The sequence below is a fragment of the Sceloporus occidentalis genome, unplaced genomic scaffold (assembly GCF_023333645.1).
Source record: "Sceloporus occidentalis isolate IW3139 unplaced genomic scaffold, rSceOcc1.0.p SCAF_95, whole genome shotgun sequence".
NCBI lineage: Eukaryota > Metazoa > Chordata > Lepidosauria > Squamata > Phrynosomatidae > Sceloporus > Sceloporus occidentalis.
The window spans coordinates 1,231,110-1,285,616 of NW_028317075.1; the positions used below are offsets into that span (position 1 = coordinate 1,231,110).

At 40.0% G+C, this 54,507-nt stretch overlaps 1 protein-coding gene across 1 annotated transcript; it reads right to left on the reverse strand.

The window, feature by feature from the left end:
* Window positions 1-10,568: 10,568 nt before the first annotated feature.
* Window positions 10,569-45,877, reverse strand: LOC149284301 (rod cGMP-specific 3',5'-cyclic phosphodiesterase subunit beta-like). The gene is made up of 21 exons (XM_089496852.1): window positions 45,407-45,877; window positions 32,789-32,941; window positions 31,783-31,872; window positions 30,599-30,739; window positions 29,131-29,205; window positions 28,436-28,500; window positions 27,304-27,370; window positions 23,451-23,498; window positions 22,858-23,007; window positions 21,936-22,079; window positions 18,403-18,468; window positions 17,842-17,988; window positions 17,058-17,165; window positions 16,863-16,972; window positions 16,548-16,635; window positions 15,231-15,331; window positions 14,332-14,439; window positions 12,607-12,670; window positions 11,742-11,816; window positions 11,225-11,308; window positions 10,569-10,730 (listed from the first exon to the last, which is right to left on the reverse strand). Exons 1-21 carry the CDS (start codon window positions 45,875-45,877, stop codon window positions 10,569-10,571), a joined length of 2,517 nt encoding a protein of 838 aa, XP_089352978.1.
* Window positions 45,878-54,507: the final 8,630 nt, after the last annotated feature.

Sequence of the window (54,507 nt, forward strand, 5' to 3'; positions counted from 1 at the left end):
ACCGAAGGTTACACTGCAGTTGGAGGACCGACACAAAGCTCTAAAGTATCTGGTGTATGCAGGTGCTCTAGGTACGGGGAAGCAAATAGATTTTTTTTACCTGGTGCCGGCCAGACTACACTACATTTCTATATTCCTCTGCTCTGAAGAAGCTGGCCAAATGTTGGCACTGTGTATCACTTTGGTGGGAGTTTAACAAACTATTAATCTTCTGAATACTTTTTTTCCCCATAATAAACCATATACAATTTTGAAACCTATAGTATTTGTATTTAAACCTGCTGTGTACACGGGGACTGAACTCTGAGGTTTTTACTTTTTGTGCAACTAGCCCACTTTTGGCATGAGGAACAGCTCGGGTCCACTAAGAATTTACTAAATTTACAATGATATCTGTGTTAAATGCATTAAAATCTTATGTGGGTTGGGTTTCCTACAATGCTCAATAAGATATAATCTTAGGTTCAAAAGGTTGCCTGCCCTATAATGTCTTTGGGGTCTATTCACTACAGAGAGAGTTGTTGGGTGAATTTAACTCTTCTACTTTATTGCTCATTATGAAGAGGCAACACTAACAAATCCAGCAAGAAGGGCAGAGCTGGCTATATATAATGGATAGTTCAACGTGTAAACAGACTTTCAGGAACCTTCACTGATTTAACTATATATTATACAAAGCCAGCAGAAGCTCGCTTGGCCCTTCATAATGTATATTGAAGTCAATAAGCTGAATCACAACTCTCCTGAAAACTTTCTTTTATCTGGAAGCTGCAAGAGCAAAGGGATCACTGCGCACTCATACATGTGTGCTTTGCTTTGTGATCCCTGTGTAACCTGACAGGTGCGTATTCTGATTAAAGGTGTTGTTCCTCTCTAATGAATTTAACATTTAATTTAAGTGCAGCATTAGAAACAACATTCCTAGTATTGTTAAATGTCCATCTTTCCAATAAATAATTTTTTAATCATTCCAAATGTTGCCAGCCCTTTTCTTTTTTTTGGAGATGCAAAAAAACCTACTGCTCTTGATTGTTAGCTCTTGGAACCAGGATATTTCTACTCATTCCCATACTGGTATTCTGTATAGGTGTGCTTTCTCTTGATAAATCTATCTATCACCAAGTATTTACATACAAAATTACTAAACATTACATAGCATTTTTATTGAATTAAAAATGTCACTGTTTAAATATAAAACTATTTAACTATTCAGTGTCAAGACCCAACAAAGTTGACTATAGCAGATAGACATTAATATCACACTTAGATATTGTATTGAAGCACAGATATGTTACACATATATTGGAAAGAAACTTCATTGAATAACTTATAAGTGCGGTCCTGTAACTGTCCTTTTATTACATTTATGTACATGACTTGCGTACCCAAAGCACAACTGTTCCCATCCCATCTTTTTATGCAAATAAATGCTACAAATGGATTTTTTTTGCACTAGATAAAACATTTATAGCACATAATCCCTTTGAAAAAATAACAGTTAAATAGTTTTACAATTTGTAATAATAACTGGGACTATTCAAAATATTATTATTATTATTAATTATTGTTATTATTATTTTGCTTTTGTTCCACATTATTTACATTTATATGCCCTAGGCTAGCTCAAAAATAACATTAAATCAACTTGACAGACATCCCCAGTTCTAATAATGATAGGGCATCTTATTTAGAACTTACCTCCTAGAAATGTCAGGAACTGGAAAGTCCACAGGTAGAAACCATAAGCCAAAACCCCATTGCTCCTCTCTGAAAGCATTTTAGAGGCAGCACATTAACTTTCCAATGTCCTCTTGAAATAATGTCAAAGAAATCTGCACATAAAGTCACAGATCCAGATTATTAACGATTTTCCAGATAAAACGTCTTCAGTCACCAAGCAGCAGCTGCAGCAAACCATTCTGATCCACAAGTGACATAAAGTCCATATGTTCTGCTACATGTTTAGGTAGGTGTTCAATGATAGTGTCCAGAGCTACAACCTATCTGCCTTTAATAAGGGGTAAAGAAGAAATGTCAGAAAAGCATTTACAGAATAGACACAGTAAATGATAGTGTGTGTGTGTGTGTGATTACTAGAAGAGATCTATATGACTTGAGAGCTGCTTGTTATACTAGAGCTGTCCTCCTTTTCTTCCACCCTCTGCTGTGAGCAGCCACCTAATATCAGACTCAGCAGTTCAGCACCACTGCACTGCTGGAACCAAGTGAGGAGGACCTTGTTGGGCTGTGTTTCCCCTGTAATGGTACTGCTTAACATTAATAACAGAGGACATGAGATTTGTTTGCAGGATTGTATTGGCTGGTACAGGTTTTGTCATTACCAGGATGGTATAAGCAATATATTTCTTAGATAGGACATGATGTGGTCATAGGGATGTGGTGTACTTTTTGTTAACAAGACATAAGTTGAAAGCACAAGCAGCATGTTCAAATTTTTATTTTGTATTTTTTAAATTTTTAAAATGACATTATATAGGGTACATACAGTATATTATATGGCATATAAAGGAAAATACTTAAAAGTGTAATGTAACTTCATTGGGGTTAAGAGGATATTTCTGCGGACAAATAAAATGAGGTACAGACTGGGAAAGTTAGTTATGTTAAACGATTGCATATCTGGCATGTGTATCTCCAGTAGGGTCCATGGTGATGGGTGGTTTGCTTACATGTGGATGAAAAGGTGGGTTTGCTGTAATTTATCCAAAAACATGATTTGTCCCAAAGATGATTCTGGAAAACTAAAAAGAATTGTAGGGCTCTGCTTGAAATTAAGTGAATACATGTGATGAAATTTACCACACATCCCATACCAACTTGTCACATTTATAAAAGTGACATAGCAAGTGGCGTATTCTGGCCTAGACAGACTACATATAGGACAGCAGGTCAGTGGGCTGCAGGAACATGTCTCTGTAACCAGCTGATTTACACTAAGGAGGTCTGTGTCTAGCCAACATCCTTTGTAGCAGTTGGGGTGCAGCAGAATTTTAGCCCTGTCAAGGGGGTGGGGCAAAGGTGGGATAAGTTGGAGCATGGGTGGGGTTAATATGCCCTACCCATTCCAATGGGGTGCAGCATCATCAGAATGGTGTTATTGATCAGAATTGTTGGTGCTTCTCTATTGTATTTATTATTCCTGCCTGGGCAGCCATTGTGTGGGAATCCAGCACTGACCAGTGGTGATCTCCTGGAGAGGGATGTGTGCAGTGATGCAGTGCCTCTGTGCAGCAATGTCTCGTCACATGACGTCTAGAAGCAGACTGCGGCTCCACTCTGGTTCTGCCAAATCGCTAGATTGTGCCAAATCGCAAGATTCTGCCAGTGTGGTCATGCGGACCTGAGGAGCATGAAATAGATTTTTTCTAGGTGCAGGTTGCCCAGAACCATCCCTGCTTAGTAGGATAAAGTATTTAAGTATTCAAAATGCCCCTGTATTTTTTCATTCAATGGGTGAAATGTAAGACAAAAAATTCCCTCCTTCTAACCTCCCCCACCCACTCGTCCTTTGCGCCTCGCACTATAGTTATAGTAAGTCGGAAAAAGGACAGTGGTCATCAGACATCTCTTAACTATGACCACTAGGCGCCCAAAATGTATTCGCATTTGGTTTATGTAAACTGATTTGGATTTTGGTGTGTTTTATGCGGTAGATGAGGTATATTTTGTTTTACCAAGAGAGTTCATTTTTTGGTCTCTTGGTGAGCATAAAGTTTTCTGTCATGTTGTCATAGTAATCGCACTACAGCTACCAACAACAATTATTAGAACTAATCTTTTTCATGTGGGTCACTATAATAAATGTAACACAGTGATGGAAAAAATACTTTTAGCTTGTGCAAGTAAAAGTTGTATGTTATAAAAAAATAATGTTCTAAATGATATATTTTTGTCTGAATACTTATCTTCCAACTAAACGTTTAACTATGTAACATGGATTTTAGGATTTTATAACATTGTTTTTATAGAGCTTTAGACAGCTCATAGGCGTAAAAGGGGAGATGTGTAAATTATGCTATTTCCAAGACTAAGAATTGTCCCCTTTTTTGCCTCTTCGTCTGCATGTTATGTTTTAAGCTGTCTGATACATGAGAATAGCATGATACATAGCATGATAAATTTTGTTATACTTTTTTGAAAACAGAATACAGATCAGAAAACAGCTAAAACAACAGAACGCTGGAGCTTGAATGTAATTATTTTAATAGTGCGAATGCTTTTTGAAACAATGTCATTCAGTTGTGCAGACAAAAATGTGTCCCTATTACAACAGAGACACTCCCCATATCATCTTTAGAGAGATATTGTCAATCAGACACAGATAACTTTTTTTTTTTTGTTACATCAAGATTTCTTGTGCCGTGAATAATAGCGGAAAAGGTTATAAACATAATGTTATTTGTTGGGAAGAAAAACATCAGATAGAAATAAAATGACTATAGTGTTGGCTGCACTTAAATAGAATAGCAAACTGTGTGTGTTATCTAATGAGAGTGAGCGTACCAAGAATGAGTTAATTACTATAAAAATACAAAACGGTAAAATATCTAAGAAAAATGTACCGTGTGGAAGCATGCAAAAGTATTACACTTCTTCATGACTTTATGGATAGCAAGGACATTCGTTCTTATCGTTAGTACTTATCCAGTTTACAACTATCCGAACCAATGAGGTCATTAATATGAGAGAATATGGTTTTTCCTGCGTAAGGTGTCAAGCTCTATTCTGTACATTTTTAAACTGCCATACAAATATAAGGAATTTCAATGAATGTAAGGGTAGCAGGGAGCTTCAATAACATAGTTTGCTTAGGGCCTGTCCTGCCCTGCTTTGTGGACCACTTATACCACTGAGCACTATATTTGGGGTGATCTAAAAACATCTGCTCTTTGAAGGATGTTGTACATCACCAAGATTGATTTATGAATTGCTAGCTAGAGACATTTTAAATGATATGTCGCCCCTTAACATAAGACTATGGACACCATTGGCCGATATCAATACGTGGTGGGTATTAATGGAGACAGAAGACACAGAGCCGTTCTTTCTTGCTATAGAAAATGTATATAACTGATTTGGTCTAGAAGCTGCCATTTATAAGGCCAACAGAGAAAAAGTCACATCAATTTTGGGATCTCAGAGGAGACCTCACGGGTCCTGAATGCTTTATTGATAACACATCTTTTTCTATGTTGGCACATTAAAATGTATTACCTTTGAGCAAACACTCCATCACATACAAAATATGTGTTCAGTCACTAAGAAAAGCTGAGGTTCTTAACTTTAGAAGAACATGGACAACCTTTCATGCATAGCCTTTCATTATTGAAGCAATATATTTTATGGAAGCCGTAACATTTACATTTTAACAGATTCCAATTGCATAGTTCCAACAGCAGTAATTTCTTAGCATTGTATTATTAATGGATGATAATATGTTCATTAGCACCAGAATATCATTTTCTTTTAGGACTTTTTAAAGGTTCTGTACAGTCGCATAGTAAAGGTCTATGATTCTCAGAATTAATCATGTAAGTATACTACTGCCATCTACTGTTCAGACACTTGGATTCTTGTTGAATATATTCTAGAATTCCAGTGCACATCAGATCTTTAATAGTAACGGTGTTATCTGTTGATCATACCGTTATTATATATAGTGAAACTAGAAAACCGGAAAATGATATATTAGCAGCCAAGGACTCAGTTATCCCTATATAATGTGTACTACAATGTGTGAGTTGAGGTTCAAGAAATCTCACTGGTGCATTATGCAGGGCTAGCTCAGCCTTTACTAAAAAAAATAAGTTTCCTGGGGTCAGCCTTTCACAATGTATAGCAAAGTCAGTGAGTTGATATTGCAAATCTCCTGGAAACTAATCTGTAAAACCCCTCTTTGTTAATGAAATCATTATGGAGTAGAAAAGATGGCTAGTGCGAGCAAGTTGGCCTAGTGGCCAAATGCCCCTCAGGCTGGTCCAAAAAGGGAAAGTCTGACTAAAAGTGAGGCTGCTCATAAGTCCATCTGTACTTTCGCTCTTTTTTCTTTGCACTAGAGCTACTTGCATGGCAAGAAATGCATTTGGCAGAAATAGTGCGATAGTTTGCATGCATGGTGACTCACAGCAAACTCTGGCTTCTGTGACAGCCCCAGAAGATCTAATGAGACCCCTCTGTGAAATGCAGAAAGCTCTTGCATTGATTTAAAGCGGCCAAAACTGCTTCAAAATGCAGGGCAGTACAGCTCTTAAGTTGCAGAATTATCTCAAGGCCAGTTTCTAATGTTTTCTTTCTTACAGATGATACATGTGAAAGTGCTGTATTAGGGATAAAACTGCCCCTTTTAGAATATTTGGACAAACCTACAAAATGGTGTGTATATATCCCATTATAAAGAATAGCAATAAATTTATTATGTACATTACTCTTTTGTGTCCTATGCGTCCAATGCATAAACTTGTATATCATTTGTATGATATTTTTACAGGCAGGAGCGAAAATGAAATCAGAGGCATAAGACCAGACTGGCCATCTGGCACACCAGGCAAATGCCTGCTGCGCCACTGGCTGACAGCCCCCATACTCACCCGATCTGCCGCTCCAGCGAGAATAAAAACATAATGTGCTTGGAAGTACCAGGGCTAACCTGTCATCACCTGTCTGGCGCTGAGGGTATCCAAGGCACTCTAGACACAGATAATTGAAAAGGGCCTCTAACTGGTTTTGTGCACCATGAAAATAGCACTCCCAGCCTAAATGCTACAGATGGTACGGTTGCAGGGCAGTAGAAGTTCTCACAGGCTAAATTATTTTTGTTTTACCCAGAATATTGTTCAATATTGGAACTTATCAGGTTTGACCTAAAGTCTCCAGATGAAAACCCTGATTCCCCAGGTCTAAGGGTCAGTTTTGTCTTTCACTGGCCACACCCACCCACAAAAGGCTGTTTGAGGCTAGCCCTGCCCCTTCCCAAAACCAGTCCCAGAAGAGGAGGAGCTCCAGGTAGCCTGTCCAGCTATGTATATTAAACATTGAGATATTGCAAACCTCATGTCTTACAGAGGTGGGTTTATGTGATCTGTTAAAAAAGGTAACTTTAGAGACAACAATTTCCTGATAAACTGCTCTTTTCATCACAGTTATTACCACCCAGATAAAAATACTTTTGAAAAACATTTTTTAATTTTATATTAGTTTCTAATCCGTTTACAACTATATAAAATATAGACTTAGAAAAAAAATAACTAAATAATTGTTTTTGGAAAAAAAGCCTTTATTTAAAATAAATTGAAAACTTGTACATTTATCTTATCTTTTAATTTATATTCATGTTAATCCATAAAACAAATTCACTTTAACACACTGACACATTTTTTCCTAGTGCTCATTAAATACAAATATTATTATAATGCATAAAACTCATATGAACCTCAAACACAAAAAAACAACAATAAACAGAGCCTGGAAAAAATTCTGTATGTAATACATATTAAAAATGGATCACTAATTTTTACAGTATTTTTTATTAACATATTTTAATCTACATGCTTTGGGATCTATGTTAATGGTATTCTATTATACATCTAATTAAACACCATTCTCTACTGATAATTATAGAGATACTGCTACGTTTAAAATGTATTATTTTTTATATAATTTAATTGTGCGAGAACATAGTTTGTAATAGGGGATCCTTTCACAAAATGCTAAATTGGCAGGTCACCTCAACCACGTTGGATAAAATGAAGAAACCTATTCACAAAAGTCAACTCAACATTTTAACCATTTTATTTGACAACTAGCTGATGAGTTGGGCTCGTTGAGAGTACTTTGTCTACTGGAGAAGGAAAGGTGGATAATCCAACTGCTATAGTACCAACAAAGACACTCCATACTGTCACTTTTACACTTAATTCACATAATTGAGGGAGACACAGAGTATATTTTTACCTGATATGCTAGAGGACTTTGGCTGTAGCCTAATTTGACTCATAATCAAATATGAGCATGAATAAAATGAATGAAGATACATCTATGGATTAATGTTGCAAACATTAAATGTAGAAAGGAAATGTCCTTGCCAATACCCAATGTTAATGTGGCTGCATATGGTACACATAATATTAATCTGTCTTCTTTTAAGCAGTAATCTGGTTTTAAAATGGCATAACATGATAGCTTTTTCCACAGAGCATCTGTGTAAAGTAATAGTTAATAATTTTATTAACATATCACACATGTTGAAGATTTGGCAGTAGTCTGACCAGTACCTGCAGCAGCCGCTGTGAATGATAAAACAGAAAGGGCCCATTACCATTTGGAAACATCTTAGAGCATTGCAGAACATCAACAACATGCATTCAATAATGACACAACCAACAACATCAGAACTGTCACTGTGTATGGTATAAAATAACTCCATTGATGTTACAGTTCCCTGAGTTCTCGGAGCTCCCCGGGTCTGCCTAACCAGCCCATGATCGCCATTGATGCTAAAGGGGGACAGTGGCGCAGCTACATGGGACAGCTGGACAGTGCCTGAAAATCAGTACTGAAAATCAGTACCCTTATGGGGTTCAGCCAGTAATGGCTGACTGTATATCATGGGAGCTGGAGTCAACAACAAAAAAAGTGTGTAATGTAGGCCCACCACAACCCCATTCTATGACTACAATTGCCATGAAGTTCAGCTAGCAATACGGCTGGCTGAATATTACTGTAGATGCCGTTTGTACTGTAGGCTTAGTGTAGCCCCTGCCCCCAAACCCAATCTACAGTTAACTAACCCTAACTGCAGTCTTGGACTCTGTGCCTGTGAAGGAGCAGCTGGAAGAGTGGAGGAGACCAGCGAGAGGAAGAGAGCAGACCAAACCACTCTGACAGCAGGGGATGAACAGAATTAAATTACAGCTTTTTTTGCTGCACTCCCCTGACTACCGGTGCGTTTTTTCTGCTCTCTATGTCTAGTTACCCTACTGTTAACAGCCTACTGTTTCTCCCTCCCCTGTTGCCTCTCCAGTGGGCCTTTTTGCATTTCCAGGGAAGGCAAGTACCCCTCTCTTTCCCCCCTCCGGGGACACCCATGTACCTCTAGCGGATAGTGAGGTATGTAGTTGTAAGCGTAAATGTGGTTCTGGCACTCCATCCACCCAATGCAAAAAAAATAATGTGCACAAAATAACCTTTAACTGGAATCATCCCATTCTGCATATACATGGACTTGTATTATTATCGATGCATTCGTCAGACAAATTAATAAGGTGACATCATTATAACGGTTTTATATCTAAATGCAGCATCAAAAGCCGCATTGCTTGAACTGCAGGATTGCAAACCATTCCACCAAAAAAAATGGTTCAGGTTGATAATTCAGCTCCTTTAATGTGCAATCTGACAGGGATGACAGAGGAATTGTTTTTCTGTCTTTTTTCCCTTGTGGAGATATGCTAGATGCCTGCTTTGCAACAATTAATCTTGGACAAATTTATCTTGCCATTTGGTAGGGAAAACAGATCTTTCAGTGCTAACCTGGTATGTTAACGTTAAGGTCGTGTAGCACACAGGGTTATTCTCAAACCATTGTACCTACAAATAAGTCATCATTTCGCAAACTATGGGAAAAGTTTTTAAACTCAATGCTTGCATGAAGTGACAATCTTTGTGACCTTGGAAGAGTTTCATACATCGCTGTATGTGTTAAAGAATGATTTGTCACGTCAGTCTGGGTAATTTGGAACAGCTAATTAAACATAAAATGATTGCATAACTAAAGTGACTTTGGCAAAAGAGGATTTAGAAAGATTATGGATTAAGGTTAATTTACTTAAATAACGTTTGTCGTGTTTAGGAATAAAGAGATAATATCGATAAGCGTATAGGTAAATTATATAAAGGTTCAGATATTACTTTGCGTTTAGCGGACAAGAAAATCTTTATTGAATACTTTATTCAGGGGCTTTTAAAGGAGAATAGTCGCCAACACAGCTTTTAGTTTTTACTAAATTAATTTATTACATTTATATTTGGCAATCAATGTGGTCGATGTGGAGATATTTAGTTACTATTACTGAAAATGAGGCAAAAGGTGGCAGAAGACGCATATCAGCTGTAAACACCTTGTGTTCTTTTAGTATACTGAACTGGACAATGCCATTGTGGGCAAAGTGACAACTCTATTTTAAGATTAAAATAGTGGACAGCTCTCTTGAATACCCCTGTAGCCCAGGCAGATCCCATGTTCTCCCAGTGTTCGTTATCATTTTGAATGTAGAGTCTGTATAATACATTGTGTTGAAGAATAACATGTATAACCTTAAAAAAGAGCTGTCACTTTCCCAAATATTACTTCGACCAGGTTAGTGAACTAAATTACACATGCAATGGTGTTTAATTTAAGCTGATATGATTCTTCTTGTTTGTCTCTTGAAAGGAGTGACTAGCCCATAACCAATTTACGAAAAGTGCTTTGAATTTATATGACTTACATAGGTTTTTCATGTTGTTATCATGTTGAAAATATAATTGTGCTGCTTCAAAATATCCACGTCCTAACCTTTTTTTGCAGCAATCTCCTCTTCCTTTTTCTTCTTCTCATCTTCAATTGCTTTCATTTTGGCCTCATACTCATCTGCTAGAGCTTTCCACTCCTTTTTGTTGTTCAACAGACCATCCAACATAGGCTGAATTTCTTCATGAAAGCGTGAAAATTCCTAAAAAGCACACACACACCAAAAAGTTAAAATAAAAAATTGGGCATTATCATTTCATGATTATATTACTTGTGCATTCATATTCGGCCGAACATGAAAACGAACACGAAGGGTGTTCTACGCAGCATCGCAGGGGTTAACGGGAGCGGAAATCCGTAGGTTCGCCGTCAGAAGTTAAATGTCCATAAGATCGACTCAACCAATAGAGTTAAAAATACTGGCACCAAGCACAAAGCATTCCTTCTCTTTCAACCCCATTCTGTCTTAACCTCCTAATAGACTGTACATTTTATATTTAAAATGTTAATATTATTGTTAATTTCACTATTCCACTTTTTTAATAGGGTTGTATAACCTGCTGGCATTTTAAAAAAAACGTAATATAATGTGATGCATTAGTCTGGTTAGACTTGTTGTTTTTGTTTTTATATTATATTATAAATAAATTCATTGCTAGAAATAAAGAAGAAATAAATTCAATATTTCTTTCTTACCTTGTATACAAATGTGCATACAAAATCAATAAAACCGCACTGGAGCTTCGGCAGTTCTGCTGACTTATTTCTGTCCATCATTGGCTGTGAAAAAATAACAGAGAGATTGATGGGATTAGTACTTATATTTTAAAGCTTTTTTTAATGAGATTTATTTGTACACAGTTTGGCATAGTATATATTAGATGCTAAAAGTGAGAGTGATGGCCTGTGGCACAAACAATCCAGGTGTCTGGGTTGACTTGTACTTGGCTTAAGGGACATCCAGTGACCCAAAACTATAATAAGAGTTTCAGCCAGTTCAGTTCCAGATCATGCTCTTCCGTTCTTCATGAGCTAGAGCTAGTATGGGTTATACTGAGTTGCTAACATACCTACCTAAGGTATTTTAGTTACAATTATTATAATGATCAAAACTCAGCTGAATGTGGCTTGGGTGGCCATCAGCAACAACGATTCACATAAATCTTTGGTTTATTCTGTGTATTATAAATCATGGGAGCTAATATTTACTTACAATTGGCTGTTGCTGGAGTACTGTCCTCTCCAAGTCACCCTGCTCCCAAAACTCGGCTGCTACTAGTAGAGCAACCTAGGAAATATAGATGCGAAATATATATTTCCTATATATAAATATATTATATATATATAAATTTATATATAAAAATATAAATATCCAAGCATACAGACAATCAGGCAATTTAATACATAGGAAGTTGGTATATGAACATTGTAAGTTTACATGTATAGCGAGACATGCATTCCTTGCAGTTACCTCAATCACTACTCCATAAACTTAAACTAGCACTCTGTCATTGTGTATTCTTGCTTTATGGGTTGTCTTTATTCAAGCACCACTAAAATGACTGTATTATAAACTAAGCGCTTATATCTCTTTATTAAATTAGTTTTAGTGAACATTTTATGTGAAAAAGATACAATCTATGTTAAGGTAAAGCATCCAAAAAAAGACATCTACTGTATCAAACATTACTTCATTTACTAGTTTCCATCATTCTCTTTGTGATTCCTTTGTTTTGTTGTTTTTGTATTGTTGTGTTTGCATTTTTTATGTTTCTATTTCGATTTTTTTAATTCTATTACTTCAACTCCATTTCCAGCTGCTGCTTAGTTATTCAAAAAGTTGCATATAACAGCGCTAAAAATGGGATTCATTTTTATATGATACACAGCTAATAAATGATTAATAAAGAAAAATATTAGAAAGGTATGTACTTCTAAATAAGTTATTCATTACATTCTCCTTAGCCTTTGTTCTACATATGTGACTCTCGGAATACTACAAAGCTTTATTTTGAATAAGCAATACATTTCAAATCAGCAAATACATCCTTTTTTCTTCATTAGGGGTGGCAACTGACCTTGCTCTGGACTTCCCAAGGTTTAGTGATAGCAGATAAGTCGCAAGCAGTCATCATCATGGCCCTGTCGAATAACCATAATTACTAATCAATATTACCCACCCAAATATTAATAACATTTACTTCTCAGGTCCAACCACCATACATTAACTGTCTCCCTAAATCTTAGAATGTTAAGTGTCTTGCGTAAAATTGCTTGCAAGGTTAATGAATGATCTGTTGTTACATGTGGTGTAAAGTTTACAAACCTATTTTGAGTGCTTTAAGTATTCCGTACACATGTTCAATGAGCAAAGTCTAGTTAATGCTTCTGCAAAGATGTCCCTGCTTCTTCCTGCAACGTTGCTTGTAGACCTATTAACCCATATATAAATATCACACTGTTGGGATTCACAGAGAGGGGGGTAGATAAAGTGGAATTGTCTTCCAGCAGAAGTGGAAGTTTAAACAGTGAAGGAACTGAAAGAGACACTCTAGTTATGATATGCCCCGTGATGAATATGGCAGCTAAGTGTGACCGTTAAATTATTGTTTTTTCCATGAAGGGTTTCCACTCCCTCCAACTTCTTGTCTTGCAGAAGATGTGTTTGGCTGACCCCGCACATGATTTCAATGGGTTTTTTTGCCAGTCAAAACTCTAGTGAACTGAGGACTGTTCCAGGTCAAACAATTTGTGATCAGTTTTGTAGAGGCATGTTGGGGTAATTGCTCCCTTGCCTCCTGGGTTGGCTAGATAGGCTAAAATGTGTCGTATCTGCTAACAAATTCTATTTTTCTATGTTTGGGTTGTTACAATCAAAGGCAATTTTTTTTTAAACATTCTTAATATGAAAGCTTAAATTATTTTTATATAAATCAAACACAATTACAGCTTCAGCTGGCTTTGAGAAGTAAATGTAATTTCTACCCTAATAGTAAAGTGTCAAGCACATAGTTACATGTCAAACACTTACTGGTGATAGTATAGCTGTTTACCCACATCCTCAAATCATAAACATGACACAGTTATAGTGTTAGCATGCACGTTTGCTCGTCGGTGTGTCTGTGTGTATTTTGGAGGGACGCCCTTGTGAGGCTTTTGCATAGGGCTTTTGATATGCTATGGCCACCTTGCTTCAGGCTGCCATGTTATGCATATGTGAAACAGTTTTATTTTTAATGATTTAGCCACCTTCACAGTGACAGAAAGGTTGTAATGCAGACTGAGTGAAAGAACTGTAGTCTGTAGCACTTTTCATAATGCTTTGTTGTCTCTTTTAATCCACTGTTAAGTGTTTGAGCAGGAGGTGCTGTATGCAGTGGCGCATTTAAGCTGGGGGCCGCCCTAGGCCTGACCGAGCTGCCACTGACACTCGTCTCTCTGTTAACGTCCCTTTTCACTGAGTGGTGGAAAATGATGTCATATCCTGCCACTCTACCTCTTGATGAAATGCAGCCATGGATGCTGTAGGTAGTAACTCCATAGTGTAAATAGATGGGTTACAAGGCAGATATGTGATCTCCTTAATCACCCCTAAAGGATTTGCAGATACTCTCCCCTTGAACCTGCCACCCTACAGCTAGTTGGCCTGGACCCAAATATGTTGCTGACTGCATGATTTAACAGAATGCAAAATGAGCAAATATTCCCTCTCACAATTGTTGACAGCACAATTGGAAGCTTAACATTCAGGCTATCCTTTTTTTCATACAAATTTGGTATTATACATTTGAACTTATGCTTACATGATTATTTCTTTCCTTGTTGTTTCAAGAGATAAATATTCAGTCCACTTCTGGACATCATCATATGTTTTGGACTGGTCAACAATTTTCTGAAACATTGTTCTTTTTCTATGAAAAGAAAAACATGCAATCAACCAGGTTTCCTATTGGATCACTATACTTTACAATAATGGCAACACAATTCTTGACTACAAAAATATTAATGACTGGTACGGATTTGCAAATATATGTGTATAATGTATATACATATGTATATAATATATTATTATAACCACTTGTAGTCAGGGTCATCTTTAAAATTGATTGAACCCTATGCCCCCCCCCCCCTTCCGCAGTATATGTGGCTGGGGGTTGCTTGGTGAAAGAGTCTTGTGTATTTGTCCTACTTCTAACAAAGACACTGCAAGAAGTAGGAAAAAAAGTTCTGCAAGGGAAAAAGAGAGAGGGACTTTGGGAGTACATCAGCACAGATCTGTATCTAATAATCCTTTTTATCATTTGTTTTCTTGTGATTCTTACAATTCCTTTGCCTGCCTGTAGCTTTCTCTCATGCACAGGCCTTGATCAAAGGCAAAAGAAACGGCAAATAGCTTTTTTTGGCTCTGTTTGTTTATGCCATGGCATCTCTAATTTTCTGTCTATCCTGCTGTTGTGTATTTGTAAATATGTTTTATTGCTTTGTTTCTGTATTTCCTATGCTTGATCATCCTTAGCAGCCTACCTGGCATGCAGAAAGCTCAATTCGGTACGTTAAAGATTAGCTAAATAGATCTGTTCATAAACTAACTGTTCATTAAATATTTACAGTTTTAAAATTCCATTTAAATTACATCAAAACACACTTTTGATTGCGTAAAATGCAGTGTTTTGCAGTGCTCGTCTACTTTATTACAACTTACTTGAAATAAAGTGCCAGATCTGTTGCTATGATAGCGATATCCATAAGATGGATGACAAGTTCGTGTTGTCTTCTGTTTAGGTTTTGGTATATATTCATTGTCTAGCATAATGGAAAAGTATCTTTTTTAGATGTCATATGAAACAATTCATAGCACAAAAATAACCCCAACCATTATGTACACATTAATGCCGAGGAGTGGGTGATAAGCTTCTCCCTTAGGTAAGTATATGCTGACTATCTTTTTTTTTTTTGCTTTTAAACAATGCTTCTGAGAGTACTTACAACATACTTAATATGCATTGTTTGAGAAAGGAACTATGTTTCTATATAGGGCTGGTGCAAGGATTTTTGCCACCCTAGGCAAAACATAATTTTGCCGCCCCTGGCTCCACCCACACAAACCTCTCCTCTTGTGCCACACCCACTTATACCCCACTCCTCTCCATCGTGACCGCGAGCCACGCTTCTAATGAATGACCATGGCCGGCGGGCGCCTACTTTGCCTATAGGTGGCACCTATAAGAAGCTTTATGTATCCCTGACAATGTCCGACTTCTCTATGTCAACCATGAGATCAACAGGTACTTCCTCAAAGTTACAACCAGATTTCAAATTATAACACAAAAGAATCCAACCACACTTTTCACAAATAACATAATGTTATAGATATTGTGGCATGTATAAAGGATCTCATCCTCAAAACAGGGGAACTCCTGTAAACTTGTACACCTGACAGAAAAAAAAGGGAGTTGCACACAAGCCCTTATATAAAATATATTATTTTATTATACAAATATTCAATTCATAAAAAACATTTCATTATATAGACAACAGAGGTTATAATAGGAAAGTAATCAGAGCATATGGAGGCAATTTGGCTATGTATATATAAAGTGTCTTGAGTGCATGTAAACCATCATAAGAATTATAAAGTGCTGAATCATTCAAGTACAATTGTATCTTACTCTATATAGAGTGCACCTATCTATTCTATAATCATAATCAATTTTACATGGTTCAAAATCCTCACTATGGAATAAGTGAATATATAAGGCACTTTTATAATAAATATTAGAGCAAATCCAAAAAATCAGAGTAATAGCTACGAGCAATGTGCTCCTTACCCATATTGTCAACCACTTCCCCAGATTTCAAATTAGTAAATTATTATTATTATTTAGCTCATCTAGTCTGCCCATTAAAGATCTGAATTTATTTTACCTAAATAGAGATGTGTGTGCTATAAAATGATATTAAATGTTGACTATAGAGTCTAAAATAAGCAATCACTGTATTTAAACTACATTAATTTCACCTCATCAGCTAGTAAGAACTTTCCAAACTCCAGGTGGTGCCTTTCCAGAATTGAAGATCCATGCAATCTTGCCAAAGGATGCTGAGATCTATTAAATTAAAAAAAAATATTCAAAACTATCTTAAAAAAGAAAGTAAGCTGGAATAATGTAAATAAAGCAAATATTATTTCATAAGATGCATACTGTGGCTGCATACATGGCTACATTACAAGTATAGTTTTTAAAGGCACCAGGGTAATGGGTCAATATGCCACCATTATATCCTCAGAAAAGAGTCTTACATTCTTGGTTTATAAGTATAAAAAAGCAGTTACTTCATTTGGTAAAGATTGTTTGTTCCTCGGTGGTCAATATCATGGCAAAATCCTGCCGTGACCATAGCCATTGCTTCAAGGTCAGTGTAGTAGCGCTTCAGTTTGCCAGTCTGTAATAATAATTAAAGGACATGCATTAACCCTGCTAGAGAGAGGTCTAATTTTAGATACGGTATATTGTGGGGGGAAACATACCATGAGAAGAGTAAACATTGTTTGGGCAACATTGAACCCATGACGCCAATTATGGTAGGTGACTTTTCGGTATCCTTTCTTCATTGCATACATAAACCTTATAAGTGCCTGGAAAAACAGGAACAAATACACTGAGCATGTAGAATCTAGAGATTATTCTAATGTAGTGTTATCAGCAACGGATTAATGATGTATTTAAATCTAAGTATAATAATTTTTAACGTGAAATGGGCCAGCCTAGAATAACTAAGTTTCTGGTGCCTCCATTGTGGCGGCCCCCACTAGCAGATCAGCACTGTAGACTTGAGCCCGCTTTGACTACATGTTAGGGAGGACCCTGGACATGGTGCTCCAGTTTTGAAGCATATTCACAAGTACACACAGAATGTTTTTATGCATGCTTTATATTATAGAGAACATCAAGCATATCCATCATGATATTATTGCCTTAAAAAGGTTAGGACACAGGTCGTGAGTTTTAATTTGCCTTTTCCTGCTGTCATAGTACAAAGCTTTCTAACATATCCATGCACTTTCCATGTGTCACACAACGAGAGCCTTAAATTAATCACTCCCTGAGAAAACAAAAATGTGGGGAAAGAACAATAGTTTCTCTGTATAATCTGGATTTGTCAACTGTAAAAATGCTACATTAGCAGAGCAAATGGAACGACACCTTTAATACCACACAATTCTATTTATTAGTGAATTAGTGTTATTTGAAAGACATAATATAACATGATATTTGCTTCCCTGTACATGAAAATGGCGCTTGCTTACTTACTTCTGGTGGGATCTGGAACTTTTTTACAACTCCAAGCTCATAATACATTTGGATTCCACATTTCACAAGATCTAATTCAGTGCAGTCAAAGTCAGAGAATCGGAATTCATAAATTTCAAATTTTTGGGGTCCAGGTAATTCTTTTTTCTGTAGATACATAAAATGTGCATTGATGTATGTTTTTTATGATTGAATGAGTATGATTAATAGTAGTTTCTGATTTCTGGACATCAATTATTATTATTTGAAGATTTTCAAAAACATTTGGAATGTACCATATACTGTATATTTATGCCATAAAATCACAATAAATAGAGAGAGCAAGATTCTTGTTTCTTCCTGTACATAAAATACCACTGTACTTATTTTCCATTTTATTCCAATTTATGATGATTTGGTATAGTTATTTTGTTATATCATTATCTTCTGTTCTAGAGAAATTAAAAGAAAATTTGTACAATTTTTACAGTATTTAACCAATACCTTTGATTTTATTACATCATTTGTTAAATAATGATATAGCGTAGCTTATCTAATGAAACATATGAGTTTAGTTCTTACAAGAAGTTTCCCAATTTCATCCTCATCACACTGTTCAAACTCCTTCCCAAGCTTTTCGCGCGTTGGCTAAAAAATGATAAAAAAAAAAGTAATTCATTAGAGTAGCATAATATAACTTATAATTGTTCTTTCAATATAACAACATTGAAAATATACCACAGTGAAAAAGGAGACGCAAAAATGGGAATATTTCAGTTAAGAAGTCCAAGGTCTTATGATAGGACAATCAAGTTTTTTCTTAAACTACCAACAAGGTAGTGTACTTCATTATTCCCTTATATAGTAACCCATATCCATGGAAAGTTAATTATATAAGGCTCTAACAAGTCTCTACCCAGGGCCGGCCCAAGGCAAAATGCCGCCTGGGGCGAATTTTAAAATGCCGCCCCCCCCCTTATCTACCCTTCCTCTCCCTTCGTCCCTGCCGCCCCCCCCATTATCTACCCTTCCTCTCCCTCCGTCCCTCCCACCCCCTTGTACTTACCTTTCAGCAGTCCTGCGGCGAGTCTCCCTGTTCGGTCTCGGTGCCGGCTTGTAATGCTGAGCGCCGGAAATCTTCCGGCACTCAGCATTACAAGCCGGCACCGAGACCGAACAGGGAGACTCGCCGCAGAGGAGAGAGAGAGGGGCGCCGAGCGGGTACTGACAGCTTGGTAAGCGAAAACCACTCGGCGCCCCTTTCTCTCAAAGTGCCGCCCCTTCAAAAGTGCCGCCTGGAGCGGTTGCCCCACTTGGCTCCATTGTCGGGCCGGCCCTGTCTCTACCCTACACAGGGCTGTCTCCACCACACTCTGCTCCAACCTGTCTAGCTAACGCTACAGTTGCCAGCCTTATAGCTATAAAACATGCTCTTCTGTTTTCTGATGGCAAATGTTTAATGTTAACTTTCGCTACATTTTCCTTTCATGTTTTGATGCTAATTTTATGATTTCTCATTGCCTTATTTGGGCCCATAAACTTAAAATGTTCTGTCTTTGTCAGAATATGCTAAGGTAATATTATATAAGACATATGGTATATGTGTGCCGCTTGTGCCAGATTCCAGGCCTACGCCCGTCCTTGTGCTCCATACAATAAAGCTGATACTGTTCATGGTAGGTACATGGAGTTATGACTGTCCATCAGGAAAGTGTTTCTGCGTCTCCTTGTTTAATAGTTTTATGATAAATATAAATATATATAGCTAATTATTTCTTAATCAACAACAAATAGCTTTGGATATCGTCCATCCAGGTAAAATGTAATTATAGTCCCGCAAATTTTATGAATCAAGTGGATTCCTTTAAGATGAAATATATGCTTAGAATATGCTAGGAATAACTTTACCTATTTTATACGGTAAGAGGGGAATTAGCTAATCTTTTTGTCACTCAGTACCCGTGGTGTTATGAAATGTGTTCACTTTCTTCCTTTCTTCAGAAATCATGTTTACTTAAACTGCATGTCACCCACGCAGCCCTAGTCCAATCCAGAGCTTCATAATGATATCCACTTACTTTATGTTAGTACTTTTCCATTGAGAGAGAATATAGCAGCAACACACTTTTCTGGTTTTGTCTTGTGGTTTCTCATTTATAATAACATATTAACAATACAACAACCAAATTATCACAAAAAATTATAATATTATATATATATATATATATATATATATACTCCAGCAATATGTAGAATTTTCCTCCAAACATATAAGCAATTTATCACCAAAATAAGGAGCAAATATAGTACATAGGAAAAAATTATATCTTCATACCTGCACTTCTGGATTATGATACTGTGCCATTGGCTTTTTATTTGTCTTTTAGAATAGTGGAATTGGAAGGCGTAGAACTGATGAGCCTTCTTGATGAAAGATTTTTGTGAATAATTCTATACTCTCACATATTGCTTCTTTTCTAAAAGTGTATTACACATTAGGTTGTTATAATCATTACCCCTGTGTATATGTACACCATACATTATATATTTAGACTAGAATACTACTCTAGATGTAAAGAAAATGGACTTCATAGACAGTCCAGAAGATGACCTGAGACAACTAGTTTAGCTGTATTAAAAAAGTTAAGCTTTTTTGAATGTATCAAATTTATGCCTTTATGATAGTTGTAATGCAGATTGTGTTTTACAGTATTCGCCAGCATCAATATTAATCCAAAAGGGCAAATGAAAAATCCACATTCCCAATGATTGGTAAAAAAATATGGTATAAGACAAGTCAAGTTTTAAAAAAAAAACATTTTTAATGTTGCATTCAAGCTACCATAATTATTATAAAAATACCTGTTTTGTTCTTCAACAGAATTTCATATTTTTTTTATAAGCTCTATGGGTATATATGTTTCAGGTAAAAAGAAGTGGGACACTATTTCTTATACACAAATATTTAAAGCATAACAACCAAAGTTACAGATTTGTTAATCTTTCAAAGGATTTCATTCATGTCTTTCAGTGAGTCACTGATCAAATAAAAAGGAGAGCCTGGAATGGCTTTTTAATGGCAGGGGTGACATTAAAGCTTTCCAAAGCCATCAGGAAAAGTTCTGTGGTTGCTGACTGCAATTCAAACCAGTACACGAAATTGTTATAAAGGTGGGGAAGGCAGGAAAAAAAATGGGCAGACTGAAGGGATCTTATCTCCTTTCAAATTCTATGTTGCTATGTTTCTAAAATGTTATAAATGAATTGCTAAACATTAATAGCAATTTAAGGCCCACATTGTCAGGTTGAGAAACTATGAATTATTACCGTATTTCCCCATGTATAAGATGCTCCCATGTATAAGACACACCTTAATTTTGGGGCCCGAAAATTACACTTCTATCATGCCCAGGTTCCAGGATGTGATGTTAGCTGTGCTGGAATCTGGGTATGCCTGGGCATGATAGGAGTATTATTGCTGTAAGCAATAATGTATATTTAATATAGCAATCACACTCCTATTATGCACAAGCAGCCAACACATGCACATCACTTTCAGCCTCCCTGTGCCCTACCCCCCTACTTACACATCACACACACATATTCATTCATTCCCTCATTCACGCAGACTCATACACCCTCCCCCACCCTTACCTGAACTGCAGATCTTCCGGTGCCGCTCGCCCAGGGGAGCAGGAATGGAGCGGAGTCATGTGATGTGATGTACATTCACGTGACTCCACTGGATTCCTTGAAGGAACAAGAGACACTGCTGAGCAACACAGAGGTAAGCGGGAAAAAAAAAATCTAAAACCACTGTATAAGATGCACTCTGTTTTTACACCCCAAATTTTTCGAAAAAAGGTGAGTCTTGGTACATGGGGAAATATACGGTAATTGCAATTAATTCTAATAAACAGTCAAAATATTAGACATCAAGAAACAGATGATAGACACTTATTGTAGTAGTGAATATTCACAAATTTACTAGACAGTGTTAGTAAAAATTTACAACATTAGAACAAAAAACAAGGTACTGAGGCACCTAGGTTCTTTAAATAAGAGATACCAAAAAATAGAAAACAATAAAAGAAGAACAACAGTTGTAAAAGTACCACAATGTCCTGCATTTCATCCTTGCTGCACTTGACGTGGTACATCACCATATCCTGAGCGATATCCTTGCGGTTCTCGAGTTTATTCATCTTATCGTAGGTGTCTGTGTTCAGTACTGACCAGCCGAGGAATTGAGTCAAAGACTAGGAGAGACAGTATTTAAACCTCAAGACATTTGTATGTGGTACATCAAGATTAATTGTAATAAATTATAATTCATAGGTTTTACCCTCTGGAAAATCACATGACATCTTTCTGTAGGATTATTGAAAATAAAGTTATTAACTAATTTGCATGCATCATTATGGCTGTGTACATAAATATGCCACATCAATGAATACACTTGTATGTACACTAAACATGAAAAAGGAGAATTATGGTTGAACAAATGTAAGGTCATAAAAATGGCATGAAGCTTTGGTCTTTAGGGTACAAAGTCTCTTTGGTCATTAAGAGGTTAAGCTAAGTGTTTACAGTAAAATCACCAGTTTAAAAATATTGCAAAATTAAACACCTGCCACTCAGAAACTGTGTATGTCACATGTGGCTTGAATTTTCAAGTATTTTTGCTTATTTTTATTTTGTTGAATATGTATGTATGTGTGGTATTAATGTATTACTTTATGACGAAGAAAAGCTACGAACCTGTGAAGGAAAAATTTGTAAAAATAGTTCTGGTTAAAAAATACATGTAGCAAGGTTTAAGGTTTTTTTATATACCATTTAACACCTCGTGGCCAAGGGTTTTTTTCCCACCCTTAAGACCTTTTATTATTTTGTTTAAGGTTCAAATCTGTCGTTTATACCAAATGCCATTACACTGAAGCAGTCATCTGACAATGCTACAGAATGCACGATTACATCCTTAACGACATGATAGTATGTTCATAAACATGAATGATACACTTGTGTAACCCTTACCTCCATAAGTGTTTCATCTTGTTCATCAAAAGGTTTTCCATCTTTTCTGTTGTAAAAAGTGGCAATACCAACAATTTCTTCTTTTTTATTGACTATTGGCATTGATAAGACATTCTTAATTACCCAGCCACTTTCATCCAGTGGTTCTTTCTGAAAAAAAGGTAAGATAAAGTATGGTTGACTAGCTCAAGCCGTGATTACAAGAAACATTGGTTTACTAGAACCAATGGCAATCCAAATTGTGGTTAAAATTCATGTAAGTTTTTGGGCTGAATTAAAAACAAATTCCAGCTTGCATGAACTCACCTGCAACTCACAAATGTCCAGTTCACATATTGAGTTAAGTTCAGCACCCCACTTATAAAAAAGATAAACATACATCTACTCTGTGCACAGTATACCGTGCATGAGTGCCATACTAGACGAGGCTTGCCAACCTCTAAGATAGAGTGATACACTTACGTTGCTTCTTCTTACCCATAAAATCTTTAGGAAAGTCACAGTCTGCAATATGTTTACTGACTAAAAGGCATGTTTTGCATGCAATAAAGCACTTTATTTATTTATTTATTTATTTTAATTGCAATCCTTACCTGAAACTTGAACATTTCATCAGCAGCTGCATTCATAATGTTGCAAATCTGCAATAACAATTTAGTTTGAAATGACTGGTGGGCAAGCATGTCATGATAAACACACAATCAGTTTAACCCCTTGATGACAATTGCCGGTCCGGGCACGAAACTCAAGTTGATAACGACAAATGGGCCGGCACGTCATTAAACGGGTGCAGAAAGCGATCTATTTTCGCTTTCTGCACCGAAACGGCGTTGCTGTAATGCCTCGACCTCGAGGCATTCAGCAACGCCATTATCGGCACAAAGGGGCCATCTCTGGCCCCTCCCCGGGGCGTCAACATCCGCCATACTTTGTATGGCGGCGGACGCCCGTTTTAAAAGCGTTTAGGAGGCGATCAACGATCCTAAACTTAAATGGTGTCGCTGGAATGCCTCGATCAGGAGGCATCCAGCGACACCAAACACTTACCTGGGGATGGACTGTGACCGCTCCGGAGAGCGGTCACAGCCGCAGCTGCCGGTGATCTTCGCCATCAGCAAGATGGCGGCGGCCCGGGAAAAAAAATAATAAAGATGAAAAGGTTCGCTAGACGGTCTCCTGACCTTCTAGAGAACTCTGGCTCCACTTGCAGGTTGAATATAGGCACTGCATTCAACCATGCAAGTCAATGGAGCTCAGCTTTCTAATCACAGTGTGATTAGAAAAAATAAATTAAAAATAAAATAAAATTAATAATAATTAGAAAAAAAATAGTAAAAAAACAGTAAAATGTAAAAATAATTTCCCACTGATGTCACTATCAGGGGAACCTTCAAGTTGAAAAAAAATGTTAAAAAAATAAAAAAAAAGGCAAAAATATATATATATATAAAAAATATATTTTTGTGAGCAAGTCCTAAAATTAGCACATTAGCTTAAAACAATTCTCGCATGGAAAGAGTTAAAATACTGGCATATTAAATGCCCATGGGGTGTCTACTTTTAAAAAATGTATGATTTGATGGGGTAAATTGAATTGGCCGGATTCAACAAGGTCCCAATTAACACGGGGGGAAGGATGGCCACACATCTAATTTCCAATTAGAAAAATGCACACGTACCAAATGTGGCCTTTTAGTTCCCCCCAAAAATGACAAACCCATGCATGTGGGGTATCATTGTACTCAGGAGATGTTGCTGAACACATATTGGGGTGTCGTGTGACAACGGCATATACCAGGAGCTGCAAATTCATACATAAAGTAGGTGTGTGTGGGAAAAATACACACACAAAAATACTACTGCAAACTTTAAAAAAATGCTGGTGGTAAAATGTGTGCATGCAAAGAGTTAAAATACCAGCATTTAAAATACCCTGGGGTGTCTAGTTTTCAAAAATATATGGTTTTGTTGGGCACACTGAAATGGCCCGGCTCAAAGATGTACCAAATAGGGCATGGGCAGTGGATCCCCAAATGCCAAAGTTCAACATTGAAAAATGTGCATGTCCCAAATGTGGCCCTTTTGCCCCCAAACAGCCAGGCAAAATCATTCATGTGAGGTATCGCTGTACTCAGGAGATGTTGCTGAACACATATTGGGGTGTTTTGTGATAGTGACATATACGAGAACTTTTTAATTCATACCTGAAGTAAAATGTTTGTGACAAAACAAATGCAAAAAAATGACTACCACAAAGTTTGACAAAGACTGGTGGTAGATATGGTGCATGGAAAGAGTTAAAATACTAGCATTTGAAATACCCTGGGGTGTCTAGTTTTCAAAAATATATAGCTTTATTGGGCACACTGAAATGGCCCGGCTCAAAGATGTACCAAATAGGGCATGGGCAGTGGATCCCCAAATGCCAAAGTTCAACATTGAAAAATGTGCATGCCCCAAATGTGGCCCTTTTGCCCCCAAACAGCCAGGCAAAATCATTCATGTGAGGTATCGCTGTACTCAGCAGATGTTGCTAAACACATATTGGGGTGTTTTATGATAGTGACATATACCAGAACCTGTTTATTCATACCTAAAGTAAAATGTGTGTGAAAAAACAAATGCAAAAAAATTACTACCATAAAGTTTGACAAAGGCTGATGGTAGAATAAGTGCTTGGAAAGGGTTAAAATACCAGCATTTGGAATACCCTGGGCTGTCTAGTTTTTAAAAATATATGAGTTGATGGGGTAAATTGCATTGGCTTTGAAATAGCAAAACGCTACCTGTACTTATTGCTCCATAACGTGCAGAAAAAAGCAAAAAAACATAAAAACATTGGGTATTTCTAAACTCAGGACAAATAGTAGAATCTATTTAGCAGGTTTTTTTATTACCTTTTATAGATGAGTAAAAGATTTTTCAACTAAAAGTTAGAAACAGTAATTTTTTTCTAAATTTTTCACCATATTTTATACTTTTTTTAATAGTAAATAATATGATACAATCAAAACAATGTCATCTAAAGAAAGCCCTTCTTGTCCTGAAAAAAACAATATCTAATGTGTGTGGGTTCAGTAAACGGGAAAGAAGAAAATTACAGCTAAACACGAGCAGCGCAGAAATGTTAAAACGGCCATTGTCACGAAGGGTACAAAAAGTAAAATCAGCCTTTGTCACGAAGGGGTTAAATGAAAAAATAGCAATATGTCCATTATAGAAATATACTGAACCAGTACTGGGAAAACATATTTATCCAGAAACATACATCTATTTTTTCTGTACTAACTGTTAAGGAACTTTTATGAAAAGTTAAATATTCTGGATTGAATCATATATATATATTTGAAAATATATTCAATCTGCCTGTCCTTATTCTTGTTCCACTTCCTCCATTATATTATATGCATTGTGTTACTCGTTGCAAATAACTATTTTAACAACTACAGTTTGGCCTGTTTTTTTTTTTAGAATCGCATACAGGTTGACCAGAACCTACTGAAACCACAAGGTAATGTAATACAACATATTGTATTACATATGGGGAAATTTTTTTTTTTATAAAAAAATAAATAAATATATATATATATATATATATATATATATATATAGTTTCAAGCACCAGCAGCACCAACTGGTTGAATAATGCCTTGTCCCTGTCTTTCTACTTAGGTGTCCTGCTTTCATTAATGGGGGCCTTGGGGACAGTGACGTATCCTGGGATAGGTTGACTAGGTCCATGCCTAGGGTGGCAGGTCCAGGGTGGGGGCGGCAGTAACGGGGTGAATGATCCAACCCATCAGTGTCCTGCCACACAATGGGCTGGTTCTTCGTTCTCCCCAGTTGGCCTATTTAGGCTTTGGATGCTATACCAGCACAGCCTCCATAGACAACATTAAATGGTGATGTGTGCCTTTAAGATACCGTGTGTCAGAATATGACATCTTATTCCAGTGCTCCATTTCTTAAAGGCACATAGCATCTTTTATTGTACCAGAGATGCCGATCATGGAGGTGGAGGTATTGCCCTAGAACAGCCCCAAAACACCACTGCTTTGGGGATCCCAATTTTAATTTCTTTTTATTTGAATAGTTATTTTCTATTTAATTACATTTATTCTGGATTTATAGTAGCATTCATAACAGTTGTTACAGCTTGTATTTACAAGTTGCAAGTAACTTAGAGTTAAAGAGTAACCAAGATTATATTGTTTTTCAAGTTGCATCAACTTGAAAAACATTTAGTTCAAGTGTGCATGTCAGTTGGCAGTAGTAAACATGTAAAATGGACATTTACTCCTCAACTACACTTACTTTAATTAAGTAAATAGAGGCAACAGTGATGCCCATCAATCTGTGGCCAAAGGTAAATTTACTTGGTAAACCAACACAGGTATCCTCAAGAACAACACTTCTCTATTCTTTTTTTAAAAGCACTTTACTTACAAAGCCACTTTCTGCTACGTAGGTTGGAAGACCACTGACTAAAGCCCAGTGATCTGCAGGTGGATTCCTTGGAAAATACAAGTAAAAGAATTATATTCAAATAATTTACACATTACATTTATTTATAAAGGCACCAGCACCGTATTTAAATTCACCAATTGCATTTGATAGTACACACAGTCAAACACATTCACACACTTACAGATACACACTCACACTAAAACATCTCTCCCACCACCCACAGACCTCTCACAGTTTTACCCCGCAGTCACAGTGTGATCTGCTGCGATATTCCCACTGGGTCATTTAACATTGTGTAACTGCACTTCTGCCACCGTCAGTAGATCAGTCCAAGTGATTTTCTACTGTAGCTACTCAAATTGCCCTTTTGCAGTTTTTGTTAGTATCTTTGGATTTTATAAATCATGCTTCTGTTTCTATTCCGCTTCTGACTTACATATTTTATTTCCAACTGACCTTTATGTTAAGCCACAAAGTTTTATTTTGCTTATTTTATACTTTTATATGTTTGTTACTCAAGGGTACTTTCTTATCTGTGTTTTTGGAGACATGCAACTTATCTGTGGGTTTTTTTTTTACTGAGAACAATTCATCCAAGTCAATGAGCTCCAGGGAGACCCTCTGCATTGGTATTTATTACCCAATCTCTACAAGTGTCTTTTCTATTTGGTGTCTCCACTAATTGCGATTAAAAGCTGTATTTTTGCAGGTTCTAAAACTTTGTTAGAGACTGGACACCATACTGTGTACAATAAATATAAATATGGTATATACATCAGTAGACTAAAACGTCATTATGTTTCAAGTTGTCTTATCTGGGTATTCACTGACAAGGTTTTAGTGGCCAATTATGCCATTCTCAAGCTCATCAACATTCAAGTCAGCACATCTGCAATTTGTCCAGCTCTCGGGAAGCTTATTACAGCTTGTGCCACTGGCCTAACCTCAATGGAAGCTCACCCTGTGAGCCACCATTAAGTTTAGCGCATACTAAATTCGAACGTTAGCAAATAATCCTGCATGTCTTCCTCCACAATAACCTTCTCACATGTGGAAGAGGGTTATGGCACAGTGTGTTATATTCCGCATTGAAAATTATCACGATACTTACGGTATGACTTTAATATCCTCTTTTCCATGTAAGATGTAATCAATGACCTTGTAAAAGACAATTTCCTAAACAAATAAATAGATTATAGGCATTCATATATATATATGTGTATGTGTGTGTATGTCTAGTTGATGTTGTGACAGAAACATATTGTATTTGTTTTTAGCTTTAGCTCTTAAAAAGATGTGAAACATGTCTATTTCACTTAAGCCTAAATATAATAATTACAAGTATGAAACATTCCTGTTTACATTTGTATGATACATCCCTCCATCTCTGCCACTTTCTCGCCTATCATCAAGAGGAAGCCCCATTTACTCTCTTCATCACTCCTAGGCTATACATTAATAGTTCTTTCCACCAATAATACTCATCAATTACCTTTAATCGTCCTCTGCCTCCTGAAAATAAATAAAATAAGCAACACACTCCCCACTGTCTTGCATAACCTTTCTGACATGTTAGATGACGAACCACCTTGGGAGATACTTGCTGTATCTCAGTTGTGGCAGTAAGTTCTTCCGCCGATTCTTCCACAAGCAGAAGCCTTCTACAATCACTTTGCCTAACTCTGTTTTGACTGTTGAGCACTATTTGTAGACTTGTAGCTTATCCAACAAAGTTATAGCTATGTGTAGGCAATATATCTTAAAAATACAAAACAAAAAATTATCATCACTCTTTTTATAACTTACCCTTCCATCTGGAGTCCGAGGTCCAGAATAAGGAGGAACTTCTCCCATTAGAACAGGCCACAGATCAAAAAATTCCTGAGAACAGAATCCACTGTTACTTTACACTTCAATGTCAAAACATGTGCTTTAAATATTCTGGTGTATTGGCTAATAGAATCAAGACAATTTAGTTACACATATATATATTTATATATTTTATTATGCAAAAAAAAACCCTAAACATTGTATGCTTTAAGATTTGTGGATGCTAAAAGTTTTCTTAATAAATATCAAGAAGAGGATCAATGGTAAATGAGGACAAGGACGAGGTAAAAGAGAAAAATAAATAGCACAGGTGAGGTTTTCCTGATTCTGAGACAAAACCATGAGCGTCCAGAGAAGAGGGGACAAGAGGAATGGAAGTTCCCACTGGAACAGGGGAGCAGGGGAAGGAGAAACAGTAGATTGTTTAGAGTAAGTTAACTAGACACAGAAAAAAACACCTGGTAGTCAGGGGAGTACCGCAAAAAAAAATGTGTTTTTTTTTTCATTCTGTACACCTGGTCCTCCACAGGCACAGAGTCCCTGTCTGGACAGAGACACAATCTGCATTCTGCAGACATAAGGTAGTTTTTTTCAAACATGTATTGCAGCTAGGGTTAGTTAATACTCCAGCTGTTGTGACCACATTTCCCATGACCTTCAGCCTGTCAAGTATGTAAAGCATCATGGGAAAGCGAATAAGCACATCTCATGATTCTTAGCCATCAGTTGGTTGGCTGAGTATGAGAAATGTAACAGCACTTTGAGTGCCAAATGTTATCAGGACTGCTGCAAAAAGTTTGCTGTGCATCACAGAGCTACACTACAGAACATTATTTTACTTGACTGATTAAGCAGGCAACATTGCTAGTTGATTGTTATGGGAATAGTAGCTAGTAACCATAAACATTGGGGGCTACACAAACACAAATTTTTGTTGACTGCATTTACAATAATATTCAGCTAGCCATATTGGTAGCTGAACTGTAGTCATAGACTGGGCTTGTGATGGACTACACCAACTTTTTTGTTGTTGACTGCAGATCCTATAAGATACAGTGCGTCACCATAAGAATTGTAGACTGGGGTAGTTGTGGCTAATCTTTACCACCCCTGCTATTGTAAACTAAAATTCTCATGTTGCGCAAGTACATGCTGGTCTGTTAGCTACTACTACCATAGTCATATCATTGGTACTATTAATGGGTAACTAAAATTTACCTCCAACCAGGATACCCCTCTCCTGAGCCAACAATGGTAGGCAATGGAGAGGAGTTAATGAAATGTTGGGTTGGGAGAGGGGAAAAAATCCTGGGGACGCCCATGGACAAGATCAAGAATTAATGAGTCAGGAAAAATTGATTGGCTAAATGGTTCTTATCTGCAACCAAATTCTATGTTTCTATAATACCTAGACAGATTAATTATTGCATCATGTATACTTTACCTTGTCCTTTGTCATATCCAGAAGGCCGACAGAGTACCTATCACAGTTTAAATAGGCCCTGACTGTATAGAAGGCCTTGTGAAACTGTCGTTCAATGTCTGTCAGCTCTTCAAACACTTTGTTTGCTGACCATAGCAGTACCTAGACAACAAATATACAAACATTTAAATTTCATCGTTAACCAGAGAGAGAAAGGATGGTACCATGTTAACCAGGAGAATAGTTAGTAGTCAGGGTACTTTTATAATAAAGAAATCATAAGCGGTGTAAAAATGTAGCAAAAGTGGATTAAAATTATACCTTTAATGGTTAACTGAGAGGTATTCAGTTTCCTAAAAGCTTGCTTCATATACTATCCTCTCAGTCAGTCATTAAAGGTATAATTTACTCCAATTTTGTTACACATTACAGAAGCACCTTAACTATCATTAAACTACCCAAGTTCAAAATTGCATGACACTACTACATTTTAACTTACTGAAAAAGGTTAGGCTCAAAACAAACACAAACCATAAAAATACCGAGATTAATATACCTAACAGAAAAACACTTTCTCAAAAATACAATGTTTTCATTAAGTCACAAGTGTCTGGATCGCTGAAGCAAAAATGAACACCCCTTACAAAACACTGCTGACCCAAGCAGTCTGGAGGATGACAGAACAGCCCAGACAGAATTGGAAGCACAAGGTTGACAAATCGCACATGCACTACCAGGGATGATACAACAGAGTAGTGAGACAGGCATACACTTCACAAGCATTAGGCAGACACAAGTTGGGACAGATGGCAAGTATCATAGTGGGAAACAATCCAGAAGTTGGGAACCATAAACAGAAGGTCAAGTACACAATACCCTGAAGGTGAACAAAAGGTCGCAGTGGGCTTTAAGACACTTCTACCAGGGTAGTGGAATAACCAAGTACCAATGTTCCTGTTTGGTGCTGTTTTAGAGCATCCATCAGCGTTAGTGTGCTAGCGAGTGTGTCTGCGCATAGATTTGTAGTGCTAATACTCTGTATGGTGGTACACGACGATTACAATATTTTTCTATATTCTCTAAATTTACCAGGATACTGAAGTACAGTGATCTTAAACTGTATGTAGGCCACTAGTGGATATTCCGTCGTGGTCCTCAAAATGGTACAATAAATATGACAGGAGAATCAAAGTAAGACATGTTACCTGGCCGCGTCGAGTCTCACAATTATGCAGGTAGTTCAAGTGGTAAATTTTCAAATTTAAGGAGGCAAAATTCAAATACTTCAAAAACACCTGGAATGATTATAAAAACAGTAAGTGCTTTAGAAGGTCGTAAACAACGCCTGGAATGTTTATAAAAACAGTAAGTGCGTTAGAAGGTCGTAAACAATTAACATAACATTTAAAAGCAAACATACATTTTTTTATTATTTCCAAGCAAATTGTTCTATATACCTAAACAGATCCCTACACATTTCTTAAACAGTGTCATGAAAAATAATGTTTTGTACTTAGAGTAATTAAGTTATGTGTTATTTTTGTGACCCTCAAAAGCAGTTGTACCGATTATGCAAAAAAGGTACAATACTTCTTGACATGTGTATTTTGTACCTATATTTTGTTTGTTTAGCACAATTGTGGAACTTAATTGTTATGAGTGCCTGTCCAGTGATGTGCTGAGTACTGTCACCAATATGCAATCTACTTGTATTTATTACTGCATATGTTTCATAACTTTCAATAAAATGATGTCATTTTTTGTTAATTTTACTACGTGGCTTCTCATATATAGAGATAAACTTGGGAAAAAGAATGTTTTTTGTTGTATTTCTCTTATTATAACATTTGAACTATGAATAGCGTTTTCAACTCCAACTATAGGATAAGTTCCTATATTGTCCTGGCCTCCCAGGGAACAAAATGCAACCTAATCCCCAGCACTTACAGCATCAAATAAGAATGTATATTCGTAGTAATTAAGGGTAGTAATTTGTAAGTAATCAGGAGCAAAAAGGATGGTGCCACAGAAACTGAAAAGAATACAATAACGTAAGTAAGGTACATTACCATGATCTGGTAAGGTATACTTCATACGGGCCTGACATGCCTGCAGCTAGTTGATAGTTGTTTTTTTTTAAGTAAAACATAACATTTAAAGAGAAAGCAAAGGTGAAATGATAAGACATTTACATTACAATACAATACTCACATCTTCATCATGTTGAGTGAAATATGGGCCGTTCACTTTATTGACTGCCATTATAACAGCAACTACATCTTTACCATTCATGATAGGTGTAGCAAGGATACTCTTCGTTGCGTATTCTGTAACTTCATCTGCAAATCTGCTATATGCTGGGTTCTGTTTCAGGACAGAAATAATAGTATTTTGAAACATAATCATTCCATTCAAGATGCAAAAGTAAACATATCTACCAGATCGATCATTAAATCAAGGATTAAATACAGTTTTATGCATAGTTATTTTGACTTTCCTAAAATTGCCTTCCATAAAGCTTTCATAATAAAAGCAGGTATGATCATATTATGTCTTAAAGCTCAACATTAGAGTTTTGCTTTTTGGGATAAGCAGTGATGAACGTGATGGGCCCCAAGCAAATTATAATATAGATATCTCCTGAAATGAATATCTATTTTTAATAATATCTAATAATATTAGTCATTATTAGTATTATTATTAAAGGGATTAGCATTTTCTTCTCAGTGACACCACAGGTATTATTATCCACAATGTGCCTAACAGAGGGACCAAGTTTTCCACCGATTAAGTGCTGAGCCCATTGAAGATCACTGAAGACACTATACCCAGTCTAACCTAGGTCAGTGCATTTTGTTGGCTCAATTATGGTTAGTCATCTGGGAATCACATAGCCCAACAATTTAAGTGTCCAAATCGGGACACCTGTGTTGGAGGTATGGCAAGAGGAGCGGAGCAGGAAGGCTGGCACCAGAAGAGAGCATGGTCAGGGCTACCCACTAACACTCAGCTACAGAGCATCAGAAGGTGGAACAGCACAGACGTATATTGCTTTTACAACTCCCGGGGTCAGTCAGGGGAGATCAGAGAAACCCCCCCAACTGGGCCATGCTTCCCAATGTCCAAGAAAGTGGGGCAGCTACCTGGAAAAGCAAGAGAGTACTTTAAAAACTGGGAGGTATGGAACAATACATTGTCTATAAACAGTGTAGTGGATACCATTTCATTTCATGGACTTAAAAAGTGAGACTGTCTAATTTTCCTCCCTAATGTTGATAAATCTACCAAAAGCAAGTAGCATACGTTTGTCCTGCTTGTGCACATAAGCTCTCCAAATGAAAATTATGTCAGCAGCAGCCAATGGAGCATTCAACATAGTGTACAAGGAATTTGCTGCTGTTGCTCTTCCAGGGAGCCCTGGAGACAGCTAGGCAGAAAGGGCGGCATGACATGGCCTGTGATAGGCGAACTAGAGGGCAGAGGGGTCAGCTAGGGGACACTGGTTGTTGCTGGGCAGCCCATCCTCACTGATTGGTGTATGGGCATCTGAGGTGTTTAGGGAACGTTATATAAACAGTACACACAGCATCACAGCATCACAATTTATTGAATTTAGAAGGAAAGTTTCTGATCTTACCTGATGGCAGACCTTGAGTCATTGATTGAGCGGATAAGGTCCCCTGCTTTGGAGAATGGGACATCCTGGCTTCTGGACCGCATGGGTGAGCTTACTGCCGGACCATCTTGTCCTCCTATACCTGAGCTGCAGGCACGGGCACCTCGGGCTCGGCGTTCCAGACCTCCGGTACGGCTGAGTCCAGAAGTTGAATTGCGACCCCGTCGTCACCTTAGGAGCGGTGGACCCGGGGTTCGCGATGTAAGCAGGTCCCGCAAAAGGCATGCTGATCACAGATCTGGAGATGCAGCGCGGAGGGATCATCCTGTTCGTGTCCGGGTTCGTAGGACTTCGGGATCGCAGTCCGAGATTGAGGATGGTGGCGAACTTTCTCCTGCTTTCTCCAGTTTCAGCAACGCGTTTCCGGCATTGATGTTGTACGTTCGTCATCTAGAGACGGAGGTTCCGGATCGACGCAGCAGCTTTCAACGGTCCCGGCTAATCGGCAAGCGGCTGCTGCAGGACGTTTTTCAGGCAGGCGAGGATCGGATCGGCGGGAACGGCGCCACGTCTCGTGCCAAGACGGCGTGGCACTTACAGGCGCAACGAGAGCTCCAGGGATCCTGCAACCCGCGGCATCTTCTCAACCAGCAGGACAGGACGCATCTGCAGGAGGAACGGCTGCTCCACAGGCTGAGAGGCAGCTCGGTGAGTTTCTTGAGGACACTGGTCCTACAGCACCCACACAGCACCACTCTCCACCTTGTCTTAATACTACAAGAAGTGACACAAGGTCTGTGGGTTCAGTTAGGGATACAAGCAGTGCTGTATTGTCTGGCAGTCAGGGTCAGCTGGGATCATTATTGGCTTCAGTCAGGGATCTTTTGGGTCAGTGTGCTGCGTTGGCTGCCCCAGGATCATTATCCCCTTCACCTGTAGCAGTATGGGACACTTCGCTTGGCTCAAGTCGTATTGAGGGTTCATCTGGCACTGTTGCGTCTGTTCCGGCGGTTCCTGCCCCTGAGGCTGCCAGTCCTCAAGTTGCAAAAAACTGAGGTTGTACAACGTAAGGAAGAGGTTAGGTTGTCAGATTCAGCCAGATGTGAGGTTTATGTTTGCCACTTGGGGCCCATCTGAAACAAGAGGTCAGGGAGCGGATCTGGAAGGGTGAATATGTGGAGATCTTTTCCTTGCTTCCTCTTGAGCGATTTAACTTGGATAGGTCAGCGAAATTGGAGGAAAAGAAAGAGGATGAGGAGAAGCGACGTTACCGCCTGATCCCCCGCACTTTCTCAAATTGGTTGCAAGCATTCGCCATACTTGCTAGTGTAATAGGGGAGAAAACCCCTGACTGTTGTTCCTCTTTGTTCTGTTATATGGATAGTATCGGTGAGGCTTACAGGGTCTACGGGGGTCAGGCCTTGATTAGGTATGATGAACAATTTCGGCAGAGGAAAGCTCTTCGCCCTTCTATTCGTTGGGATCATAAAGACATAGCCTTATGGTTAAAAGTCTCTGCCCCCGTAGGGGCCGGGCAGTCCTTTCCAGGGGCTGCCGGTGGAGCAGCAGGAGCTTCATCGGCAGTTAACAGAAAGGGATTTTGCTGTCAGTTTAATGCAGGGTCCTGTAAGTGGGGGGCTTCATGTCGTTTCAAACATGAATGTTCAGGATGCTCCGGTTCCCACCCTTTGTCCCGTTGTGTTAAAAAAGAGAAGGTCAGTAAGACCCAGGGAGCTAGCAGTAAAGGGGAAGACTCCGGTGATGTGGGAAAGGATGCTTCCGTGGCTCAGTCAGTATAAGTTGAGGGATGAGGCTGTGTTAATTGAGTCTTGTTTTAAAGAGGGTTTTCGGATTCCTTTTAAGGACCCTCCTCCTCAGCTTGTTTTGCGAAATTTGAAGTCGGCTCTGGACTTCCCAGGGGTGGTTAAAGACAAATTGTTCAAGGAGGTCAGTCTAGGGCGTGTGGCGGGGCCTTATCCTTCTCCCCCTTTAGATAACCTTCGAGTTTCCCCGCTGGGCGTTGTTCCCAAAAAAGAACCCGGTAAATTTCGGCTTATTCACCACCTTTCTTACCCAAAAGGGGGTTCAGTGAATGATGACATCGATAAGGACCTTTGTCGTGTTACTTACGCGTCTTTTGACGCTGCTTTACGGTGGGTGAGAGAGTGTGGACAAGGGGCTTTATTAGCTAAAACTGATATTGAAGCGGCTTTCCGTTTATTGCCAATACACCCTGACTGTTTTCATTTATTAGGATTGTAATGGGTTGCTTAGTTAGGGTTATAGATACCCTATGAATCTTTCGTCTGTCCCTCCAGGATAGTCTCCAGCCTCAAAAGGCTAATAGATGGATCTTTGTCTTAGATCACAAAAGTAGTCACGACCACCATGATTGTGAAGAACAAATGGAACATTGTATTGTAAAACATAGCCTTATATATCCACATAATTGAATTAACATTAATAAACAGGTACATGTAGACGATCCAACCTTTAATCCCCTTTGGCTACTGAATAGCCTCCTGGCAGTAATCCTGTTAATGGGATTTGTTAACACAATGGAGTTCCTGCTTGAGCCATGTTTGTTATGCAGCCAGGCCGGAGCCATCTCTGTCTACCTTGGGGCCCTGTATGACAGGTCATTCTGTCACAAGGATGTTTTTGGGAGGGTAGTTATTTTGTTGACAAGTGCCTCCCCATGGGTTTTTCTATTTCTTGTCATTATTTTGAAATGTTTAGTTCTTTTTTAGAGTGGGTGGTGCGTGTTGAAGCGGGAGTCTCATCAGTTATACATTATTTAGACGATTTCCTGTGTGTTGGTCCACCTGACTCTAATGTTTGCGGGATGTTATTAGCTACGGTACAGCATGTGTTTGGCCGTTTTGGTGCTCCTCTGGCTCCAGACAAAACGGAGGGCCCATGCACAAGGTTAAATTTTTTAGGGATTGAGATTGACTCTCTTGCAATGACTTTTCAGCTCCCGGCTGCGAAGGTGCAGGATTTAAGGGCCTGGGTGAGTTTGTTTAGGGGTGTTAAGAAAGTTACTTTACGGCAAATGCAGTCCTTAATAGGCAAGCTGAATTTTGCCTGCCGTATCATCCCAATGGGGCGTATATTTTGTAGACGTTTGGGGATGGCTACGGCTGGAGTTCAGGCACCTCACCACTTTATTCGTTTGACAGGGGAGCTAAAAGGTGATTTGCTTGTTTGGGACACATTTTTGCAGGAGTTCAACGGGCAATCAGTTTGGATGGAGGGCTCCATTTTTAACGATGAAATTGAGCTTTTCACGGATGCAGCCGGTGCAATGGGGTACGGCGCTTATTTTCAAGGACAATGGAGCGCCGAGGTTTGGCCGAGGGTTTGGGAATTAAGTGATATTTGTAGGAATCTTGTCTTTTTAGAGTTATTCCCTATAGTGTTATCCTTGGAATTATGGGGTAATAGTCTCAGGAATAAAAGGGTAAAATTTCGTTGTGACAATGCCGGGGTAGTTGCAGCTATCACCAATCTGTCCTCTTCCTCCCCTCCTGTTATTAAGTTACTGCAGCATTTAGTACTCCGGTGTTTGCAGTTGAATGTCTGCATTCGGGCTGTGCATATTGCAGGTGTGTGCAATGAGGTCGCTGATGTGCTTTCACGACAGCAGTGGGCCCGTTTTAGGCAATTGGCACCAGATGCGAGTCCCAAAGGTTTGGACTGTCCTCTTTGGTTATGGTCTTTTGGGACACATGTATAGTTACTTTAGTCTTTCCTTGCTTCGAGTATTGTATTGTTTTCACATTTTGCTGTTCATATTTTTTGCAGCCTGTAGGGTTTGGATCGCGGGACATTCCTACGTGCACTGGGCAGCAAAGCGGGCGGCGGTTAGAGCCAATGGTGGTCAACTCGGTTTTGCGGAGCACACTGCAGATATCCGTTGGTTGGGTTTTCGCGGATCGCGTTGGGCAGATGTGCTGATTGAGGTCCTGGCCCGGGCTTCAGCAGAGAATCCACCTAATGTGTTATTATTTCATTCGGGAGGTAATGACCTTTGCCACAGACCAATTAGGGTACTTATGCGGGATATCAAATGTGACTTGCTTCGTTTATGGGATCGTTTTCCTTCGCTTATTGTGGGCTGGTCTAATGTTGTCCCTCGCCTTTTTTGGCGTGGAGCTCGTTCCATGCAAGGTGTTGGCAGGGCTAGGGTTAAGCTGAATAAGGCGATAGGCAGTTTTGTCTGCCGTTTGGGAGGCTTTGTGGTATCACACCCGGAGTTAGAAGTTGATAACAGTAAGCTGTTCCGGGGGGACTTGGTGCACTTAAACGATATTGGGATTGATATCTGGCTGCTTAATGTTAGATTTGGCATCGAAAAGGCGGTGGCTGCGTGGGGTAGCCAGCGCGTTCAAGGTGTCAAACGCGCAGGCTGTGGTGGAGGCAGTCAGCATGAAGAACAAAGAAAGTAACAGAAAATTGGAGGTGCCGCACGACAAAAGGCGGCAGTTTTGGATGTGTGTTTTGTTTAAACGTTCCCTAATGGGCTGGGTCCCTGGGGAATTGTAGTTAGCCGATCCCCTTGCTATTGGAGACTTTACAGCTTGGGGGTAATTGTCGGCATTGGGTATTAAGTTGTTTATGTTTAAGGGGTGCTGTTCTTTTCGTATATTGTTTTTATCTTTGTTATTTGTGTGTCACAGTCTGTCTAAATGAATAAAGTGCTGTGGTCTTTTCACATTCCAAAGATTAATGTCTTTGCGTGTTTATTGGGTATGTTATCAGTAGCCATATTCACAGTGCCTATGTCAAGGGAGCCCTGGAGACAGCTAGGCAGAAAGGGCGGCATGACATGGCCTGTGATAGGCGAATGAGAGGGCAGAGGGGTCAGCTAGGGGACACTGGTTGTTGCTGGGCAGCCCATCCTCACTGATTGGTGTATGGGCATCTGAGGTGTTTAGGGAACGTTATATAAACAGTACACACAGCATCACAATTTATTGAATTTAGAAGGAAAGTTTCCCTCCCTCCCCATGTTTGTGTCTGTTCTGTGTTTCGGTGTTTTCGTTGTTTTGTATTTTATCAGGTGGTGTTCAGTATCTTCCTGCACGGGTTTCGAGCCAGGTGGAGGCAGTCAGCATTAAGAACAAAGAAAGTAACATAAAATTGGAGGTGCCGCACGACAAAAGGCGGAAGTTTTGGATGTGTGTTTTGTTTAAACGTTCCCTAATGGGCTGGGTCCCTGGGGAATTTTAGTTAGCCGATCCACTTGCTATTGGAGACTTTACGGCTTGGGGGTAATTGTCGGCATGGGTATTAAGTTGTTTATGTTTAAGGGGTACCGTTCTTTTCGTATATTGTTTATGTCCGGGACTGGCAGGGGTTAAATTTTAGACATTTGAATGGCACTCTGCCAGAGTATAATTGTGTGCCAGTCCCGGTTTTATCTTTGTTATTTGTGTGTCACAGTCTGTCTAAATGAATAAAGTGCTGTGGCCTTTTCACATTCCAAAGATTAATGTCTTTGCGTGTTTATTGGGTATGTTATCAGTAGCCATATTCACAGTGCCTATGTCATGCTCTTGACAGGAGCAACCAACGAAGGAGGAATATGGTTATGACATATACCTAATAAATATTATATGTATACATTAGAAATATGTATGTAAAACCATAAAACACCCTATCTGCAACAGTAAACTTTTCTAAACCTTTGAGCATGTTAGTTGTACCTTCTTCAGTTGGATTACTAACCATAAGTGTTAAGCACTAATCACATGAGGTTGAACATAGCAGGTTTATATTATTGTGGATGAGCTTTTGAGAGGCTTATCATATTGCACTAGGTTCACGTGTTCATGTGTAAGTAGGATGAATGCATGAGGAGAGATATGCCAAACTTACTGTGTCAGGAACTCCCAATCCTGAGCAAAAAGGGTTTTGTGTAAACAATCATACGCATTCAGTACTTATAACAGAAAATAAGCAGCTTGAGGGACACCAGCTTTGGATTTCAATTACCATACACACGTAACTGAAAATACGCATAGCACTTAAAGGTCAATAGCTAATAAATCACAGGTGTGTGGATGCCTGCTAAAAGCTAACACTAGTCACCCTGCCCATCAGGTATTTGCTTGGTGTGCCCGACTGCCAGTCTGGGCCTGCACATAAACTTCAACAAGGATAAACAGGGCCATACTTCCCATAAGGCACATCAAGCAAGCATTGAGATACAAATGGGCCCTTCCACACACGACCAGCACATAATTTCAGGCATGGTTACATATAGACCCTTGTGAATATATTGATTTCAGTAACAAAAACAAGCAGGGCAACTTCTAGACCAAATGGCACCCCAGACAAGAATACTATGATAATGCCCACCCCTGTTTTTTTAATATTTCCGGTCAGGAACACATTTTTAAGTAAACTTCAAGAGACAATAAATGTATTCTGTCCTATTCACTCACATGTAATGTTCTCTAAATCATCACCCCTCCACCATTGTGCTTGGCAGTTAGTATGAGATGTTTGTGTTGATATGCTGTGTTTGTTTTTTGCCAAACACAGCGCTGTGCATTATGGCCAAACATCTCTACTTTGCTCTTGTCTGTCCGAAGGACATTGTTCCAGAAATCTTGTGATTTGTTCAGATGCCACTTTGCAAACTTAAGCCTTGCTGCCATGTTCGTTTTAGAGAGAAAAGGCCTTCTCCGGTCAACCATTCCAAACAAACCATACTTGTCTAGTCCATACTAATTGTACTGCCATGAACATTAACATTTAACATGCTAACTGAGGCCTGTAGAGTCTGAGATGTAACTCCTGGGGTTTTTGCAATTTCTCTGAAAGAATGATGGACTTGTTTGAAAATGGCCTACTAACCCCTCCCAGATTCATGGGCGGCAACAATTGCTTCTCTAACATCATTGCTGATGTCTTTCTTCCCTGGCATTGTGTTAACCAGTAGCATACCGGGGGCATGGGGGCATTCCGTAGGGGCGTGCCACCAGGCCGGCATCAGCTGTGCACCCCTCCAGAGACTATAATGTCCACTGCTGGAGAGGCAGGCTCGGTTGGCTAGATCAAGGACCTCTAAGCTACTTAAAATCAATCAAGCAGGAGGTGCCGACTTGCGATGCATGTCGGCAACTGATGTTGTGCTTTGGGATTTGATGCCATATCCCGGCCCACTGAAGCCACGCACACTGCACCGGAAGGAGACAGAAGAGCCTAGATGAAGTACGAAGAGGAGGAGATGGAAGAGGAAATGGATCTGTAGCTGGAAAAGTGACAGAGGAAAGAAAGGGAGACATTCAGGGGGACAACAATCCACTGTTAATGCTAAGCTGAGTATATAGTGATAGGTGTTATGCTGTGCTGTTTTCAATGTCTGGCGCAGTATATAATGATAGCAGTTATGCTGTACCAGCATCAATGTCTACTCAGTATATATTTTTAAGTTAATATTTTATTTTTTCAGATTTCTAGTTTTTTCCAGTTGGCATACAGTTTACAAATTTGTGCTATAAATTTTTCTGGTGATATTACATACCAGATGCCTCATGTACCAAATACTCTAGGCACGCCCCTGGTGTTAACACACACCTGAATGCTCTAGAGCAGATGATTGTTATGTCCTGATATGTAAAACTATAGAATTTAAAGATGGTGTACTTTCTTTTTCACACAATTGTATATCTACTGCTCTCATTATCCAGTCAAAAATGTAAATTAAATTAGTTTGACAAGATCCCTCTGCTGTAAATTTGTGTTGTTTCTGATCTTACAAACCATTTCTAAATATTTATAAAATTCTTTCCTTTAACATTGTTTCCATTCATTTCCCACCTACTGACCTGAAAGTGTATTTTCTATTTTTTTTCTTAATGAAGATTTTCCATGATTATGGAATTTAACCCCTTCCTATGTGTGCCTACCCTGGATCATATTATATCCTGTGACCTACATCGGCTAGGTATGCAGTTTTCATGTATATACAACCACATACATTGGATACTCTAAAAAGTAAATAAAAAGGATGCAAAACACTCCAAACATTTTGTACCCCTCCGAGTTTAAGAAAACGGTGTTGCATACCCACTCAATATGGGTTGGTGTGCAGCAGGTAATATGATTCAATACAATAGTTAAGTGTGTTAGGGGATTGCTTAGAAATATATCCTGAAATTTTGTTTTCCTAGTTTTAATATTTTATTCAAACCAAAGCTACTAGTCCTAAAAATCTATACACTATATGACTAAAGGTATGTGGACACCTGACATCACACCTATATGAGATTGTTGGATGTCCAAGTCCAAAACCATTAAAATTAATATGGAGTTGCCCCCCTTTAAAATTATAACAGCTTCCACAAGACTCTGGAGTGTGTCTTGGGGAATTTTTCCCTATTCATCCAGTACAGCATTTGTGAGGTCAGGCACTGATGTTGGACAACAAGGCCAGGCTCACACCCAATGTTCCAATTCATCCCAAAGGTGTTCATTGGGGTTGAGGTCAGGGATCTATGCAGGCCACTCGAGTTCCTCCACACCAAACTCATCAAACCATGTGAACCTTGATTTATGCACAGGGGTGCAATAATGCTAAAATAGGAAAGGGCCTTCCAGAAACAGGTGCCACAAAGTTGGAAAGTGTATAATTGTCTAAAATATCTTCCTCTTTACCAAGGAGCATAAACCAAACACTGAAAAAACAGCCCCAAACCTTTATACCTCCCCCACCAAACTTTTCAGTAGGTAGTATGCATTTTAGTAACTAAAGTTCTCCTGGCATCTTCCAAATCCAGATTTGTCCATCACTCCAAAAAACAGGTTCCCACTGCTCCTGTCAGGATCCATTCTCTGCTGCCTGAACCATGGCTGAATTGTACTTCAGGTTAATACATCTGCTACCACTAGTGGCCACCCTCCACCCTCTGGAGTGATCTGAACCTGATTATCAGGTACAGCTGCGCCTTATGAATTGAGTAAAGCCCTGCCTTTAAAAGACCTGCCCTGCCCTTCAGTCAGGGCCTTGGCATTGATGTTAAAGGACTGCCTTTGCTCTGAGCCGCTACCTGTACCTGAGCTTGCTCCTTTGCCTGAACCTGAACCCGTGCCCGTGCCTGAGCCTGAACCCGTGCCTGAGCCTGAACCCGTGCCTGAGCCCGTTCCTGTACCCGTGCCTGAGCCGGTACTCGTGCATGATCCAGTACCCGAGCGTAAGTCCGTACCCGTGCATGAACCTGTACACGTGCCTGGCCCGGTAGTACTCCGTTCCCGTCCGCCCTGCCAGTGGGCCTCCGTTCCCGTCCGCCCTGCCAGTGGGCCTCCGTTCCCGTCCGCCCTGCCAGTGGGCCTCCGTTCCCGTCCGCCCTGCCAGTGGGCCTCCCCTGCACCTGTACCTGTGCCTGAACCTGCCTGTGGGCTTACCTGCCAGTGGGCCCGCACCTGAGCCTGTACCTGTGCCTGAACCTGCCTGTGGGCTTACCTGCCAGTGGGCCCGCACCCGAGCCTATACTTGTGCCTGAACCTGCCTGTGGGCTTACCTGCCAGTGGGCCTGCACCCGAGCCTGTGCCTGCACCTGCACCTGCACCTGCACCCGAACCTGTGCCTGCACCTGCACCCGAACCTGTGCCTGCACCTGCACCCGAACCTGTGCCTGCGCCTGCACCCGAACCGGTGCCTGCGCCTGCACCCGAGCCGGTACCTGCCTCGGCTCCCGTCTCTCTGCCTCAACTCCCGAGCCTGCACCTGCCTCAGCTCCCGTCTCTCTGCCTCAACTCCCGAGCCGGTACCTGCCTCAGCTCCCGTCTCTCTGCCTCAGCTCCCGAGCCTGTACCTGCCTCAGCTCCTGTCTCTCGTCCTATCCAGTCCTGCTACTCTGTCTGTACCTATCTCAGTGTCACCATGCATAAAGGAGTACAGACAGAGTTCCCCATATCCCCTGCACATGGACTCCTACCCGACCTGTTTGCCCTGGTCCTGACAGCTCCAGATTCCAGGGGTGATGTACTTTATACCATTACAGCCAACACTTGGCATTCCATATAGTAATCTTTGGCTTGTTATAGTAAACCTTCTATGGACCATGGAAACCCATTTCGTGAAGCTTCTCACACACAGTGCTTGAATAATGCAGCTCTCAACAGCCCCACTCTGAGTCTGTGTGGTCTACTGCTTTGTGGCTGAGCTGTTGTTACTTCCAGACGCTTCCACTTCACAATAAAAGCACTTACAGTGGACTGGGGCACATTTAGCAGGGCAGAAATTTCAGGAACAGATCTTTTTCCACACTAACACATTTATTGTCACTGAGCTCTTTAGTATGACCCATTCTACTGCCAATGTTTGGAGATGGCTGCCTATGTGCTTGAAACACTCATAGACCTGTTAGTAATGGGTGTGGATTAAACACCTAGATGTAGGAGGGATATTCACATACTTTTGGTCATATAGTATATTATTTTTGTGGGTGTATATAAAAATATATATAAATAAAATAAAAATTGCTCTGATCCTGTAGGTGAACAATAGCCCTGGTCTTAAAGCGGTTAGAACACACACACATCATTATTTTTATTATTATTATTGCTTTATATAGCACCATCTTATTCCCCAACACTTTACAATGACTTCATACATAGTGCCCTTTATGTACAAACAGATGTCCATTAGTAATTTTATTAAAACGATATATTTAGAAACATCGGAGAATTAAATCTTTTAGAGAACACAAGGTACATGTATCACCAATTTATTTTGAAAAATATAAACCTTAATATTATTTAGGCCATATAGTTATCACATTTAAAAAAAAATACTTCTGATTAACATTTGTGCAATTACATTTTTTGTGTTATCTGTGTTGTTACAGTTGGAGTTTACAGGACAGATTTGTTTTCAACTCCCCAACTCAATGCATTGTGAAGGGCCAGCCCTGACAAGTTTCTTCTGCAAGAAGGGCATTATGAATAGTTCAGTCATTGAGTGTACATTTAGGATGTATCCATGATCTAACTGTGCTTTATCTAGGTTTAACTAACTAACAAGCTCTTTTTGTAGGAGATGCCTACTAGGCTTGGTTCTTCAATGGACAGGAAATTTAATAAACCCTTCAAATTTTTTTATTGCGGTCCTGTGGCAACTGTTTTGGATTACCAGACACAAATTTATCTTGAATCCAGCCTATTTATTCAATAGGAGAATAAGTAAATCCTGTACATACCTCATTAACATCCTTGATATTAATTGTTTTCTTGGTGTGAGCAACATGTCCTACCACGCCAATATCCAAAGGAAAGACAATTTCGCTGTCAGGTGGAACAAGGCATTCTTCCAGTTTACTGTTTTTGTGGACATTAAAAAGTCTTGTGGCCAACTCGGGAGTGCCGTTTCTTTGTCTGTACATAAAGAGACTGCAACGATCGGCGTGAATAAGAAAGCTTATTCTCCTTAAAGTCTTGAATACGACTTTCTCCATGTTTATACTTTCTTGCATGTCTTTAATGAGTTCGAAGAGAATCTCACTCTCTTCTACCTGGATGAGTTCCTGGAACGTTGCAAAATCAACAGCAACATCTTTACGACCAAATGCACTGGCTATAGTTTCCGGCGTAAGCTTCTTTTTAAAGTATCTTTCTGTAAAAGCAGGATTATTTTTCAAAAACTCTGCAACATCCTCTTTTTTAAGACTCATTGTGAGGGCTTCGGTTAAAACTGAAATGTCAACAAGATGCTGTCTTCTGTGTAGCAGTGTAAGATAAATTGCTTTACAGACCGATGCCCTGGAAGTATCATGAATCTGAGTCAACTGTGTATTAATCCCTGTGTTATCTGCAAAGCAAATTCTTAATAATGCTGAAGGTGAATCCTTAGAGGACATATCTGCTCAAGTAAAACTGATCAGGTGACTCATGATAAACATTTACACGACTAGCTGTCACCACCTTTAACAATATGGATAAAACACATTTTTAGTATCTATTCAATTTGAGTTCAGCTTTAATTGTTCCGTTTGCTTAAAAGTATTTAATGAGGTATTTCTCTATGTTCACATGAATTTGTCCAACACTGGTTCACTATGCATCTTAAAACAAGCTACTTATGTTTTAATTAAGCAGACACTCGTTTGGTATTAACACCAGCTAATGTGGAAATCTTATTATTGCCATACAGTATCCTGTATTTGCTTTTTTTTTGCATTGCACTATAACAAATGTATCCTAGATTTTCACCCACAACAGTCTACTAAACAACTGAATGGAAATTGTAATAATAACAATGAAAGCGTTTCTTAATAATCTAAAGCTAAAGTATTTAGCATCATTATTTGTTCTGCAAGTGTCTATCTATTAAATTAAGTAAAATGATTACGTCAAGATTACATAACTGTAATTAATTAGGAAACATTAGACAGTGGTTAAAATAAACACAAACGGACAAAAAATAATAAAAATTATCCACCTTACCGCACCACGATTTTTAGCCTTATTTTCATACATACTATATGGAGTTCTGTTAACAAAAGGAATTGGAAATAGACTGAATGCTACAGAAACGTTTTATGGGAAAGTATCCCCTATTAAGCTAATACTAGATACATTATACCTTTTTGATGAAAATTCATAATAGGAAGCTGTTACTAAATGTCTCGTCAAGACAATAGAATTCTTCCTACATGGCCAGATAACATCATATGCTGACTTAGTTACCAGAATGGGTTTAAGTCTTTTGAGCAAAGAAAATTAGAACTTTCTGTAAGATACAAAACTATTATTCCTATTGTCTCACTCAATCTATTTTAGGCATTCTCGCTCGTGCTCTTCCCCATCAAAAACCTTTAATAGTGGATAAAAGCCACCTTCAACAGATATCATAGTTGGGTCTGATACCTGATGTACTGTAAAGTACTGGCCTATATTTTATATATGTTTGATCAACATGGCAATTTGTAACAGTGGAGGGGGTGGAAAAAGGGGGAAGGAAACATTTCCTCAATGAGAGAATGAGGAAATTAGAAAACATGTTTTGATGAAACAAAACTTTTTTTATTTCCACATGCAGAATTTTCTCGCTAGTGAGATATCTGTCAAGGTTTGAAACTGCCCAAGACTTGTCCCTGTTTCCAGTATTTGGCTAGCCATATCTAGCAGCAAAGCAGATTCTTTGTTTACATTTGTTAATTTGGGGAAGCCCAGGACTGACATTTAGACAAGTACCTCTTAAATAATATAGATCGATAGAACACCTTCACAAGTCCCAATATGTCCCAATTCCTAAAGAAGACTTAAAATTATATTTTTAAAAAAAATGGAACACATTACGTAACATTTTCCATTGTTCCTTATGCTACTGATTCACTAGTTCTGACTCCCAAATTAACATATACTTATGTTTGTGGTTAGCCTTGACAGTATTTAGCAGCCACTAAAATACACTTTGGCTGCTTTATTAGGTACACCAAGCTAGTGCTATGGCCTTTTTCTGATGTAGTCCATCCATGTTCATGTTACTCGATGCCCTTCTTTAGTATGAGTATTTGAGGACTTTTTGTCAGGTTGAACAAGGTTGAACAAGCCTATTCATTTTCACGCGACCTCTCTGTGACGAGGTATATGCACCCACAACTGAATTTGTTTGTTTATTACACCATTCTAAGACCTAGAAACTCTTCATGAGGTGCTGGAAACACTGCATCACAATCATACCACAGTCAAAGTCATGTAGCTCAACTGTCTTTATTCTCCTAATGTTTGGTCGAAATATAACTAAATTTATTAGCCATGTCTGCATGCTTTATACAGTCGTATGATAAAGAAAGTAGACCCTTTTGAATGCTATGGTTTTACATATCAGGACAGAATAACAACCATCTGTTCTGTAGCAGGTCTACAAATTAGGTATATACAGCCTCCAATGAACAACAACATATGACATATTACATTGTGTCATGATTTATTCAACTCCACTGTAATGCACAGTAGGTAGTGTCTGTATCTGCACAGCCCACTAGCATGCATGAATGTCCTTAGAGGGAGTCTGTAAGGGTCCCGGGGTTCGGCACCTACCGGGACGCCCGCCCGTCCAATCAGGAAGGTCCCGTGCCGTTCGCGGCGCTTCCTCCTCGTCCATTCGCGGCACGCCAGCTACTAGACGCGCACGCGTCACAACAAAACTTTATGCGTAGGCGTGGCGTTATCGATTATTAAATGAGGGTTTTTTCAGAGCAAACGCTCTGAAAAATACCCCTCATTATATAATCCGTTTAGTCTGACTCACAGCAGCAGCTCCTACTTACCAGTCCCTCCCTGTAATCACTGTGACAACTGGCCCTGCCCCTTCCTTCTCCCAGAAGGCCAGAACCACATGGCTGTGACACTCATCTAACTGTAAGTATAAAATTAATATTTGGGCTACTGAAAGTTAGGGGAGGTGGGAGTTAATTTAGGGGCTGTTATGGTTAATGGGGTGTTTAGGGTCATTTAGGGGCAGTTATGGTTAATGGGGTGTTTAGGGTTAATTTAGGGACAGTTATGGTTAATAGGGTGTTTAGGGTTAATTTAGGGGCAGCTATGGTTAATAGGGTGTTTAGGGTTAATTTAGGGGCAGCTATGGTTAATGGTGTGTTTAGGGTTAATTTAGGAGCAGCTGTGGTTAATGGGGTGTTTGGGGTTAATTTGAGGCAGTTTTGGTTAATGGTATGTTTAGGGTTAATTTAGGGGCTGTTGTGGTTCATGGGGTCTTTAGGGTTAATTTAGGGGATGCTGTGGTTGATGGGGTCTTTAGGGTTAATTTAGGGGCAGTTATGGTTAATGGGGTGTTAGAGATAAAGGGGGGCAAACTAAGGGGAATCTAAATCCTGGGGGCAGTGAAGATTAACCCAGTACTTAATTATAAAAGTATGGTCTGTGACTCTATGAGGGGACTATGAGATATCTGGGGGGTATAAGGCATATCTGGGGAGGACGGAGTGACATATCTGGGGGTATAAGGCATATAGGGTATATAAGGCATATGTGGGGAGGGCAGTGTGGCATGTCTGGGGAGGACAGAGTGGTGTATCAGGGTGTATAAGGCAGATCTGGGGCCACAGTGGCATATCTGGGGGTAGAGTGGAGTGGCATATGTGGGGAGGGCAGTGTGGCATGTCTGAGGAGGATGGAGTGGTGTATCAGGGTGTATAAGGCAGATCTGGGGCCACAGTGGCATATCTGGGGGTAGAGTGGAGTGGCTTATCTGGGGGTAGAGTGGAGTGGCTTATCTGGGGGTAGAGTGGAGTGGCATATGTGGGGAGGGCAGTGTGGCATGTCTGGGAGGCAGTGTGGCATGTCTGGGGAGGATGGAGTGGTATGTCTGGGGAGGATGGAGTGGTGTATCGGGGTATGAGGTGTATCAGGCACAGTGGCATATGTGGGGGTAGAGTGGAGTGGCATATGTGGGAGGCAGCGTGGAGTGACATATGTGGGAGGCAGAGTGGAGTGACATATGTGGGAGGCAGCGTGGAGTGGCATATGTGGGAGGCAGCGTGGAGTGGCATATGTGGGAGGCAGCGTGGAGTGGCATATGTGGAAGGCAGCGTGGAGTGGCATATGTGGGAGGCAGAGTGGCATATGTGGGAGGCAGCATGGAGTGGCATATGTGGGAGGCAGCGTGGAGTGGCGTATGTGGGAGGCAGAGTGGCATATGTGGGAGGCAGAGTGGCATATGTGGGAGGCAGAGTGGCATATGTGGAAGGCAGAGTGGCATATGTGGGAGGCAGCGTGGCATATGTGGGAGGCAGCGTGGAGTGGCATATGTGGGAGGCAGCGTGGAGTGGCATATGTGGGAGGCAGCGTGGAGTGGCATATGTGGGAGGCAGCGTGGAGTGGCATATGTGGAAGGCAGAGTGGCATATGTGGGAGGCAGCATGGAGTGGCATATGTGGGAGGCAGCGTGGAGTGGCGTATGTGGGAGGCAGAGTGGCGTATGTGGGAGGCAGAGTGGCATATGTGGGAGGCAGAGTGGCATATGTGGGAGGCAGAGTGGCATATGTGGGAGGCAGCGTGGAGTGGCATATGTGGGAGGCAGCGTGGAGTGGCATATGTGGGAGGCAGCGTGGAGTGGCATATGTGGGAGGCAGAGTGGAGTGACATATGTGGGAGGCAGAGTGGAGTGACATATGTGGGAGGCAGAGTGGAGTGACATACGTGGGAGGCAGCGTGGAGTGGCATATGTGGGAGGCAGCGTGGAGTGGCATATGTGGGAGGCAGAGTGGAGTGGTATATGTGGGGGGCAGCGTGGAGTGGCATATGTGGGAGGCAGCGTGGCATGTCTGGGAGGCAGCGTGGCATGTCTGGGAGGCAGCGTGGCAAGCCTGGGCTCAAACGTGCATAAATTGGGGGGGGGCTGGTTGCGAAATAAAGGCAAGAAATGCATTTTATCAAAGTTTTTTTATTATGCTGTTTGTATTTAATATAATTTGTTTATTACATTATTTTAAATAAATGAAAAATGTAAATTTTTTTTATCCGATTAATCGAAAAAATAATCGGCCAACTAATCGATTATGAAAATAATCGTTAGTTGCAGCCCTACTGAGCACTGAGACTCATTCAGTGCTCAGTTATTGTGCTGTGCAGTTCGTGAGTTTCTCGCCCTTCGTTCCTGAGTTTTCCCTTTGTGTACCAGACCCGGCTTGTAGTAGATTGACCCTTTGTGCACCAGACCCGGCTTGTATGAGATTGACCCTTTGTGTACCAGACCCGGCTTTGTATGAGATTGACCCATTGTGTACCAGACCCGGCTTGTATGAGATTGACCCTTGTGTACCAGACCCGGCTCGTTCAAGATTAACCCCTCGTATACCAGACCCGGCTCCTGTTCCTCAGCCTGCTTCCTGCTTTCCGGTCTCCACCTGTATTTGTTTTTAGGAACTCCTCTAGAGTTCCCTACATAATAACTGAGCCGCCATGGAGTCCGCAGGAGTAGCAGACGCCATTTCTGCCCTTTCTCAACAACTGGCTTCCATGAACCAGTCTCTCCAGGAGATGCATTCTGATCACAAGCAGTTGCGTCAACAAGTTCACCACCTGCAATGCAGCAGAATACTTCACCGGAACCAGCACCGGTTCCCCCAGCACCAATCCTCGAGGGAGCTACTGCTCAGGAACCACAGGTTCCCTTACCAGAGAGATTTTCGGGGGACCGCAAGAAATATCGTACCTTCATCACCTCGTGTCAGATCCTATTCAATCTCAAGCCTCGTACCTACTCCTCTGATTATGTCAAGGTCCATACTGTCATCTCTCTTCTGTCAGATGAACCGCAGTTATGGGCTCACCATTTACTTCACAGTCAAAGCTCTCTCCTTGATTCCTGGTCATCTTTTCGTCAAGCTATGGACACTCTCTATGACGACCCGTACCGAGTTTCTTCTGCTACTGCCTCTCTACGTTCCCTCAGACAAGGGAGAAGACCCGTAGAGGATTATATTGCAGAATTCCGGCGTATAGCTCTAGAAACCTCATGGAATGAACCCGCACTTCATGATCAATTCCGCTGGGGACTTTCTGATACCATTAAAGATGAGTTGGCACGTACGTCTATTCCTCCTGTGCTTGAAGACTTCATCAAAATGGTTACACAAATTGACCGCCGTTTTAGAGAACGACGCCAAGAACGTCAAGCCGCTACTTCTTTCTGGACTCCTAGTCGTACCGTACCTGTAACCCCAACATCACTCCCACCGGAGGAACCTATGCAAATAGGCATCGCCAGAGGTCCTCTATCACCTTCAGAGAAGGAACGACGCAGAACCATGGGACTGTGTATGTATTGTGGCAGGTCAGGTCACCTGTTTAAAGACTGCCGATCCCGCAACCGCTTCCCCAAGGGTAAGAACTCTGCCAGTCACCTGTACAACTATACTGAAAAAGCTCCATGTTCTTCGTCTCACTTGTCACTTTCTGTGTCTCTACAGTGGAATAAAGAATCTGTATCCCTACCAGCTATGGTGGACTCTGGGGCCAGCGGCAACTTTATTAACACAGACCTGGTCCGGAAACTCTCTATTCCCACTTGTCCCAAGAAATATCCTCTTTCCATCCAACTGGTGGATGGAAGTCCGCTCAAGACCGGGCCCATCATCACTGAGACTATCCCATTAAAAGTTAAGATTGGAGCCAGCCACATTGAGACTCTCCAGTTCGACATGGTTCCCTCACCAATTTCTTCCATCATCCTTGGCCTTCCCTGGCTAAGAACTCATAACCCTTCTGTCACACCAACTTGTGTAGTGCATACATGGACTTGCTACTTGGTAGAGATGGTATGGCCAATTTCAGTATGAGAGGGGTTAATTTGATTGTACAGTCATGTGGTGCCAAAAGGTCTTGTGAGATAAATGTGTCCTTTGAAGCTCGGACTCCAACAGGGGCCTTCTACAGGGTGTTAGGTCCTGCAGTGGAGCTGCCGTTTTGTCTAGGTTCAAATGTAGACGACCATATTCCTGTTTCCCCCTCATAATACTGGATTCTTTGATATGCTAAGTGACCACTAGCAGTCAGGAAAACCATCTCATATCCAGGTCATATCCAACACATATCAATAATAACTCATATATTCATTATCATACCTCCTTGTGTGCATACCTAGAACGGGGAAAGCGCAGCCTACAAAAAGAGTACAAACATGACAGCGCAACGTAAACGGTTTGGAAGGAATTGTGAAGTCTATGATGGTCAGTCATATGTAGCAAGTGTGACATATCTATGGACTTCACAATTTACAGGAAATTCATAAATGCATGAATTATGGCTGTGGCGAGCACAGGAGGGACGATAAAATGAAAATAAGTTATTTTGACGGATATGTTTCCACTACTCAAGGGGGAGGTCACTTATGGTACACCTTCCCTCTGCTTATACCACCTCTGGGCCGGCTTGGAAACTCGAGATGAACTGGGAAAGAGTATAAAGTTAGTGAAAGAAGATTGGTCAGTGTGCTTACTAGGGGCCAAGATCTAATTTTGAGTAAGTCGCCATCTTTCCTTGCCGGAGCCCTACGGACAGAAAAACTGTTACTTGACCATTCAGTGAGTAGTTAGGTTTTCTGTAATTTTCTCCTTTTTATTTTTATCTGTTGCTGTAAATAATCTGTTTATCATCTTTTTTGTATGCACTGTGATTTTTTTATTCATAATAAATATTCGTTTATTAAGTTCTGCCTTTGTCTGGTAAAGACTCACGTTACCTGAAGAGACCGTTTTATTGGTAATTTTAAATCACATAATTATTGTGTTAAAATATACTGTGTGGGTTTTTTAGTCTGATTCGTTTGGGGTACCAAGGCACCCCATTTCTAAATTGTCTTGGTGGTGGCAGCGTTATTTTGATATTTGTTATATCATTATAGTTAATTGCGGGTGGTATTAAGGGTGGATATTTGAATTTTTATCACTATTTCCGGTCTAGTGCAGACAGATAGTGAATTTTAACCCTTTTACCACCAGAACCAAGTCACGCGCACGCTTGGAGTAGAGTGCGTTCGTGACACCTTCCATTAACTGGGAGACCTGCGTTTTTCAATTCAAATCTCCACATTGCATACAGACCTGCTTAAAGACTATCTCAGTATGTCTGACTCAAGATCTCACTTCACCTCAGGAACTTCCTATATCTTACCAACAGTTTCAAGATGTCTTCGAAAAGAAGAGCGCGGGTAAATTACCCAGCACCTTAACCGTCCACCCGGTTTTTCATGTATCACTGGTGAAACCATGGAGGAATAACCCGTTCCTGGGCCGTCACCCTGTTCCTCCTCCCCCCATCATTATTAATGATAACCCCGAATTTGAAGTTGAGGATATTTTAGACTCTCGATATTATCGTAAACGATTACAATATCTCATACGGTGGAAGGGATATGACTCTGACGAAGACTCCTGGGAACCCGTGGCCAAGGTTCATGCTTCCACTTTGATTTCTGCCTTTCATTTGCACCATCCTGGTCGTCCAGGTCCTTCAAGAGTCCAGAGGCCTCCCGTTAAGGGGGGAAACTGTAAGGGTCCCGGGGTTCGGCACCTACCGGGACGCCCGCCCGTCCAATCCGGCAGGTCCCGTGCCGTTCGCGGCGCCTCCTCCTCGTCCATTCGCGGCACGCCAGCTACTAGACGCGTGCGTGCGTGCGCGTCACAACAAAACTTTATGCGTTCCCTGCCGCGGACGGCGGGGAACACGCCTGAGTGACGTCACGCACGTAGGGGTGGCGTTCACGAGCGGGCAATTCAAAAACTGAGCACTGAGACTCATTCAGTGCTCAGTTATTGTGCTGTGCAGTTCGTGAGTTTCT

Excerpts from the sequence above, each read along its gene's own strand:
- LOC149284301 (XM_089496852.1), bottom strand. The coding sequence starts at position 45,877 with ATGAGTCTTAAAAAAGAGGATGTTGCAGAGTTTTTGAAAAATAATCCT. Across the intron at positions 29,206-30,598 it reads TGGATATGACAAAGGACAAG|GAATTTTTTGATCTGTGGCC; the intron begins GTAAAGTATACA and ends TTCTGTTCTCAG. Across the intron at positions 16,973-17,057 it reads CAATGTTTACTCTTCTCATG|ACTGGCAAACTGAAGCGCTA; the intron begins GTATGTTTCCCC and ends TTATTATTACAG.